This window comes from Mobula birostris, chromosome 24 (genome assembly GCF_030028105.1).
Source record: "Mobula birostris isolate sMobBir1 chromosome 24, sMobBir1.hap1, whole genome shotgun sequence".
NCBI classification, from domain to species: domain Eukaryota; kingdom Metazoa; phylum Chordata; class Chondrichthyes; order Myliobatiformes; family Myliobatidae; genus Mobula; species Mobula birostris.
Window position 1 is genome coordinate 43,794,508 of NC_092393.1, and position 58,569 is coordinate 43,853,076.

At 40.4% G+C, this 58,569-nt stretch overlaps 1 protein-coding gene across 1 annotated transcript; it reads right to left on the minus strand.

Moving 5' to 3' along the window:
• Positions 1 to 17,526: 17,526 nt before the first annotated feature.
• On the minus strand, positions 17,527 to 49,000 carry sirt7 (sirtuin 7). Its single transcript, XM_072242027.1, has 10 exons — positions 48,828 to 49,000; positions 41,100 to 41,237; positions 37,876 to 37,980; positions 35,178 to 35,248; positions 34,318 to 34,390; positions 30,215 to 30,313; positions 27,201 to 27,437; positions 26,095 to 26,175; positions 24,234 to 24,340; positions 17,527 to 20,625 (listed from the first exon to the last, which is right to left on the minus strand). Exons 1-10 carry the CDS (start codon positions 48,915 to 48,917, stop codon positions 20,457 to 20,459), a joined length of 1,170 nt encoding a protein of 389 aa, XP_072098128.1. The 5' UTR covers positions 48,918 to 49,000; the 3' UTR covers positions 17,527 to 20,456.
• Positions 49,001 to 58,569: the final 9,569 nt, after the last annotated feature.

Consider the following 58,569-nt stretch of genomic DNA (forward strand, 5'->3'; position numbering starts at 1 on the left):
TGATGCTGTGGGCATCACTGAGTCATGGCTGAAAGAAGGCACGATGTTGGGAGCTTAACATCAAAGTTTATACGTTGTATCGAAAAGACAGGCAGGAAGGCTCAGTTGGTATGAGGTGGGCTGAATAGCCTAATTCTGCTCCAATGTCTTATGGTCAAAGGCAAAAGGTGGGAATAAAGGCGGCCTTTTCTGATTGGCTGCCAGTGACAAATGCTGTTCTCCAGGGGTTGGTATTGGGGTCACTACTTTTCATGTTATATATTAATTGATGGCCTTGTAGCTGAGTTTGCAGATGATACAAAATTAGATGGAGTGGCATTTAGTGTTGAGGAAGCAGAGAATAGGCAGAAGGACTTGGATAGGTTGGGAGAATAGCCAAAGAAGTGGCAGATGGAATACAGCATAGAGAAATGATGGTTTTGCACTTTTGTAGAAGGAATAAAGGCATAGACTGTTTTCTAAATGGGGAGAGGGTTCAGAAATCAGAGGGCAAAAGGATTTGGGGGTCCTGGTGCAGGATTCATTGTGAAAGGACTAGAGTATAAAAGAAAAGCTAAGGCTTCAGTGAGGCCACATTTATAGTATTGTGAGTAGTTTTGGGCCCCGTATCTAAGGAAGGATGTGCTGGTATTAGAGATGGTCCAGGGGAGGTTTACGGGATCCCTGGGAAGAACGGGTTAATGTATGAGGAACACTGAATGGCTCTGGGTCAGAACTCCCTGGAGTTTAGAAGGATGAGAGGAGATCTCATTAAAACCTTTTAAATATTGAAAGGCCTGGATAGAGTGGATATGGAAAGGGAGGGTCTAGGAACAGAGAGCACAATCGCAGAATTGAAGGGCATCCCTTTAGAACAGAGATGAGGAGGAATTTCTTTACACAGAGGATGGTGAATCTGTGGCATTCATTGCCACAGGTAAGCTGTGGAGACAAAGACATTGGGTATATATAAAGTGCAGCTTGATAAGTTTGTGATTAGTAAGTGTACCAAAAGGTAGAGGGAGAAAGCAGGAGAATGGGGTTGACAATAAATCAACACATATCAAAGTTGCTGGTGAACGCAGCAGGCCAGGCAGCAACTCTAGGAAGAGGCACAGTTGACGTTTCGGGCCAAGACCCTTCATCAGGACTAACTGAAGGAAGAGCTAGTAAGAGATTTGAAAGTGGGGGGGGGGAAGGGGGATATCCAAAATGATAGGAGAAGACAGGAGGGGGAGGGATGGAGCCAAGAGCTGGACAGTTGATTGGCAAAAGGGATATGAGAGGATCATGGGACAGGAGGCCTAGGGAGAAAGAAAAGGGGGAGGGGGAAAAAGGCCCAGAGGATGGGCAAGGGGTATAGTGAGAGGGACAGAGGGAGAAAAAGGAGAGAGAGAAAAAGGAGAGAGAGAAAAAGAATGTGTGTGTATATAAATAAATAAATAACACATGTGGTACGAGGGGGAGGTGGGGCATTAGCGGAAGTTTGAGAAGTCAATGTTTACGAGGGGGAGGTGGGGGAAAGGTTCACCAGCTGCATCCTGCTGCGTTCACCAGCAACTTTCATGTGTGTTGCTTGAAATTCCAGCATCTGCAGTTTTCCTCGTGTTTGCGTTGACAATAAATCAGCCATAATTGAATGGTAGAGCAGACCCAGTGAGCAGAGTGGCCTGATTCGACTCTTATATCTTATGGTCATAGGCAAGGTCATAAAAGAGCAGCAATGCTTGAATAAAAAAAATCCCAAGAATTTGGACATAAACATCATAATCCTTTAATAGAACACACAGTTCTCCCCCTCATTCACTGGTATGATGTTTCAAATGCTTTCATCCAGCATGCTGTTACTCAGTCATCATTACCAGAACACGCAGTACATTCATTCACTTGTTCACTTACAGAATACTGACCTCCAATCCACTCATTTACCATCACAAATTAACCATTTTCAGCACTGAGAGGACTTTGCTTTTCTGTTCATTTAGTCCACTCATCTGGTTTTGATGCACTGATTCTTATTAACTGCCACAACAATGCTCAATTTACATTGCCACTAAAAATCCTTTTATACAGTACATGTAAGAACTGATATAAATTGCGAAAGAAACAAGCTGCAGCATTCTGTGTTATTTCATGGACTGATCCAAAACAGCACTTTCCCCCCACTGTGATTTTAAACAAAAAACAAAGTCGAGGTCAACAGCATCCTGTAAACACACAGAGCGACTTCAGAAAACTCTTGGCTTCTGGACAATCACTCCAGTGGACCCTGACATTTAGTTGCATTTTCATGGCTTTATGTATTCAGCAATTGACAGACAGCTCTGTTCCAGGGCAAATTAACTAAATGAAAAAAGCCTCCCCACTTTTAAAACCTACCATGTTCTCATGTCAAAGTCCATAACTGAGTACTAGTCCAGACAAATTGTTTGAAGAAATACTACTTTAAATGTCCTGCTGATCAGCAAGTGAAGCTCTCTATCAGATGAAATACAGATATAATTCTTGTTCGCTGCTGCATAATATACTTTGGGTTTCTCAGGGAATTGCTGAATGGAGAAGAACAGGGATTGCATTAAGGTGGAGAAAATTTCTATTAAATGATCAATCCTTCTAATGTTTATTTTAGCACATCGTAAATAAACATAACAGTGCTCTAACAATGAACAAGATGGGAAACTAGTATTGAAACCATTCGCTAGAAAATACCTTTGTTAAAATTCCGGTTTTGAAAATTCATGCAATCCGAATCTGCGGTAAAGTAGAACAAGAACCTACAAATGGCAATGTAAGTTTATATCCATGCAAGTGCAAATATACTTGAGACTTAAACACGAGGAAGTCTGCAGATGCTGGAATTACAAGCAACACACATAAAAGTTGCTGGTGAACGCAGCAGGCCAGGCAGCATCTCTAGGAAGAGGTACAGTCGACATTTCAGGCCAAAACCCTTCGTCAGGACTGACTGAAAGAAGAGCTAGTAAGAGATTTGAAAGTGGGAGGGGGAGCGGGAGAGCGGGAGATCCAAAATGATAGGAGAAGACAGGAGGGGGAGGGATGGAGCCAAGAGCTGGACAGGTGATTGGCAAAAGGGATATGAGAGGATCATGGGACAGGAGGCCCAGGGAGAAAGAAAAGGGGGAGGGGGGAGAAAAGCCCAGAGGATGGGCAAGGGGTATAGTGAGAGGGACAGAGGGAGAAAAAGCAGAGAGAGAAAAAGAATGTATGTATATAAATAAATAACGGATGGGGTACGAGGGGGAGGTGGCGCATTAGCAGAAGTTTGAGAAGTCAGTGTTCATGCCATCAGGATGGAGGCTACCCAGATGGAATATAAGGTGTTGTTCCTCCAAACTGAGTGGGGCTTCACGTTTACAGTAGAGGAGGCCGTGGATGGACATGTCAGAATGGGAATGGGATGTGGAATTAAAATGTGTGGCCACTGGGAGATCCTGCTTTCTCTGGCGGACAGAGCGTAGATGTTCAGCAAAACGATCTCCCAGTCTGCGTCGGGTCTCGTCAATATATAAAAGGCTACATCGGGAGCACCAGATGCAGTATATCACCCCAGCCGACTCACAGGTGAAGTGTTGCCTCACCTGGAAGGACTGTTTGGGGCCCTGAATGGTGGTAAGGGAGGAAGTGTAAGGGCATGTGTAGCACTTGTTCCGCTTACACGGATAAGTGCCAGGAGGGAGATCAGTGGGGAGGGATGGGGAGGATGAATGGACAAGGGAGTTGTGTAGGGAGCGATCCCTGCAGAATGCAGAGGTGGGGGAGGGAAAGATGTGCTTAGTGGTGGGATCCCGTAGGAGGTGGCGGAAGTTACGGAGAATAATATGTTGGACCCGGAGGCTGGCGAGGTGGTAGGTGAGGACCAGGGCAACATTATTCCTAGTCGGGTGGCGGGAGGATGGAGTGAGAGCAGATGTACGTGAAATGGGGAAGATGCGTTTGAAAGCAGAGTTGATAGTGGAGGAAGGGAAGCCGCTTTCTTTAAAAAAGGAGGACATCTCCCTCATCCTGAGAGCAGATGCGGCAGAGCATCCTTGAATGCACAGCATGTCATCAAGCCTTGAAGTGGATGATTTACAGCAGTGAAGACCACAAACATACTCTCAGCGGCTACAAGACGCACCCTACACTGAGTGTAGGTTGAGATTGTTGGTATGAGCAGACTCAAGAGGCTGGATATTTTAAATGATGCATTCTGAACGGGGTTCAAAATGGTGAGAAGTTGTGGTAATCATTAAAAAGGATGAAGGCATAAATTCATAATCACAAGAACGGAAGTAAAAGTTTAGAGAAGGTTTGCTTGTTAGAGGTCTTTTAGTAAATTGGCCATCAAGAGTGTAGTGGCAGAATCCAAACTTGGTTTTCAAAGGATCTAATTAGTTTGATTCCACCATTCCTTGGGCACAACTCAATACTTTTCCTTTTCGTGCATTTATCCAAATTAGCTTTTCAGAATTGGTATTGAAACTGCTTGCAGCTTTTTCAAGCAGTTCTTTGCAAATTATGCATCCTTGCATAAGCTCTTGGTCCTTCAGTTGTCTCCACAATATTTCTCTTCTGGTCAGTCAGAATCGGCTAATCACCAATGCCAATTTCAACGCACTCAATACTGAACTCCAAATTACTCTAAACTAGACATCTTTTAAATCATTTATCCTTGGTATCACATTGTAAACCTCCTTTGTACTTCATTTTAGGCCTCAACATGCTCAAGAATTGGACAGACAATCTAAATGAGGCAGGACAGGTTTAAAGATTAGCATTATGCTTTTATTGTCTTATGCTTCCATTTATATGTAACACTCATTGCATCTAATGGCGTGATCTCGGGGGTGGCGCCCCCTACCCGGCCAAACTTTAGCACTCTTGTTTGGGTGGGTGCTGCATGTTGTGTCCCCTGTGTAACATCAGTACCCCAAAATAACAATCAGTCCACAATATGCAGTTAAACGATTAAGATTTTATCTTAATCCCGTTGCCCTGACGCCCATAGTGATGAAATGTTTTGAACGGCTTGTCAAGCCTCATATCACAGCCAGCCTCCCCTCAAAGCTGGATCCTCTACAGTTTGCTTATCGTCTAAATCGCTCTACGGAGGACGCAATATCCACCACACTGCACACAGTTCTCTCTCACTTGGACAACAAAGACACTTATGCCAGATTCCTGTACATTGATTTTAGTTCAGCGTTCAATACCATCATCCCGCAGAGACTAGTGGAGAAACTGTCGCTGCTTGGCCTTAGCACTGCCATGTGTCGCTGGATTCTGGAATTCTTGACGGAGAGACCACAGTCAGTCCGTGTTGGCAGGAACATCTCTGACTCCATCACACTGAGTACTGGATCCCCACAAGGCTGTGTGCTTAGCCCATTGCTGTTTACACTGCTAACACATGACTGTGCAGCCAGATTCAAGGAGAACCTGATCATTAAATTTGCTGATGATACCACAGTGGTGGGGCTCATCAGCAAAAATGATGAAACAATGTACAGGTAGGAGGTCAAACACCTAGAGAGCTGGTGTAGTGATAACAACTTGATGCTTAATGTCACCAAAACCAAGGAGGTGATTGTCGATTTCAGACGGTCTCAGCCTGAGCACACACCCCTCAGCATCGGCGGCTCCACAGTGGAGAGAGGGGCAAACATCAATTTCCTTGGGGTGCAGATCTCGGACAATCTCACCTGGTCCAGGAACACCACTGGGATTGTGAAACGGGCCCAGCAGAGATTGCACTTTCTGAGGAAGCTTAAACAAGCATCACTCCCCACTAACATCTTAACTACATTCTACAGAGGCATGGTTGAGAGTGTGCTGACCTTTTGCATCACAACCTGGTACTCCAGCTGCAGTGCTGTCAACAAAAAAGCCTTGCAGAGGGTGGTTAGGGGAGCAGAGGGGGTTATTGGGGTCTCCCTACCTTCTGTTCAAGACCTCTTTCAGAGTCGATGCCTTCAGAAGACATGGTACATCATTAAAGACCCCTCACACCCTCTCCATGAACTGCTGTTCTTCTACCATCAGGCAAGCGTTACAGGAGCATCAAAACTAAAACCACAAGGCTACTAAACAGCTTCCTCCCACAGGCAGTCAGACTGCTAAATAGCTGCTCCACCTGACTCTACTTTTGGACACTTTTAACTTGCACTGGACACTTATAACTTGATTTTAACTGACATGTGGCTGTTGTGTTTTACTATTTATTGTTATGTTGCATTTGTTATGTTATGATTGCACTGCTCCTGGGAAACGCTGTCTCATTCTGCCCTGCAGAGCTGATGTACGGTTAGAATGACAATAAAGTTTTTTGAATCTTGAATCTTTATATTTAAGTATGAGGCTAGTAGAGAAATAAAAGAAAAGGAAAACAAATAAAAGGCGCCAATAATTTCATAAACATGTCCAGTGCACAAACGTTGGAGCTCACGGATTCCCTTTCGCTGAACCTCATTCGCTCGTCGTCGACCCCTGGGCTCCCACCTCAAGCCCAGGCCCAGCGGGTCCTCAAGCCACGTATTCTCTCTTCTCTCTCAAATCCCAAGCAAACAAAAGCTTTCAGATACACAAGAAAGAATAACGTCTATCCCAATCGGTTAGCAAATGAATACAAGTCTCATTATCACTAATTATAACCCAAACATCCTGCTACAGAGAACATTACCTCATCAGTTAACTTTACAGAGAAGCCATTTTATTATAACACTACAAAGAAGCCATTTTATTAGCCTTAGCAAGTAACATGAAAGAAGAAACCCCTTACATATAAAACCATGGATCGCATGCATTTAACAATTACCTCCACCCTTCTTTGCAAACACACAGATTTCCATAATCCCAAAGCTGTGACATTTAACTTCTCATCCCCAGTTCTAAAGAGATGACATTACAATTCTCCACTTTAAATTCCACTTGTGTATTTCACAGGGTGAACACTTCAGCAGTCCACTTGATGAATTTTTGCTAATACAGAATGCAATTTTAATTTACCTCTTTGGGACAGTGGAATTTTTATGGGTCATCAATCAGTCTAATTACTTTTCCTATTGTACTGAGACAAAGCTATGGCCGTGCAGACAGAAGTTTTGCAGAGCTCTCTGGAAATATAACAAGTCTCAAGCTGTTAAATAGGACAGCTGCAGATATAAATTCTCAGAAAATAACCAAAGGGACACATTAAGAAGAAAAATTATCCTGTTCTTTAGGAGAAGAATGAACAGGATCCAGATAACTATATCCAGTTGATGATCAAAAGGCCCAAGGGGAAGCTGGTTGACAAAGGTTCAAATTAAGCTTGGGGTGCAGTTCTGGGAATAAAATAATTCCTGTAAAAGCAGCTGATGCTTTGATCAATGTTAAAATAAAAATGGACACAAATACACTCAGTGGCCACTTTATTAGGAACCTTCTCTACCTCACAAAGTTCCCGCTCAGGTTGTGTTGGAGGCTTTCTGCTGCTGTGGACCATCCACTGCAAGGTTTGATGTGTTGTGCATTCAGAGATGTTCTCCTGCATACCATTGTTCTAACACATGGTTACCTGAGTTACTGTCAACTTCATGTCAGCTTGAACTGGTCTGGCTATTCTTCTCTGATGTCTCTCATTAATAAGCTGTTTTTGCCCACAGCACTGCTGCTCACTGGATGCTTTTTGTTTCTTGCACCATTCTCTGTAAACCCCAGACTCTAGAGATTATTGTGTATGAAAATCCTAGGAGATCAGCAGTTTCTCAGGTACTCAACCCCCCTAAGTCTGCCACCAACAATCATTCCTCAGTCAAGGTTACTTAGATCACATTTCTTCCCCATTCTAATATTTGGTCTGAGCAACAACTGAACCCCTTGACCATGTCTGCATGCTTTTATGCATTGAGTTGCCGCCACATGATTGGCTGATTAGATATTTGCATTAACAAGGAGGTGCAAAGGTGTACCTAATAAAGTGGTCACTGTGGGTATATATTACTAATATAGCAGTTTGGAATTCAATATGGGGGGACTTCTGGGTCATCAAGGGAATGGCAGCGTAAGGAAAAGGTCTCTCGACAAAAAAGGTAAACTGCCCCAAAATCGAATTTAGACAAATACTTAATATTGCATAACTATATTAATAAAAGGGGCAAGGATGATGTCTAAGAACAAGATTAAAAAGTCCGCTCCGAAGGCTGATAAACATAAAGAGACGCAGCAAGGCGACGGGCCTAGCTCCCCCACAGCAAGCCAGGACGGAGATAATGAGGGGGAATCGGTGACTCTGTCTTTGATTCTCGGAGAGATTCGCGAGTTCCGACAAGATAACAGCAAACAGCTGGAAGATATTAAAGGAGAAATAGTAAAAACTAACTCGCGGATAGATGAAGCCGAAGCGAGGATTGTTGGAATTGAAGAGAAGCTACAAAACGCCGAGGAAGTGATAGCAGAAATGCTGAAGCTGCAAGACCAGCTCCAATGGAAACTAATAGATCAAGAAGGCCGCTCAAGAAGAGAAAATGTGAGGATTTACGGAGTTCCCGAAGGAACCGAAGGTAAACCCGGATTGATGATTCCCTTCGTGGAGAAGCTGCTTAGCGAGAACCTTGATATACCGGCCGCAAAAGACCTACAGATAGAAAGAGCTCACCGCGCATTGGCACCACAGCCTCCGGCAGGCGCCCAGCCCAGATCAATTCTGGTCGGATTTCTCAGTTACAGAACGAAGGAAGAGGTGCTTAAAAGGGCATGGCAAAAGAAAGGTTTCATGTGGAACAACTGTAAAATCAGTTTAGACCACAACTACGCACCGGGGATTCTTGCCAGACGGAAGGAATATACGGAAGCACGGAGAGTCCTGAAGGAAAACAACATCAGATTTCAGACCCTGTATCCAGCTCGGCTGAGAGTCTTTTACGACGAAGGGACAAAAACTTACGCTACAGTGGAGGAGGCAACATTGGACCTGGCGGACCGGGGACTACCTATTAAAGTTATCACCCAACCGGAGCCGCTACTGGAGAGGATTCGGCAGAAGTCGTGGCAGTCAGTGGGGCGAGGACGCTCCACACGAACCAGAGTGTCAAACTACAAGGAATAGCTGCAAATATTCAGACGCGAATGTACAGAGAATACAGATTAATTAAGAGAAATGCCTGAAAAGAGTAAATCGGACTTAAAGGTAAAATGAAAACTGGTCACTGAAAATAAACTAGGCGGAATAACTTGAACGATAGCAATTTGGTCGAGACATAAGTAGGAGAAAATTCTCTATGCTTATTCAAACTGCTGAGGGCCCTCTAACACAGGGTGAAGATAGAGGTTATCCCTCTGAACTGAGGCGGGTCGGTGCTCAGGCCTCACTGTGGGAAGTCGGGAAAAATTTTCAAATGTTACACGTTCAAAAATGTCTAGGGTGTGGTTATATGTCTTGGTTTACTGTTGAGAAGGGATTGCTTACTGTTTGGTTAGAAAAGGAGTTTTTTTTCTACTAGAGAAAAATGCAAACTGAATTGGTAAAAATAATTTCCTATAATGTTAATGGGGTTTTGAATCCAATTAAAAGAAATAAGATTATGTCTAAATTGAAAAAAGAGAGGGCACAAATAGCTTTCCTCCAGGAAACACATATGAGCCAATCTGAACATAAAAATTAAAAAGAATGGGCTTTAAGCATGTATTGTATTCATCATATAAATTGAGTCACAAAAGAGGGGTAGCTACTTTAACATCAAGTACTCTTAATTATGAACATATTTCAGAGACTAAAGACAAAGAAGGATGGTTTGTAAAAATCACAGGAAGAATAGAAGGTACAGAAATAACATTGCTGAATGTTTATGCTCCTCCAGGTTGTGAATGGTCATTTTATAGACACATTTTTGACCTAATGGTCAGTTCTCAAGGGGTAGTAATTTGTGGAGGGGATTTTAATATTAGATTAAATCCTGTATTAGATTCTTCAAGAATAGTTACTCAGAATAAACCTCTGACTCGGAAAATGAATTCATTGATGGAGGAGTTGGGAATTATAGATGTCTGGAGGGAATTACACCCTCCTGGTAAAGATTATACACATTACTCTTTCCCTCATTCAGCCTTTTCAAGGATAGACTATTTCTTTATCTTTAATATAGATAGACCCGGGATAAAAAAACTGTAATATTGCAACAATTGATCTGTCGGATCATAGCCCAGTCTCTATGTCTCTAATCCTGGAAAGGAAAATGAGGAAAACACTATGGAGGCTAAACTCACATATACTCAATAACCCGAAAGTAATGGAGAGATTAGGGGGAGAAATCAAAGAATATCTAGACCTTAATGACATGGGAGAAACATCACCAGTGATCTTATGGGATACATTGAAAGCTGTACTGAGAGGGAAAATTATTTCCATTACCACTCACATGAAAAAAAATCAATGCACAAAAATTAGCAGACCTTCAAGGAAAATTAAAACAACTTCAAGTTGTAGATAGCAACAAAAGTAATTCAAATCGAAAACAGGAAATTAGGAAATTGCAAAGTGAAATTGACGATATTTATACGTTGGAAACTCAAAGAAATTTTCTTTACCTGAGACAGAAGAATTATGAAGTAGGAGGTAAATCAGCTAGATTATTAGCATGTAAATTATGAAAACAACAAGCAGACAATACAACTCATAAAATAAAGAATCCAAAGACAAAGCTTGCGGAGAGTACAATAGGGAAAATTCAAGAGCGTTTTGAAACATATTATTGAGAGCTGTACTCCCAACCCCGGGCCCCCAATGAGCCCTATATAGACAGTGTATTGAATTTTTTAGATCTACCTAAACTTACAGATTTACAAAATGAAAGTTTATTAGAACCAGTAACTGTCAAAGAACTGAACGTGGCCATCTCTAGGTTAAAGGCTGGAAAGTCCCCAGGTTCTGATGGGTTTACCTCAAAGTGGTACAAGTCCCTGAAGACACAGTTAGCCCCATTACTACTTAACACCTTTAATTGGATCTTGCAGAGAGGAGAAACTCCACCTTCCTGGAGAGAAGCAATTATTTCAGTTATTCCTAAAGAGGGTAAAGATAAACTAGAATGTGGCAATTATCAGCCAATTAGTGCTCTTAATTTAGATTACAAACTATTTACATCTATATTAGCACACAGATTGGAAAAGTTTTTACCTGGCCTAATCCATTTAGACCAGACTGGATTTATTCAACAAAGACAAACACAGGACAACATAAGGAGAACTCTGCACATATTAGAACAGGTTAATAAGAACGAGACAGAGACAATGGTAGTAGGATTGGACGCTGAGAAAGCTTTTGATTCGGTTAGTTGGGCATTCCTATACAGAGTGTTAGGAAGATTCGGCTTTCAAGAAAAGTTTATTAAAGTAATTCAGACTCTATATGACAGCTCTACAGCCCGAGTTAAGATAAATGGGGACCTCTCTGACTCCTTCATCTTAGAGAGAGGCACTAGACAGGGATGCCCAATTTCTCCTCTCCTTTTTGCGCTATATATTGAACCGCTTGCCCAACTAATAAGACAGAGCGAAATCGTAAAAGGTATCAAGGTGGCAGGGATTGAACAGAAAGTGGCGTTATTCGCAGATGATGTTTTGGTCTATCTGACTGAACCAGAAAAATCATTTATAGGATTGTTTACACTGTTGGATGACTTTGGGAAAATATCAGGTTATAAAATAAATGTAAAGAAAACGCAAGTTATGTCCCTAAATTATACACCATCCAAAAAATTGCAGGATACATACGATCTTAAGTGGGAAGCTAAATCATTAAAATATTTAGGAATAACCCTGCCGAAGGATCTTTCAACACTGTCACAGGTAAATTATGGGCCATTAATCTCAGAGATAAAAGCAGATATGCATAGATGGAATCTTATCCCCTTTTTAAGTTTAAATTCAAGGATAAATACTATAAAAATGAATATTCTTCCTCGGTTATTGTATCTTTTCCGTACTTTACCGGTGGAGGTGGATGATAATCAATTCAGGGAATGGGACAAATGGATTTCCCGCTTCATTTGGCAAGGAAAGAAACCTAGAATTCGATATAACAGCTTACAGTTAGGGAAGGAAGGAGGAGGTATGGTTCTTCCTTGCCTGAGAAATTATTTTTATGCCTCACAGATAACCCCTCTGTTATATTGGTGTAATAGGGAATATACGGCTAGATGGAAGGAAATAGAATTTGGATTAGTTGACAGTTTTCCTCTACAGGCCTCAATAGCTGACAAAGGATTGATGGCCCAGTTGGAAAAATTTAAAAACAGTTGAATAAATCTTACATTAAAAGTATGGCAGAAGGTGGTTAATTCATGTGGAATTAATAACATGTTAAAACTCTTTAGATGGTGTGCATATCGAATTCCTTCCCAACAGAGGAGATAAAAGATTTGAGCTATGGATAAAGAAAGGTCTTACAACCTACCTCTCATTTATAGATAAAAGAGTATTACAAAGTTTCCAAATCCTGCAGGACAAACATGGCCTAGAACATAATGACTTTTTTAGGTACCTTCAAGTACGAAACTATGTTAACCAGAGTTGTAGATATACAGACCTATCAACAGTAGAATTAGAATTTTTCAAGATTCTGAATTCGGCTTGCAGTTCAATACCTAGTAAATCAGTTTCTTGAGTATATAATGCACTCTCCCATGCTAAAAATATAAATACACTGTATATTAAAGAGAAGTGGTAGAAAGAAGCGGGGTTGGTACTTTCAGAGGAGGCTTGGGGGAAAATCTGCAGCTTTCAATGGTCCTCAACTAATTCTTTGACTTGGAGAGAACATTGTTGGAAAAACATTATAAGATACTTCAAGACTCCATATCAGGAAAAATATAAAGATACAAACGTGACGTGTTGGAGAAGGTGCGGCTCCAAGGAGGCAAATCATTTTCATATTTTCTGGGATTGCCCTAAATTAAGTCTATATTGGGAAGGTATTCATAGAACATTAGTTAAGGTACTTAGGTCCCAGATACCTCTGAACTTTGAGACGCTCTATTTGGGGCATGTATTGTTTCTTGAACAGAACGAAGATATAAAGTTGCTGCAGGCCCTCTTAGCAGCAAGTAAGAAATCAATCACTAGAAAGTGGCTAAATCCAATACCACCTACATTAGAAGATTGGCATGAAATTATCTTGGAAATATTTAAAATGGAAAAGTTGACTTACTCCCTGAGAATTCAAAAAGAAAAATTTTATCAAATCTGGAATAAATGGATTGAATATATAACCCCAATGCGAGCAGACTTTAGATGACTCTCCTAATGATTTATACTACTCTTCTCATCAACACAGTAATATTGCTAACGTAAGCACCCCTAGTCTAAATGTCTTTTTTTTTTGTTTTCTTTTGGAAAATAGAGAATTAACACAAGTAAAGGGAAAGATTTGGGAAAGGGATAAAAAATGAAAAAATTAAGTAAATAAGTACATAGGGATTGGATAATTATGTCTGCGGGCAAGAGCAAGCATGAACAAATTAGGATATAAACACCTACAATGGTTGTTACATAGGCTTATATACAACATTTTGGACCAGTGGAAATGGTCCAGAAGAGTGATATGGAAACTATTATTACCATTTTTCTTAACAACTAATACCATTACTTAGCCTAATAGATTAGAATTACCACAGTACATAATTATCTATTTAAGTGTCTAATTTCCTTTTATATCATCTCAATGTGTACTTAAGAATGTATAAATAATTATAGTTTTATACATATAAAAAAATGGAAAAGGTTTTATGTGTGAAAAAAGTACATGATATTTGTGAATCCCTTATCCAAATAAAAATAAAATGAAAAAAAAAAGGAATTCAATATGAATGTTATAAATGCTATGGAAGGAAAATGCCACATGTGAGAACTGATATTGACTAATGGGTTCACAGCAGAACTGATCTCTGATAAACACCACATGTATGTGGGAATGTGTTAATATCAAATGACTAGATCTAGGTGGATATGAATCAGGATTGAGTGGCCAAGGGGTTTGCTCAGTCACTTGAAAGATCAATGAGGATTTGATGATAACCTTCAGTTTATGTTCCCAACCATCTCATGGCATTCTTTCACATCCTTAGTTTAGGGATGTGAAAATCTGCAAATGCTGGAAATCCAAGTGACACACACAAAATGCTGGAGGAACAAAGCAGGCAGGCAACATCTATGGAAAAAAAAATACAGACGATGTTTCAGGCCGAGACTCTTCACCAGTCCTGCTGAAGGGTTTTGGCCCGAAATGTCGACTGTACCTCTTTCCATAGATGCTGCCTGGTCTGCTGAGTTCCTCCAACATTTTGCGTGTGTTATTTGGTTTAGAGATTGTTTTTCTACTCTCACAATAATATTGTAAGGTTGCCTCAAAGGAGAGCAGAAGATGACTTAATAATATGGAAAATTAAACTTGGATGGGAAGAAAAAGGGAAACAAAATGGCAGAGAGAGACACTTGGAGCTCATCAATTTCATCAGATTGATGACATAGGTGCTGCTTCAATCGCCTGTATTGAGTGCACCAATTTCATTAACTTTACTGCCAACTTCAACCCTGCTCTCAAATTCACTTGTTCCATATATAACACCTCTTGATTCCTGTCTCCTTCTTGGAAAACAGATCATCCCACTCTCACCTGCAAGGATGCAATTTTTCTCAATTCTTCCAACTAGTCATGACATCAGATATGTCCTCCTTTTACATTCCCTTTATCATTAGATACCTTAGTTGCATGCCTCTTATTTCTTATATGTCTACCCCAGTTCTTCACCCACCATCACAAGAGACTGCACATCCAACATTTCATTCTCTGCACCTTCCACCACCTCCAATGGGATCCCATGACAAGGTACATCTTCCCCTCCTCTCTGTAACTCCCTTTTCTGTGTGTTACCAATTCCCCTCCCACCCCCACAAGTACTAATCCCTTCAACCACACTAAGTGTTACACCTGCCTCAGTATTACGATTCGAGGCCATGAACAGTCCTTCACATGTGAACCCATCATATATTGTAAATGATTCTCCTGCTACTGCTGCATCTACAGCATTGAGATTGGGGAAAAACGCTTCGTTGATCACCTTTGTTCCAGCTGCCATAGCAGATGGGCTCTCCTAGTGGACAGCCATTTTAATTCCACTTCTAATGCCCACAGCAACATGTCTGTCCACAGCCTCCTCTGTTGCCAAGTTGACAGCATAGGCAGATTAGAGGTACAGAGCTTTATGTTCCACTGTGGTGTTCTCCAAGGTGACAGCAGGAACAGTGATTTGTCTAACTTCCAGTAACCACTCCCCCGACCTCCTTTTTCCCCCTTAACCCACCAGCCCCATCACCTAATCTTCTCTCCCCTCCTTGCCCATCATCTCCACAATCCTTCCACCAATTCCCCTCATCTCCTTCCCTTTATGCCATAACCCATCGTCCTTTCGTATCAGATTATGTCTTCAGCCTTTTGTCAATTCCACCTATCACCATTCAGCTTCTTGCATCTTTCTCTCTCTAGTTCCTCCCCCCACTTATCACCTCATGCTCCACTACACCCCCCTCCCCATGCCCTACCTTCTTATACAGGAAAACTCCTGTCTTTACCCCCACCAATCTTGATGGTCTTAACCCAAAATGTCAGCGTCCATTTCCATCCGTAGACACTGCCTAACCCACCGAGTTCCTCCAACTTTTTGCATATTGCTGCAAAAGAAAATAGCAGGTGGCAGAACAAATAGGTCCAAGTATGGGGACATAAGTATTTGCTCATATATTTTGTGCTGGTGAAGATTGAACTTTTTCTATTAAATAGAGAGAACATCATGTGTATTACAGCAGAAAGAATATGCTGTAAAGCAATACGTTTAATGGAATGAATGGACTTTCTCCATCTGCTTTTCTCCTCTACTCTTACCGTATAAAACTGCTGAAAAACATTAGGGGCCAATTCCTCAAAAGGCCTTGTCTTAGCGTAGCAGTTAGTGAGACGCTACTGCAGCTCAGGGCATTCTGGAGTTTGTCAATTTCAGTGTCATCTGTGAGGTCTTTATACATCCTCCCTGTGGAATGTGTCCATTTCCTCCCACACTCCAAAGACGTACCAGGTAGGTTAATTGGTAATTGCAATTTGTCCCGTGAGTAGGTTAGGGTAAAGTCGGAGTTGCGGGTTTGCTGGCTCCAAGGGCCAGATGGTCCTACTCCGCACTGTATTGCTACAACATGGTACAAGTCTTTCAGCACACCATGTCTACCCAACATCTGGCATCCATCTACATGAATCCCATTCCTTTCCATCTAACACACATCAAAGTTGCTGGTGAACACAGCAGGCCAGGCAGAATCTCTAGGAAGAGGTACAGTCGACATTTCGGGCCCAGACCCTTCGTCAGGACTAAATGAAGGAAGAGATAGTAAGAGATTTGAAAGTGGGAGGGGGAGGGGGAGATCCAAAATGATAGGAGAAGACAGGAGGGGGAGGGATGGAGCCAAGAGCTGGACAGGTGATTGGCAAAAGGGATACTAGAGGATCAAGGGACAGGAGGCCTGGGGAGAAAGAAAAGGGGGAGGGGGGAGAAACCAGAGGATGGGCAAGGGGTGTAGTGAGGGAGACAGAGGGAGAATAAGGAGAGAGACAAAAAGAATGTGTGTGTATATAATTAACGGATGGGGTACGAGGGGGAGGTGGGGCATTAGCGGAAGTTTGAGAAGTCAATGTTCATGCCATCAGGTTGGAGGCTACCCAGACGGAATATAAGGTGTTGTTCCTCCAACCTGAGTGTGGCTTCATCTTTACAGTAGAGGAGGCCGTGGATAGACATATCAGAATGGGAATGGGACGTGGAATTAAAACTGCAAAGCCTCTTCCGGTGATGCCTTAGATTTCCTCATGTTTGCCTTCCCATCTACTTCATCTTGTAGCACTCCTTTTTCCTTCTATTTATCAAGGCCAATTAACCCTCCCCCCCCCCCGCCCCCACTCAGCATGTCTTTGCCAGGTAAGAATGATGGGAAAACCCAATGGGAAAGTTCCAGTGCAGCCGGTAGCCAAGGTCAGATTTAAATCAACCTCAGAGCCATGAAGTAGCAGCACTAACCACTGCAGCATGGTGGTCGTTGTTCCTTTTCGGGCAGCTTTTATTTGCCACTTCCATAGCATTTGACTTTTTTTTTTACGAAGCCAAGTTGCTCAACCCAGCATGGATGGAAAGTGTGCAAGGAGCCGGGCAGATTCGAACTTGGGATCATTCTGCACCACGGTCATCCCAGCTAATTTTGAACAAAACAATAAGAGAAAGCGAATCATCCAAGTGGACATCCGGTCTCATCTAGGGATCTGTGGCTGCAATCATGTTTGTAATTACAGGGTCATCTGAGGCTAATTAATTAGGAGAGGAATCAAACACTCCCAGTAGGAATCCTGCCAGCCTTCAATGGCGAACTAGGCAACAACTCGTTACATGGAACGTGCTATCAGCTTAAGTAGTTAAACAAAAACTTATGCAGATTACACTAGCTGAAAACGGAAATAATTTACACTGGACAAAAAAATGCAAGCTCTCTATTTATTTTATTTAAAAATGATACTTACAGTTGCAATATGATTAACAACTTGTATTAAATAAAGTGCAACCACAATTGGGCTACCAGCAAGTCACTAATTGTATGTTCATTTCCCAGCACTCTCAGTTTTCGTGCTTCTGGAGAATGAAATCCCATCATACACATTATGTTAGGGATTCTGTAGGCACACATTTGAAAATATTTACCCTTTTCACTTGACAAATATGAAAGACAAACTCATTACCAATGATACAGCAGTAGAGCAATTCAGTTGTCAAATGTATAACTTAACTTGAACCTTACTTTTGTTTTTGCATATTTTAAAGCATATATTGATAATGCTGGGAAGCCGAACATTTTTAAATCAAACCCAGAAACACATTTAAGACAGAGGCCAGGATTCTATCAAACTCTTTATCAGCCTATAACTCATCCTGGCAACCTTGCCAAAAGCCCTTTCGCATCATTTTTTAACCTATAACGTTAATTCACCTATAAAGTTATCAGATGCATGAAGACACTGAGGTTTTGCCGGAATCGGTTAACCCACCAGGAAGTGTTTAAAAATGACCCAGAGAATCAGATAAAAACAGCAGCAACTTTTAATACTATACACATTTTCCCAGTTGATTACTGGCAGGATAGTTCCAGTCAATGCAGTGCCTACAGTCAACATATTATACTTATCTGTTCATTTATTTCCAGGACATTGATATCTAATCCACTCGCTGTTGAGATTTAAGCATTTAATGTTTCTATTTCAGAAGATGAGCATTTTCAGCATTTTGCTTTTTATTTACCATTTAATCTATTAAATCACTTTAGATATATTGACTCTCAATTTGTTCCTAAACTGCCAGGACAGCAACACTCAATCCATTTAACAGCTCAAAAAAAATACCCGTTTTACACATACAGTTTAGGTGTAAAATATGATTTAAATTGTATTAAAAAATAAGCCACAACATTCCATGTTGTCTCATGGCTAAGAAATTGATCCCAAAACAGCAATTTTTCCATTGCAATTTGGAACAAGAAAAAGGACAATTGAGAGCTGAGCAACAAAGATTCTTTGATAAAAAAGCATACTGTAAAGAGAAAGTATGATTAAGGAGAATTATTATACTCCAGACAATCATACTGTTGGACCCGAGAATTTGGCTAATCATACAGAAGCATTCAACACAACTGAAGAATTAGGGATCTCAGACAAAAACTTTATCCAAAAGTTCCCATGTTCCAGTATTCATACTTATTAACAGAACATTTTTACAAGGATACCCTTGTCTCCCATTGCAAATTATCTTTATTATTGTATTACTTTAAAGTTTGCGTTCATTAGCAAGTGCCTTGCTTAACCTGATGAAATACATACAACAATCCCTATTACATAGCTACAGATAATAATGATTTAGTATCAAGTTACCTGCTGAAAAAAATCAAGGATTGCATTAGGCGAGGCTGGTAGGTCGCTGTTAATCGATCAATCCATCAATAGCTTAGCTTGAAACGTCACAGTAAACCATAAAGAAGCATACCAGAGATCTCTAACAATGAGAAATATTAGTAAGACTAGAAAAGCGAGCAATCATTAGAAAAATCCCTGTGTAAAAGTGGTGACCGAAAATTCACAAAGTAGTCCAAATGTGTAATAAAAGTAAACAAAGACATACAAATGGCATTGTAAATTGAAATATATTTTAGTGCAAATATACTCAAGATTTATCTTATTTATTTTCTAAACTTTAAAACTAATCTTTCAGAGCACCGTAATAGCTATAAACAGGTTTTCTGCTTCACCTGCTCTGATGCCATGACCGATGGAAAGTGGTTGAAAGTTTGTGTTCTGCAGATAAAACTGTAATTGTACAAGTAATGTCTTCTGACACAAGTTACTATACTTAAAAAAGCTACTTTGGCACTCAGCTATAATTTCAGTGCTTTTATTTTAAGTTGGTTGGACCAAGTTGTTAGTTTCCAATAAAAGAACAGGCTGATATATCAGGAAGTCAATAATTGAGTTTGGTGAGAGTCATTATTACACTACTTTGTATGTTTTAAAAAAACAATTTACCATTATAGATCTAGATTTTCTGCTCATTCTGGTCCTTGAGCACAATAAATAAACTGACTGCATTGAAAATTTTTAGAACATCACTGGGTTCTTTCTCAGTTCTTATACATTTTGTAACAAATAATGATGGACAATAATTGGAGATATTTTTATTTTTAAAGTGGGTGCAGAACTGATAGAAAGTGCACCTTCTTCATCTAGACCTTGTGTTGTTACTGCAGGAAAAAAAGAGTCGATGTATGCTACATACCTAGAGTACATGGCTTGAAAATAATTGTGCAAAGTTCTCTCTGATAGTCAGTGGAAGATTAATTGTTCCAAGCCATTGTGTTATGCATTTAAAAAAATATTGCTTTTAGATCAGGGTGCACAGGAAGAAGCATTCTCATCGATAGTAAGGGGACAATAATCAAAAATGGTGTATCTTCAATACTTTGTCTAAAGTTAAAAGTGATGCACAATCCTGTAATACTTCCCTATGCAAGTTACGGAAGATATTTCTTGGGAACGTTTTATTCCACATCACACTGAAAGGTCAGTAACTAAATATCACGATGTTAAAATTGTATCCCACTGGTTTGAAATTTAATGGTCCAACTGCATTGGTAACAGCCTGATCATCTGTTAACAGACTGGTACCCATGTCAAGAGGTAGGGGTGGTATTCTGAACCAATGGGACATGTGAAAATGATGTTCTGGTCAGCAGAGCCTCCTGACTCTGCAGTACTGGCATCAGGATTTGCAGAAATCTGCTGTTGATTCTGCTCCTTCCCAAAGATGTTCATATGGGGAAGGAGGGGAAAAAGATTCAAGATGTAAACATTGAGCATCATGATTCCCTGATTAGACTCTCTTCCTTCTTCTGCCTTTTGCACAACCTTTGCCATACCAACCACCTGAGACAGTGGAGCCCACACTTCCTGGGCTGTCCTTGGTTAGTAGTTTACGACTATGACTGTTTTCTTCTCCTGGCCTCAGCTGAGTAGCTAGACTGAAAATAGGATCTTTCGACCTTGAGGAGAAACACAGATCAAGAGTGAAAGTCATTTACAGATATTAATAGGCAACCATCTCAGTTTTAATCATTCTAAGTATCATGCACAAAAAATCAAAGCAATCCATCAGTTCCACAGCTAGTAAGTGAATTAGAATGGTCCAAGTGAGCCCCCCCTTTGCACCGTAAGCCAGTCTCAATGATGCCACTACATTTGCTCCCAATCTCAGGGTATAGAAGGAAGAGCAGGCCCAGATTTCTGCTGCTGAGTGTGTTCTAAAGTTGCCTACTGAAGGCGTGCATGTCTAGTGACAATAATAGTTGTAAAATGTCCTCTCCATCCCAGGGTTAACAGTCACTCTCAAAAGAGTGGCCATTAGAACAAGAAACCAGAGGTGGATCTCCTGCCTTTGGATTCAGATGCCTCACTTCCCCAACTTGTGAGGGGTGGGGGAGTAATGAAAGGAAGGCTTCAATAGCAATAAAGGCAAAGAAGCTGATAAAAGATTTATAATGCCACTATTAAAAATAGCAAATCCTTTAATCATTTAGTTGCCCTACAATGGCCCTCAAATTCTTATTTTAAATCAATATGATACACTTCAGTTTGAGCAAATAATGATCACAAATCCAAAGGTGATATGATCAATAGCTCAAAGGGGGGGGGGGGGTGAAGAGAAAGGCACTTCCATAGTTAGAACCTTGATAGCAGAAGCAGCCACTGCTGTTACTGGGATAAACGAGGATGGTACACAAGAAATCAGGTTTGGTGGAAGACTGAAAGAGGTAACAAGTCAGGAGAGGCAATGCAATAAATGGATTTAAACACAGAGATATTGTTTTAAATTGAGTCATACCACCCTTGGAAGCCAGTGTGATTAAGAAACTGTGGCGATGAGTTAACAGGATTTGGAGTTTAACAGGATATAGACAGAGTTTCACATGTTGAAGTAATTTGTGGCTGCAGTGTGACAGGATGTCAAGTGACCGCAGAAATATTTGTACTGTGTCAACTGCATATTCAAACACAGACTTTCGTCACTGGTGAGCTGTGGGAAGATGCATGATGGGCAATAATGGTAGAAGTGAGCTATCCTCGTGATGGAGAGAATCAAAAGTTCAAAGCTTAACTAAGGGTTATACATTTTGATTGCGGCCAAAGTCCACAAGTAGAACGTGCTGATTAAGGCAACACATCCCAGAAGCATCATATAAATGCAGAACAGAAGCATCCTCGTGCATCTGAGGAGGTAATTGGCATTGATAATGTTGTTTGTAACTGGATATTTGACAGTGCAACAAATTGAGGACAGTCTCATTGAGCTGCATAACAAAGGAAAGGATTGTGGTTGGTTACATCAAAGTCTGTATATTCTCGTGACTGTTTAGTTCAAGTATTACAAACAAGGTAGTTCAGGATTTTAGAGGTAAAACATCAAAGAAAAGAAGATTTGGTGAAGAGGAACTAATATTTAAAGACAAAATTCTTGAGGGTAGTTTGAATACAAAAGAGACAGGAAACAATCCTTCCAGTTGAGGCACACCTGATCTACTGCATTCTGAGCTCGCAATAGGGCCTCCTGTACAATGGCAAAATCATGTAGGGGCTTCTTGTGAAGAATCTGCATTTTGACTGCATTTGGAGAGTCCGGTAGCATGTCATTTTCACTCTACTTCCCACTCCCATACCAACCGGCCCATCCTCAGCCTTTCCACTGTTACAAAGAAGCCAAACACAGATTGGAAGAATAACATCTCACATCTACCCACACTTGCAACCCAACACTACCAGTATTCAATTTTTCAGTTTCAGATAACGCACATCTCCATGCTCTTCTCTCTCACACCCTCATCTGTCCACCTACTCTTCTTCCATTCATCCTTCTCTTTCCCTCCACCGTTTTTATTCCATCTACCGATCAAGCACCGTCCCCCATCATCCAGGACCACCCCTCCCTCCTTTCCTGCCTCCCCCTGCAGCTCCATTTGCCTGCCAACCCCTCCACACAATGCTCCATCCCTCTGCCTCAATCAAACCCCCCCTCATACTAGTATGTACTGGCAGTCTATCCCATTCCTTCACAGCTCTGATGCAGAGTCTCAACCCAAAATGCCAACTTACACAATTTGCCCTCACAGATGCTGCTTGATCTACTAAATTCTTCCAGTATTCAGTTTTTTGTACCTGAGGGTGGCGTTTGATTTCAGGAATCCATTTAAATCATTTTTTAAAGACAGCACAACAGTAATGAGAGAGGAAACTCCATACTCTATCTAAACTTGTTGTTGCATGAATGAAGTCACTGGAGAAAAGTGCTGGTAGATACAAAGCAGCTTCTTTATTCCACGGAACAAGGTACAGCAGCCATCATACGGAGACGTTTTTGGTCAAAAGGTCTGGCATCTCCAACATGCGGCTCGATATTTTATGTGATGAACACCAAAGGACAACTCCATATTTACAATGTATGGACAATACTTTTTTTTAAACTGCACACAACCTTCACACCTCCACATCTGCATCCACACCACAGACATCCAAATGAACTTTAATCAACATTGTCTGGTGTAAGATTCATGGCTTTTAGGAACCCATTGCTCTGAGCTGCACTCCAAATTAAATCCACAAAACATTTTCAGATATGAAGACTGGTAGTCAAAGTCAATTGCTAAATGTATATGTCCTAAACCCAAAAATCGCTCTAACATGGCTATAGCTAGCATAGAAGCCAGGAATTTGGTGGGAATATTGAAGGTTGGCAAGTTCATTATGAACAAGACCGCAAGGTACAAGGTCAGAAAGAAAAGAAGCGAGGGAATGTAGAATGCTGACTAACATGACGTTTCACTTGATGAACAAAGGGGAAAACTTGGTAGAGGTAACTGACAAGAAATCTACAGTACTGTGCAAAAATCTTAGGCACATACATATAGCTAGAGTGCCTAAGACTTTTGCATAGTATTGTAGTCATTTTATGTATTGCACTGTACAAATGTCATGACAGTGAGGGGTGAGTGATGATAAACCTGATTCTGATATGGGTCTTTATTGTGGACTGAGAGTGGGAAGGGGGCAGGGGGAGGGGAATCATAGTTGGGAAAAGGGGAAGGGAGAGAGGAGGGAGCAGCGAGCACCAGAGAAACATTCTGTAATGATGAATAAACCAATTGTTTGGAATCAAATTACCTTGCCTGGTGTCTCAGGGCTGGGTGTGTCTGCCCCTATACCACCACTCACTCTGGACATTTCTTCTCTGCTACCTGTCCCACATCCCTCCTGCGGCACTCCACCCTTGCCATTCCCCACATCTTCTGCTCCTGCCAGATTTACAAATTTGTCTCCATTCCACATTGACAAACACAGTACTGTGCAAAAGTGTCAGGGACCATAGCTATATATATATATATATATATATATATAGGACTTTTCAACAGTACTGTATGAAATGGTGGAATGTAAGGAATAAAAGGAAGTGGTCTGAGATCTTTTGATCTAAGAATGAGTCAATGGGCATACAGGATATGAAAGGGTGTATTCAAGTTAAACGTCATAAAAATAGTCTGGAAAAAATGAAGGTGCAAGAGACGGTTCAAGTGCAGGAAGAAATAGTGAAAGTGAAAAATACCTATCATAGGGTGGAATTTCAAGACAGAGTTCTTCCAACAGCAGCTGCATAACATCATCACATTTTGCATGAATCTTGAGTGTAGCTACATCATCTTTTGGTGTCCACTGTAAAAAAAAATGAGAGAGAAGCACCAAATTACAGCTTGCAAAGTGTTTTTAAAATATAAAGCAACAAGGTACTTCACAGTTGTGTCTCAGACCTAAATAAGGAGTCGTCTGTCAGGGGTAAATTAAGTTACCATTAAACTGGGGATAAATGAACCAAGACAACAATCCACTCTACTATTTTTTGTGTGTGTTAAACTGCATTAAAACAAATGTGAAGCTTTTGAAATTAAGTCCGTTGTTGGTAATAGAATTCTGAAGATAAAGTCATTCAGAGAATATTGAACATCAAGGAAGTCAGAGAATTTAGGGATGCAGGGGTGTAAACTAGAGGATCAGCCATGGCCCAGCAGTTAGACTTGAACAGCTGTATTGCCTACTTTTTCTCAGGCTATTTTCTAAAGTGATGTATTGAGGTAATGAGAATAAGCACATTGTTAAGAGGAGATATAAGGTTTTGAGGTCTAAATAACGGATGTTGATGCAAGATCAGGCTCAGGGTGGGGAATGGTTTGATGTTCTTGTTGTCATTTGCATGATTTGTTTTTTTTGTATGTGGTGGAGGGGTTGATGTTCTTGTTGCTGTTTATGTGATTTGTTTTTTTTTTTGTGCACAGGGCACAATGTTTTTCTTTGAAGGGTTTCCATACATTAGTGTTTTCTTTGTTTTGTGGCTGTCTGGAGAAGACGAATCTCAGAGTCATATACTGCATACATACTTTGATAATAAATGTACCTGGAACCTTGAACATTGAGAGAGCTGATGACAGGGTCACATATAATAATGGTACTGCATTGGTAAGAGGGAAAGTGGCATTAAACTCATTTCAGAGTCCAGCACATCACCACTTCATACATCATTTGATTCAACCTGATTGAGCTCTCAGAGCGTTAGAGATGGAATTAGGACATAACTCTACGTTTATGGTTGGGCTTGCCCAACATTGCTTCAAGTCCTGCTAATGTTGAATCGTGATTCTTTGACAATGAAATGCACGGCATGCATGTCCAAAGGCAAAGCAGCAGGTGAAGCACAGCAAAGATAAAACACTGAAGCATGTTTTTAACTGTAGTGAAATTAACACTGCAGTGTTCACCAATATGAAAGTGGCAATCAGTATTCAAATACAGTTGCCAAAATTAAGTGATGATTTTTAAAAATTGCCTTGGAATTAAATGTAAATGTATACCGTGTTCAATAATAAGAGGGTGGTCACTATCAAAGGTTGCTTCTTTCCCACCAGCAAATAAATGTTCACTTCCAGTTACCTGGTGACCAAAAAAAAAACAGAATCCATTTCAAGGATTCCCCCAGATTGGCTTCAATATTTATCACACGTATACCATTCCCAAGGCATATTACAATTTTAGCCATTTTGGACACACAATCAATCCCACACAAAAAAAAACATAGTCCACAACAATACTGTTGGAAAACTGATGTTATGTGATGGTCAACTTTAATCAACAGCAATTTAAAGAGATAAGGTAAATGACAGTATGGCACTATAATTGTTATATTTAGCTAGGCAGTGTAGGATTCTGGATTATGACAGTAAGACTATGTGCTCAAACTATAAAACTAAAATTTAAACTTACACCTGTTAATGGAATACAAACACTAGTTATCAGTAAAATGTTACAAACCACATCTTTTAAAGAAGAAATCAGATATCTTTAGCCAGTTTAGCTTGTGCAGCTTTATGACTCAAAGTAACCTGACATCTACTTTACACAAGAAGTTTAGTTCTTACCTGCAGGTTTACTATATAAAGTTTCGGTCTTTTGTGAGGGACTCGGCTCATACACCAAAGACATGAATACTTTTTAAGAACCTGAAACAAAGAAATGTTAGTATGAACTAAAGTAGCTTGATGTACTTGGCTCATTTTAAATTTTAATTGTTTGCAGAATGAAAGTTCAATCTGTAACTGAAGGAAAAACATTACGATCATTTGGGCCAAAACATTCAATACACATCCAAAATATCATTCTCCACAAACTTGAATTGTGAGACAAAAAACAAACCCAACAAGTATTTGTGACCAATACCTAAAAGTTTTCTTAATTAAAGGCAATTCTCAATAGCTCAAGAGGGTAGCGCAGATCACATGATCAAATGCATTGGGGGAAAAATGAAAGGCTGAATGTGGTACTGCCATTCATATCAAAAGAAAAAAAATTCAGTCTGCAGCTACCATAAACTGGCAATCGTTGTTGCCAAAACTAGTACAAGTGGCAACATTTGTATGCTTTCGTAACAATATCTCTTACTAAGAATGCAGAATGATCACAACCGAATAGAAGTGACCCACTATCAAGATGGTTAAGTAACAGTTCTGTCCAAATCAAAATGGCAATATGATTGTCATTTAAACAGGCTTACACTCTGCGTTGCAAACCACAACATTATAGAATACTGATTCTGAGCCTTTAGCTAAAAGAACCAGAATAAGAGGTTAATAAGAATTGTAATGACACAAGTAGTGACCATTTACCACATAGAATTTATTCTGACTTCCTATAGTCTATTTCAATAATCCCATTGTCTATTTTTGTGTTGCTCTGAAAATTCTGTTAATTAATTCACTATTGAAGGCCCTGATTGATTCAGTTTCCTCTGACTCAGTTCAAGATTGTGCAGATATGTGTATGTACTCTTGTTAAACAATTTTACAATCCTTAAAGTCTAATTTTTGATTGTTTAGACTTGATGGGATAGCTCCTTATTCATAACCAGCTATATAGCAATTATTTGTACAAAATATACAATGGGGTGTGGCATGAAAAGTTCAAAAGCAATTAAAGTTCATTCAGCATCTGAAGTGACAAAGGAAATTTCTGGAAAACAATGCTTAACCTTTAAACTGGATCCAAGGCAAATGATGACATCAGCTTTCTTGGCTGCCTCGGCTGCTCCCTTCCAGTTCAGTGGCTGCTCCAGCGTTCCCTTTTCACCAAAGTGCACAATTGTGTCTCGCAGCTCACTGTCACATTTGTGACATTTTCTTCCAGTATTGTGCCTGTGTAGTGATGTGCGTTCAGTAACATCAAACAGACGAACGTATTCTCGGTTAGGGGAGCAGTATGTGCAAACCTGCAAAAACCACACCATGAGGAAGTAACATATTGAGACATTTGCCAATATCTCTGCTAAGAGAAAGTCCATAAACATTGAAGTTTCAGACTCTCTTTAACACAGGAAGAACATAAAATTTAAAAGGCCAATATTTTACAAGACAACTTTTTAAATTTCGTGAAAATTGCCCAGGGAAGATTTCATGTTCCCAGTATTATTTATTGATTTGTTTGTTTAGCGCAGTTTGCCTTCTTTTGCACATTGATTGTTTGTCAGTCTTCGTGTGTAGTGTTTTATTGATTCTATTTCTTTGTTCTACTGTGAATGCCTGCAAGAAAATGAATTTCAGGGTAGTATACGGTGACATATATATTCCTTGATACAAATTTACTTTGAACTTTGAAATACTCTGTGGCTGATGGAACTGACGGGCACATGAGAAACAGAGAGGTGCTGGCAAAGCACCCCTCAATTGACAGGTACTGTGCGTGGATAGGGAAGTTTTAGAAGGATATGGACCAAATGCAGACAAAAGAGACAAGCTTAGGGAGGCCACTTGGTAAACATGGATGAGCTGGGCTGAGGGACCTGTTTCAGTGCTGGATAATCTGAAATTATCCTTTAAATCTCAAAAGGAAGGAAAACAATTTTTTCAGCTCCTCCCCTGTTGATCTGTGGAAGTTACAGTAAGGCAAGGGTTAAAGACAACTCCCAGGCAAGCACAGCCTCTGGCAGTTGTGGTCAAATGAGCCCTTTGAAGTGACACCACCGGAGACAATCTTGGCTATTGCAGACAGATAAGGTGAGAATGACAATGGCAGTATGCAATCAACCCAGAACATAGCTTGCCTTTACTTAATAGAGGGTGCTGGAGATAGGTGAGATATGAATAATGAAAGGATGTGAAACACATGTAACAACTAAGGGATTATTGCTTTACTAACTTCAAAATTTCATCTGTTGTCAGCTTGAAGTTTCGATTGACTTTTAACACCTCTATTATGCATGGCGATTGATCTTGCAAGTAAGGAAGTTAAACGTATACAATTTACCAAATGGTCAATATCCATAATTGATAAGCCAATTCTGTATAAAAATAGCAATTTTCTGTTTTGACTTCAGAACAGTGTGGGTGACACGGATAATGCTGCTCTCCTCGTGTACAGGTAAAATGGAACATGTGAGTATGTTGCTCCATCTGTTTCAGTTTAGATCAGGGCAGAACTAGTCCACGTGTGCACTGTGGGTGGGCATGGTAACATAGTGGCTAGCAAACATTTTACAGTACCAGCTACTTGGGTTCAATTCCTGCCACTGTCTGTAAGGAGTTTGTATGTTCTCCCTGTGACCGGGTGGGCTTCCTCTGGGTACTCCAATCTCCTCCCACAGTCCAAATATGTACCGGTTGGTAGGTTAATTGGTCGTTGTAAATTTTTCCATGATTAGGCTAGGATTAAATTGGGGGATTGCATGACTGAAGGCCCGGGAGGGTCTATTCCATGGTGTAACACAATAAATAAATTTTAAAAAGACGACTCCAGTCGTAAGAGTAAGTGTGTTCTGGGCCCAGTTATTTATTGTTGGCAACTTCTGAACGTTGCACATCTAATAGACCCCACCATGCACAGATCCATCATTTTGAGAAAATATGAGATGCACCACCCCCCACCCCACTTTACCCTGACCAATTCTTCCACCAGCCATACATGTTAGAGGTAAATTATATCAGCCAACTACCCAAACAAGCATGGCGCATGGGAGGAAATGTTAACACCTGGGATAATACATGCTCACAGGAAGAATACACAAGCTCCATGTAGGCAACATAGGAGCTTAGAATCAATCTCGGGTCACTGGAATTGTGAGAGAACTACCAAGATTGCGAATGTTTTAATAGTAATTCCTAGACTGTTCAAAAGTAAAAGGTTCGGCCCATTCTATCACCAAGACTTAAATTGTTATTATTTCTGCTTCAGTTGCACTTTTGACATTTTTACTCAATTTTATCCTTTCCGGAAAAATAAACTATTTTATATTCTTGCTTTGTAAAATTTAGAAAGATTCATACAAAATTATGAGGGACATAGTTAGGGTAAATGCAAGCAGACTTTTTTCATTGAGGTTGTGAGAGACTAGAACTAGAGGTAATAGGTTAAAGGTGAAAGGTGAAATATTTAAGGGAACCTGAAGGGGAACCTGTGGAACCTGCTTCCAGCAGAAGAAGTGGATATAAATTCGACTTCAGCATTTAAGAGAAATTTGGACAGGTACATGGATGGGAGGGGTATGGAAGGCTATGGCCGAGGTGTAGGTTGATGGGATGATAATGAATAATAGTTCAGAATAGACAAGAAGGGCTGAAGGGCCTGTTTCTGTACTGTAGTGCCCTACGACTCTAACAAGCATTCCCCTCAATGCCAATCGTCTTCTCCCTCCACGTAACCAAAGTTAATTAATCTCAACTGAAGCAATAACAGGATAAAAACTGGCTCCAGTTTCAGGATTTACAATGAATACACAAGCCAGATGACCATCTGGAGATTATAAAAATGTAAGTAGGTGAACACTGAAGACAGCTGATTTTCAAAAAAAAAATCAATTATATTTCCTACTGCAGTAACAGACTTCTTGCTGTGGTAAAGGCCATGCAAAAGCTCAAAACAATTACAAACTGATCATTGTAACTAATCTTAAGAGAATAAACAAAAGACCATTTATATCTAATATAAATTATAAATTGTAAAGATTGAGAGAATGACATTAGAATATGCTCTCAGTATCCTCTATTACCTTACCTCTACGTACATATTTCCATGCAGTTCTGAAAGTGCTTTTCTAGGTAAACTGCTTCGTAAATGTAGCCCATCACAATTCTGTGACACCACATGTTGCACCTGAAGGGAAATCAGCAACAGAAATACATAAACTGTTAACAATCACGAATTCTGGTTTGGTTCGGAAAAGCACACAAAAGGTATTCAAATGTCAACCTGATATTGTTCTGAAAGATTGATTTATGAACTGTGCAACTTTCAATAAAGGCAGACACCAAAACATCAATTTATAGTGAATGAAACCAGCTCAAGCCACAATCACTCTCAACTCTCTCAGGATGTCTTCAGTATGGGTGGGGGCAGGGGTGGGATGCTGGTTGGGTATTCTCAACCAAGAGGTCATTATTTTACAATGCATTTCCCTTACTTCAATTACAAGTTAAGTAATGTAATTTAACATTCTATAGCATCTTCAACTGTTTTCCAAAAATGCTAATCCAAGAAAGATTAACCAGCAACAAATGACTAAAATATAAAATAGCTAAAAACTGTCAAAAATTTACAATACAGATTACTTTGTGAACTCGCCAATTGTAAGATCTTATCTAGGAGGAAGAGAGAACCATGTTCACAGGACATGGCTACACTGGATCTTGAAAATGAATTAATTTACAATCAGCTGGTTTTCAGTGAATTAAAGGAAATTATGTCAAAAGGAATAAGTCAGCAAGGGCACTAGATATTTGCATTAATTCTATACCAAAAATGGGCTAGAATTCATAAATTCTGATGGATAGTTTCAGTTGCATTTATCAAGAGTTCATTCATTGAACAACTGCATCTGTCAACAATAACCAGGGAGTTACAATCATTCAACAGCAATTAAAAAGATTTATGCCCTATGTTTTAGGGTCCAGTTTATATTTTATTATTTGTTCTTAACCTCAGCTAGTGCACACTGTTATTTTTGTATTTTAAAAATAATTTAAAGAGTAATTTTAGCACAGTTGCATTTCCATTCAGTTAATTTAGGTCATTTCAGCACCAACTCTGAAGCCATTTGAATTGCACATGACACTACTTGCCTTAGCTAACATTTCAAAACTGAAACAGTTCTAAAGCGAGTTGCTTAATAAGCACTGACCAGCGCTGAAAATGTTATTTTTTAAAAATCCTTTGACATGATAGATTGTTAAGAGTTTCATTAAGAACATTTGACATCTTAAAGTATTTTCAAAGTTAGTAAAATGTCACATTTTATAACAGGCACATTAATTTTGTGTACCACAGCTTTCCATGAAATAGGAAGCAAAACCAAAATCACTCATTTTTAAGTACAAATTATTTTGGGATGTGGATATTGCTGGTAAGACCAGCACTAATTGCTCAGCCATAACTACACTTAAGATAGAGTGCAGCCACATTCCTCTGAAGGGAATGAATGCTTAGGTATGTGATCCCAATTTCCTAGGCTGTATTGAATGGAGTGAGGTAAAACTTCAGGAATGTTGGGCTGTTTCAATTTCTGAGGAGCTGAGAACAGAATTAACATTGAGTAATCATGACCAAACATTCCCACTTCTAATGGAACGAAGGTCATTACTATAACAACTAGACCTTAATGTAGAGCATTTGGGCCCTGCTATCAATTTACATGGACTTCTGCATTTAATCGGCATATATTCTCAATTTGCCAGTACTCATTTTTTTTTTTCTAATTTGGGACAAAAAAGTTAAACACATTTCCAAAGCTCTAGGTCTACAAAATTCTAAACAGAATGAAGTAATAAAAGAAAACGTGAACTTCACTGACAGGGCTTCCAGGAAACCTGGACTGTCAGAGCTTTGGGGTTCATATGAACCATGGGTGGAGTTGGGAGCCTTATCTGAGAAAAAATAAGGCTGAATAAAATCAGGATCTGCTTAACTTGATTGAGTTATTCTTCACAAAACAAAAATAACAATTAAAGCATTTTGGTTGATACTGTGCCCACAGACTAGAATAATATCTAACATGAATAAACAACAAGGGTATAGAATTCACTAGGAAACCAAACTAAATAGGCATTTTCCAGCCTTCCAGAATGAACACAAAAACAGATTTTAAATACATATTAACATCAGAACTAGGATGCACAGGGAACAATTTCAAATTGTTCGATGCCACATCTAGAGCAAAGGATGATAGTAATAAATTTCATAATTGAACAGATTGTTGAAGTGGGATGATATGTGGTCGGTGATGTTTAACACTGAAAAGCTGAATCTTTGATTTCACTCAAATAATAAGTAACAAAATAAATACAATTATTAAAATGTGGGTGTTTAAACAAAAATCTGTAAAGATAATTCGTAGCTGACAAGTAAAATAACAAAAAATGTTAAAAGGCATAGAAAGCCATTGGTTCTGGTAGAGTGCAAAATGGAAGATTGAAAGATATTGAAATATTTATGAAGCAGGTAGGCAGTAGCTGAAGTTGTGTGGCTAATTCTGGTTATCATAATACAAGAATGACCAACGAAGACACAGTGGAAATTAGTTAAAAGCCACCAGGAATGAAAATTTCAGTTAAATGGAGAGGTGGGGAAAAGGCTAAATTCATTTCTAGGATACATTTCCCAAAACCAGTGAAGAGAATAATCAGATAGTATTGTTGGTTTGGAAGACACAATGGCAAAGAAAAATACCAAGTTAATCTTCTTGGTTATGGCCTGAAATTTCAAAGAGAAACACTGTTATTCAGTCACTCCATTGGAAATCCTGAACTTACACTAGCCCACTACAGAGAAGACCCATTAGGTGACAGATACCAGTTTTTGTTACTGCATTTAGTGGATTCCACAAGTAGTGTAGAAATAGCATCCAGTCTGGGTAGGATTGCCCAGCATTATAAAAAAGGAAAAGGGGGCGGAGGGGGGGAAATCACCTCTTCAGTCCAATAGGGAGACCTGGGGAATGATTGGAAACCCCATTCTTATCAAAGGCAATTGGTGGTTTGCAGATCAAGAGGTAAAGGACGAATTATATTTAAGGATTTAACTATTGCCATATCATTTAATGTGTTTATAATTACAATTTTTTCCCTATTTTAAATTTATGTTTGGAGTTGTAAAAAACCCAGGCACATTTTCAAGTCTGTGTCAGTCAAGGACATTTACAGACTTTAACAATAGATTATGTGCTCCACCTCTTTGCTTTGGTTTCTATTGAAATCTTTGAGGTCATTGCAAGGGTCCAGCCACCATCAAGGTCAATGACATGAATGGTTAGTGAGATTGATCCTCTCCCTCCAGTTCCAGCATATGGATGAGTGGGTGCTGTAGGTAATGTTCAAACTGATGCACCAAACATAACATAATTGGACCCAAAAATTTCTTAAGTGCAGATGTTGTGCAACCTCGAGGAAAACTTGCAGATGAATATACTGCTGTTGCCCCTCTGGATGGCAAAGGTCACAGGATGGGAAACTGCTAAAGTACTCATGAAAAATTAATGAATTTTGTAGATGCTGCACATCATAGTAACTGTGGCATTGTGGTCAGGTAAATGCTTAGGGTGGCATATAGATTACCAATCAAGCAAGCTGCTTAGCCCTGGATTGTGTCAAACATGGAATGTCTTTGGACCTGTCCTCAGATTCATGAAGGTTATTTTCAGAAGCAAAATTTATTGCAAATTGCAATGGTGTTGTCCAACATCCAGAAGGGTGCCAATACTACAGATTTGGAGTAATTGCAGTATGGTTTCAATGATTCAATAGTGACTATCTCTTAGCTAAAATGTATTAATGCTTTATTTCTTTGGCTGTTCTTTCACTAGTTTAGTGAATTTGGTGCTTATGCTAATCTAGCACGAAAGCAGTGCAGGGATTCTGAAATTTACCATACATGATATGAAAATTAAAATTTTATTCCTCTTTCACTTAAAATAATCACTTTTAGAATTCAGTTATGAACCTTGTTATGCCAATGAGGTTTAAAAATTACCTGTGTGACCATAATACTGACATTTCTATCTTAATTGTCTTCTGTAAGGTGGAAAATTCTCCTTCAAAATTATCGAGGTGAACTAAAGTGTCCCAAAGAGCAGATGCCGAAATGCAAGGAAAAATTATAGCTCTTACCAGCTTTTCTTTGTAAAGTTTTGCAATACCCATGTGCGTCAGTGTGGGCTCTGCCTCACTGAGGTCTCCTGTGCTTTATAACAAAGACAAAAAATATTCAGAACAACAAAATAATAAGCAATTATATTTTGTTGCCTTTTGTTTAGACCAAGAAAATCTTTTGATTATGCTGCTGGGTAGACACTAAATATTATAGTAATCCTCAGACTAAGTGTAAATTGGCAAACAGCATCTGACCTAATTAATAGCAGCTACACAAACACTTATTGGCACAAACCCATTATCGGGATGCATTCAGTCGCTTTGAACTGTTAACAATCATGAAGATTTTATCAGATTATCACTAACAGATAGGATGGAATGTGGCTTCAAATATTCAACTTCTCAAAACAAGGAAAAAAACTACTCTTTGGAAACTCTCAATTCTCATACTTCAAGCAATGTTGGAGCCAACCCACATATTATGTTTATGGTGATTTAAAGAGGCAATAAAAGAAAGGTCACATCTGAAAAAGTTCAAATAGATCTTGTTAAGAGAACTGGAATTAGCTTTGGTAATTTACTACGAATTAAACCATAACACCTGCTGGTATCAAATGTGCTGGAAGAAATACCCCAAAGGCTTGAATAAACCATAAGGTTGAGAATATTTTTACTTTGGTCTAAATTATTGTCCAATTCTTCTTTTGGCTAATACTACCAAAATATGACATGTTTTACATTAAATAGAATAAATTACAACATTAATTACACTAGATAATACATGCTTTCATCCTAATATTCTACGCATTATATACTTCATTACTTGATTTGTTCTATTTGGCATTAAATATACACTTGCATAAAGAAATTTTTCTTACCTCACTGTCCTACCACTCTGCAATAAAGTCCATACTCCATTGGGGCCCCTATAATCTGGGATCGAAGCAGCCTGTGCAAAAACAAGGCAACGTTATTATTACAATAAAGAAATATTTTCCAAGTACTTTAGCATTAAATAAAACAATTATTTTCACAAGAAATTGTGCAGACAATCAAAAATTTGCTTAAAGAGAAAACTTTGGAGGAACTTGAGCATAGATAACAGAGGAGGAGATGGAATTCCAGAGGTTGGAGCGTGGAAACTCCCTCACAGTAGAACCTGAATGAACTGATGGTTGATTTATTACTGTCACCTGCACTGAGATACAGTGAGAACGTTTTGCTTGCATGCCATCCAGAAAGATTACTCCATACATCGAGGTAGTATAAAAAGAAAAAAAGAGAATAAGTACCAAATATAGTGTTACAGTTAGAGAGAAAGTGCAGGGAGATGAAAGATCTATGGCGAGGTAGATGGAGAGATCAAGAGTTTAGTCTGAATCATTAACACTCGGTTGAATGACATTCACTAACACATTAAGGTAGAAATTAGACAGTGAAATTTATTGCTCAAACTAAAGACCAGATTGGAAAATCAAATGCAAATCATACTCCTAAGCATAACCTAGATTATATGCACCATGTTTTAGGCTTGGATTTTTTAAAAACAAAAATTAACAGAAATTTCACTTAGAAACAAAACTATTTTTTGAAAGTAGAACTCATCACTCCAGTTCTCAGATCACTACACTGGCTTTCTGTCCAGCAGAGGATTGACTTTAAAATATTTCTACTGGTTTATAATGCACTGAATGGTCTTGGGCCAAAGCACATCTCTGATCTCTTGCTGCATTATGGACCTTCCTGAGCTTTCAGGTCATCTGGGGTGGGTCTGCTTACCGTCCCCAGGGTCAAACTTAAACATGGTGAAGCAGCTTTTAGTTACCATGCTCCATGTATCTGTAACAACCTTCCAGAAGATCTGAAGTCTGCCCCAACTTTAAGCTCTTTTAAATCAACATTTAAAACTTTTTCAGTGTAGCTTTTAATTAGAATCTCTTGCCCTGTAACTTTTATTTATTTTTGTGTGTGATTTTATTCTTTATATTGCCTGTAATTTAATATTTGATTTTTATATCTTGTTTTATGTAAAGCACTTTGAACTGCCTTGTGCTTGAAGTGGTACAAGTAAATTTGCCTTTCCTTTTAGTGTTCAATGAAACATCAAAGTGTGTGATTGAGAATAAGACCATAGGAGATAGGAGCAGAAGTAGGCCATTCGGCCCATCCAGTCTGCTCTGTCATTCAATCATGGGCTGATCCAATTCTTCCAGTCATCCCCACTCCTCTGCTTTCAACCCATACACTTTGATGCCCTGGATTAAATTGATTAAATAAGCAATTTAATTTCCCTTTACTCATCTCAGAATACCTATGCCCTCTTTAATACCTTTTCTACTGAACAGAAAAATAGAGGGAAATGTAAGAGGAAATGGTTAGATTGATTTTAGAGCAAGTTGAAAGGTCAACACTACATCATGGGCGGGGGAGCCTGTACTGTGCTATAATGTTCTATGTTCTAAACTGAGGGTTACAGATGAAATAAACAGTTACACAAAGTCTTGAAAAGCAGTTACCTGCCGCTTAGGAAAGACCTATTCACCTTCCCCTCCAATCCCCAAGCAGGAAAATATAGACAAAGATTGGTAGATCCATTTCCTAGTTCACAGGCTAGTGTACAGACATACCATTGTCGCCTGAGCTCCAGGGTTGTTTATGTAGTGTTTGCATATTTTCCCTGTGCCTCCAGTTTCCTCCCACATCCCAAAGACAAACAAGTTGGCCGGCTAACTGGCCACAGTAAATTGTCTCCAGTGTGAAAGCAAGTGATAGAAGTGGATTGAGTTGATGAGAAAGTGGACAGAATGAAAATAAAAGGATTGATACCAGATTAATGTATCTGATGGATGGTGAACGACATTGATAGTTGGCACACACTATTTTTGTGCAGCATCACTCCACGACTGAAAAGTACAACCGTAAGAAAATTTGAAAAGTTGCAGCTTCTGGCACCCTTCAATCCAGTAACCCATCATTAAACTTATGAAAGGCTTTGGTGGAGTTGATATATCAAAGTCCGTATCTGTGGGGAAAACCTAAAATAGGAGCCACGAAAGTTAGTCATTAATAATTCCTGATTAAATAAAACCCACCTCCACAAACTGTTGATGTGAATACCATGGTGCATTTAAGGGCAATTGGAAAAGAATTTGTGGAAGAAATAAGAACAATGTCAAGGGATTTGAAGTTTGTTCAGAGCAAAGCACTACGAAACAAAATAAACTGTTTTCTTGTACAAAAGGTCACGCTCTCATTTCCTGCATTTCATTATTTCATGTCTATGCAAATCATAAAGAAAAATACACCACTCTGAGTATTGTTATTCCATAGATACTCAATACTATTTAAATTGATGGAAGTCTTTTCAAATCAGTCACAGCCATCTGAGGGGAAAGGTGTACTTTACTGCCCTCTGGTGGTTTCTTCAGATAGCAAATGAACCACACAAGGAATGGATATTTTCTTTTCCATGCAAATATTACAATAACTACAAACTATTACTTTGAGGGTCAATACACATGAGCTCCAAATAAAAGTTCTTTTTTTTCCCCAGGCTTGGTCATGTTGCTGCCTTACCGTGCTGATTCCAGCGCCAGAATAGATCACTAAATATTGCGCTGCCTGAATAGCTGCTGCCAGCAGGTTAATTTTTCTCTTCAATTCTTCAGGTTCATCAATGACCTAAGTAGAAAAATAATGCAACATATAATGAATTAACATGTCTTCTCTGGACCAGTATCTTACAGAATAGCACTTCACATATTGCTTAGAGTCACTTAAAGTAACTTGTTCTGAAGACTTGAAAGTCCAATATTAACACCTCCAATGGCTTTAAATGTCACCAAGACACTGCAGAAATCTAGTTAATTCTATAATTTAGGCAAACCCACAAGACTATTTCAAATCAGAAAACACATCAGATGAGAAAAATGATTAATTAGACCATAAGACATAGGAGCAGAATTAAGGCCATCTGGCCCATCAAGTCTGCTCCGCCATTCAATCATGGCTGATCCTTCTGTTTTTCTCCTCCTCAACCCCAGTTCCTGGCCTTCTCCCCATAACCTTTGAAGCCGTGTCCAACCAAGAAACTATCAATCTCTGCCTTAAATACGCCCAACAACCTGGTCTCCACAGCTGCAGGTGGTGACAAATTCACCACCCTTTGGCTAAAGGAATTTCTCCGCATCTGTTTTGAAAGTGCGACCCTCTATCCTGAGGCTGTGCCCTCTTGTTCTAGTTTTATTAGTGTTGATTAGTTTAATTAGTATAATTAGTTTTATTAGTGTTGATGGAGGATGTATTTTTACAAGCAAGAGAACTCTTACTTGTGCTTAACAATTCATGCATTTGGCACACAGAGGGCTTGGCTTAATATTTCATTTGGAAATAGAATTCAAATTGGTTATTATTGTCACAAGTACTGAGATACAGTGAAAAGATTGTCTTGTATACTGTTCACACAGATCAGATCATTACACAGTGCAGTGAAGTAGAACAAGGTACTACAGTAACAATGCAGAGTAAAATGTAACAGCTACAGAGAAAGAGCAGTGGAGGTAAACAGAAGATGCAAGATCACAATGAGGTAGATTATGAGATCAAGAGTCCAATTTACCAGGGAACTATTTAAGTCTTATATCAGCAGAGTAGAAACATATCAACTTCTGCCTGAGAAGCGACTTGGATCTGCTCCAGTTTGCCTACCAGAGCAACAGGCCCACAGCAGATGCCATCTCATTAGCTCTATACTCAACACTAGAACATCGCAACAGCAAAGATGCACACATCAGGATGTTGCTATTGACTACAGCACAGCCGTTATCCCCTCAGAACTAATCAATAAGCTTCAAGACCTTGGCCTCAATACCTTCTTGTGCAATTGGATCCTCAAGTGCAGACCCCACTCAGTTTGGATTTGCCATAACATCTCCTCCATGATCTCCATCAGCACAGATGCAACACAAGGCTGTGTGCTTAGCCCCCTGCTCAAATCGCTTTGCACTTATGACTATGTGGCTAAGCATGGCTCCAATGCCATTTTTAAGTTTGCTAACAACACCACTATCGTAGGCAAATTAAAGGAAGTAATGAATCGGCATATAGGAGAGAGATTGAAAATCTGGCTGAGGGGTGCCATAACAACAACCTCTCATTTAATGTCAGCAAGACCAAAAGCTGATTATCGACTTTAAGGAGGAGGAAACCAGAGGTCCATGAGCCAGATCCTCTGAACCATGAGGATCAGAGATGGAGAGGGTCAGCAACTATAAATTCCTCAGTGTTAACATTTCAGAGGACCTGTCCTGGACCCAACATGTAAGCATGGCAGTGCCTCTATTCCTTCGGAGTTCGCGAAGATTTGACGAACACCTAAAACTTTGACAAGCTTCTATAGATGACTGGTTGCATCACAGCCTAGTACGGAAACATCAATGCCCTTGAGTGGAAATGTGATTTAAGTATCCTTGATTGTGAAATGACTGTTGGTGCCAGATGGGGTGGTTTGCATATCTCAGAAATTGCTGATCTCCTGGGATTTTGGGATTTTAATGTCTCTAAAGTTTACACAGAATGGTGTAAAAAAAATACAGAGAGCAGCGGTTCTGTGGAAGAAAATGCCTTGTTAATGAGAGAGGTCAGAGGAGAATTTCCAGAAAAGTGACAGTAACTCAAAAAAACCATGCTTTACAACAGTAGCGTGCAGAAGAGCATCTCTAAACACACAATACAACAACCCTTAAAGCTGATGGGCTACAGCAGCAGAAGACCACACCATGGTCCAATCCTGCACCTAATAAAGTGGTCACTGATTGTGTATTGTAACTTTTACAGATCCTGTTGTCAGCACAGGAGTTCGGTGACTGAAATACATCATCTCAATGAGCCAATTGTAATCCCTTCTAGAATTCTTTAGTTTGAACTTCTAGCAAAGAAAGGTTGTGCATCTACAAATGGTTATGGTATATTTCACGGGCTCAGCCAATCAAGGCTGAGGTATACAATAACTGCACATCATAGTCACAAAGTACCAAGAGATAAAGAATCAGCTGATGTTTTTGATAATGTGGCTTGAAAAATAAATACTAGATGAGACTCCTGGAGAATCCTCTCTCTCCAAATAATGTGGGAAGATCTTGACATCTATTTTAAAAAGGCCTACAAAATCTTGTTTAACCTCAAAATTTCATCCAAGATGATTCTTCATTTGAATGAGGACAAATTTGTAACATGAATCACAGATGAGAGCACTACCACAGGGTACAAACACCATTAATTGACCACTGGGCATTGTTATGATGTTAAAAATGAATTAACGCTCATTTCTTTTCATATACTACAGTTCTAATAACAATCAACATATCAAGGTTCATGAGAGCAGATCCATTTGGTCTTCCCAGGCAAAAGCTGTGTAACTATACTTCTAATATAAATTGGCTCTGGGTAAAGATCATGCCTGTCAGGCAAAGAAGTGAATTCAGGCAATAGCAGGTTCGGGGAAATGAATGAATAAAGACACAAAGGGGTGAATGAAAGGCAACACAAGAGAATGCTGGAATCTGGAGCAACACACAAGAACTCAGTGGGTCGAACATTTATGTACGGAAATGGACTGATGACATTTTAGGTGGACATCCTTCATGTATTACTCCAAAGATTGAAGGATCTCTAAAGATAAAAGCTGGCAGAGTTGGAAATATCTCACTAGTCATGCAGCAGTGGTACAGTGAATATTTCAAGTCAATGGCCACTCATGTGTTTCTAGTTCTTCTTTTCCCAATATTGTACAAATTACCCACTTCTTCCAATTTCCTCTTCCGTGCCTCAGTCTTCTGCTTTCGCTTTTCCAACTCCTGCACGGTGTCAACACATGCCGAAAGCAGGGCAAGATCATCCTTTGTTCGTAGCTCTTCGGGCTTTTGAAGAATTGCCGACACCTGCAAGGGAATAAATTAGGGATGTTTTTTAAAAAGGGAGCATTAGAACGAGTAACACATGATCACCAATTACCATTGATACTGATTCAATCATACTAGTTAAATACTCAATGATGAAAAATGTGTAAGAGCTGTATAAATAACTCCAGAGAAAAAAGGTGCATCATGGTCTATAATCGCACTACTCCTTACTGAGTGATTGACTGAGGATATCCTTCATAAATATAAAATTAATAATGCAGCAAGCAATAGTCCTTTATGGCCATGGTTAAAATGTATACCATTTGAAGTGCAAAGAAAACAGTTTGAAAATCCCTAATGCGAAGAATACTTTATTCTATTAAATACATATCTGGAAAACTCAACCCTTGTAATACAGAACTATTAAAGGGTATGCTGGATGAGTCAGTTCCTTTTATCAATGGGTCGCTGTAATTCTGGTTCATCATTCATCATCGCTCACGTCAAGTTTCTCCCACAAGTATTAAATCTACGTAAATTATACAATTTAATGTGCCCTCAAGGAACATTCCAAGATCACAAGTCACAATTTCTTCCCTTGAGCAATTTTTGCAATGAATCATGAAAGTTTACAAAGTTTCATATCCATCAAAGCTAATGCATGTCAAGAACAAACATTTAGGCTGCTGAGTTCTTTTCATCTTTCAAATATCACAATCCACAATTAAAATCTTATTTATGACAGTGCAGTTTAGAATCCTTTCTATCTTCACTGATATTCTGTACCTATGCAGAAATAAGTAATACTTAATACATAGGCTCTTTATATTGAAGCCAAAAAGTTCCACATTTCCAAGTGATAATACAATTTGAAAATATAATTATGCAATATATACAGTACTATGCCTTAGACACATATATAGCTAGAGTGCTATTTGCACAGTATTATATATTACGTCTTTCCAGTTATCAAATAACGCTTAATACTACTGAGCTAATACAAAGCTAAGTACTCTTGTTTCTGTTTCCCAACCACATTTTTACTTTAACTAATATACAGTACTGTGCAAAAGTCTCAGGCACCCTATCTGTATCTACATGCCCAAGACATTTGCACTGTACTGTACAGAACATAGAACGTTTCAGCACTTCAGCCCATGATGTTGTACAACCTTCTAGCCCACACCAAGATCAATCTAATGCTACCCTCCTGCAAAGCCCTCCATTTTTCTTTCATCCATGTGTCCATCTAAGAGTCTCTGAAATGTCTCTAATGTACCCACTACCACCACCCCTTGGAGAATATCCTACACGCCCATTACGGTCTCCAAGCTGCCCACCCACCAGGATTTCTGTCAGCTAACAAGATTCATTGCCTGGTACTAGATCCAGTATGGCCTCTCCTCTAGTTAGCCTGTCTACAGATTGTGTCAGGAATCCTTCCATACATAATCATAAATACGCAGATGAAAGTGCAATGTGTTGGCCAGTTTTTGACAACTACACCAGGGCAGGAGTTGAAGTTAATTACAGAGGCTGAGAGAATGTTGTTAAAAAAAAAGAGCAGGAGATAGAAGTACATAGTTTCCTGAAAGTAGAGAGACAGCCAGACAGGGTGGTGAAAAAGGCCACCTCAGAAAATTTGCTTTCATTGATCAGTGGATTGAGAACAAGAGCTGGGATGAAATGATACAACTGTAGAAGACATTGGCATACTGTGTGCAGGTCTAGTCAGCCAGCTCTAGGAAGGATGTCATTAAGATGGAAAGGGTATTGAACAGGTTATTACTGGGCCTGGATGGCTTTACAGACTGGATAGGCCTAGGCTCCCCCCCCCCCCCCAGAGCATAGTAAGATAAAGGGTGACCATAGAGAAGTGTATAAATAATAAGGAGTATTGATAAGGTGCATGGTCTCAGTCTTTTCCCCAGAGTAACGAAGCCATAGATTTACTGTGTGAGGGGAAAAGCTTTAAGGAAACCTGAGGGGTAAAACAGAGGGTGTTTCAGTGTGTGGAACAAGTTGCCAAAGGAAGTGACAGACATGGATACAACCACAATGTTTAAAAGACATTTAGATTGGTGGATGGACAGGAAAGGCTTGGACTAATATGGACCAAATGCAACTAAATGAGACTAGCTCAGGTAGACATGTTAGTCAGTATGAGCGAGCTGGGCTCAAAGACCCGTTTGTTTTATAACTCACCATTACAAAAAGTCAGTAGTAGAGAATAGCAAGTAATTTATTGTGCGACAGCACTGCCACCATGTGGTATTGACAGTTCTCCAGGCATTTGATGTTTCAATATTCAGATAAAGCTGGGAGAAATGTCTCATTAAAGGATAACATGACAGTTATTTTTAAGTGTTAATCATGCACCGAAGGATTAAAAAAATTTCCAGTATAAACAATGATATGATTGAATCACCGATGCATAATATTTTCCCCCTCAGGCATTTACCACAATTGTCTCCATCCTAATTATAAATGTGTTCCATTGAATTTAACTCTTAAGAGATACAGGCCCATTGGGCTGGGTAAGCTACAATAACTCTACATTATAATCAAGCTTCAGATGGGAAGAATTAATAAAACACATGCCAATATCAAAAAAATGCAATTTACTAACTTAGAAAATGGCATTTTGTTTCGAAAATAAATACTTTTAGCAAAATTGGGAGGCCTAGCAGTGACTATTTACAATCCTTGTAGGGCTTCATAGCATTCATTTCATGCTCCACAGCCTTTTGACCAGAACTATTTCGACCTTGGAAATTTTAACTGTGACACTAATAAACTAGCTAACATTTACACTCTTTCTCATTATCCCTTGAAAGCATTGTGCTGGAGCACAAATCAGACTGGTTTCTATGAATCTTTCGAAACCTTGCCAAAGATCCCATCATTAATACAAGAGAATATCACGTGCACAACCAATTCTTATCCTTTTTTTTGGCGTGTGCCTGCGTGCGTGCGCGTCTGCGTATCCATGATGTTGTCCTTTTGTTCATGGCTTATACAAGGCGCAGAGTGAGAGAGACTGTGTGGCGTGCCACTCCTCACACAGACATTTTCGCAGTATTTTCCCTTTATTTTACGAGGTCGAGTTGCAATCTCAACACTCAACCCAGCACGAATGGAAAGCGTATTCGGGCGCGGACCCGACTAGTTTCAAACCCAGGAACCTCCGCTCCCAAGTCCGGTGCCGATGTTGTTGTGGCACCAGCCGGCCCTACCAATTCTTATCCTTAAGTCCTCCTAAACTAACCAAAGATGATTCCTAAAATTCCTTCTCACTGGCCCTCATGCAGTTCAAAGTTACTTGCATTACTTACACCCACAGAGATGGTTCAAACTTGCCTACTCAGAAAGTCACTCATGCAGTAATTAATATCACTGCCACAGATGTGCTTTACACAAAATTCAACATTATTAATTGACCTGGATTGAGTGTTATGTGTGTGTTCCACAAATAAAAGACCAAATGCAATTTTTCTGTGTACAAGAACAGTATATTCTACTCATACAATTTTGGTGCTTTTTTAATAAATGTTTAATGATGAAGATTTATTGCCTTTACATGTACATAAAAATTCATAAATAAATTCAGAAATAAATATATAGTAAAATGCAACTTGATGAATGGACTCCTGTAAATGGATTTCTTCAGGACAGTAACTCCCTTGCACGCAGGGACATTTTGGGCAGCGCAGATCATACAAAATGCTGTCTTATAGCACTAGAGACCCAGATTCAATCCTGACCTCTGTAGTTTTTGTAGATTCTGCATGTCATCTGAAACTTTGATGAACTTTTATAAATGCACAGTGGTGAGCATCCTAACAGTTGCACAGTTGGATGATCAGCCATGATCATAATAAATGGCGGTGCAGGCCCAAAGGGCCGAATGGCCTACTCCTGCACCTATTTTCTATGTTTCTATGTTCCTAACTGGTTACATCACTGCCTGGTATGGAAACAATGCTCGGGAATTGAAAAGATAACAAAGTTGTGGATAGAGTTCAGTCCCCTCCCCACCATTATGTACATTTACAAGAGGTGCTGCCACAAGAAAGCAGTGTTCATCATTACAAACCCCCACCAGACTATATTGTTCTCACTACTCTCATCAGGCAGGAGCTACAGAAGCCTTGGGTCCCACACCAAATGGTTCGGGTACAGTTATTACCTTACAACCAGCAACCTCCTGAACTTTACTCTCCACAACCTATAGACTCTACAACTCATATCCTCAAGTTTTTAAAAAATTATGCAATTTGTCTTCTTTTGCATGTTTGTAAGTTTTTCACTTATTTCTTGTGTATTTCTATTGTAATAATAGTTTCTATTATATACATTTTCCTGTAAATGCCTGCTTAAGGCAGTATATGGTGACATGTACAAATTCTGATAATAAATTTACAGTACTTTGACCTTGGGCACTGCCTGTGCAGTTTGCACGTTGCCCTCGGACCTTCCGGGCTCCCTCCCTCATCCTGACATACAGATTGGAAGGTTAATTGTCCATTGCAAATTGGCCCTAGGGCAGAGGGGAGTGTAGAATGTGGGGACAGTTGATGATGTCAGTATATATAATGGAGCTCATATAGAATTACTGTAAAAGAGTAGCTGATTATCAGTAGGGACTTAGTGTGAAAATGGGCCCCTTAGTCTACCACCATTCCATGATTCTACATCCATTAATGATTGCATTACCCTTTGGGAGACCCATTTAGCATCATACTGTGACTGGCTGACAAATAACATTCACAACAAAGTTCAAAATAAATTTATTATCACAGGACAAATATGTCACCATATACAACCCTGAGATTGGTTTTCATGCAAGCATACTCAATAATTAATAACAGAATCAATGAAAGACTGCACAAGCTTGGACATTCAATGTGTCAAAAGACAGCAAACTGTGCAAATACAAAAAAAAGCAATAATAATTAAATAATCACAAGAACATGAAATGAAGACTCCTTGCAAGTGAGTCCATAGATTGTGCAAACATTTCAATGACAGTGAAGTTGAGTGAAGTTATCCCCACTGGTTCAAGAGCTTGATGGTTGAGTTGGTAATAACCGATGCTGAACGTGGTGCTGAGAGTCCTGAGGCTCCTGTGCTACCTTCCTGACAGAAGCAGTGAGATGAGAGCACGACCCGAATGGTAGGGGAGTCCCTGATGATGGATGCTGCTTTCCTGCGACAGTGTTTCGTGTCAATATGATCAATGATGGGGAGGGCTTTACTCATGGTGAACTGGGCCATATCCACTGCTTTATGCAGAGTTTTCCATTCAAGATCATTGGTGCTGCCATACCAGGCTGCAATGCAGCCAGTCAATATATTTGCCACCACACCTATCCAAGTTTATCAAAGTTTTAGATGTCATGTCAAATCTTCGCAAACTCCTCAGGAAGCAGGGGCACTGCTGTGCTTTCGTTATACTTGCACTTACATGCTGGGCCCAAGACAGGTCCTCCAAAATTGTAACACCGAAGCATTTAAAGTTCCTTCTCCACCTCTGGTCCTCTAATGAAGACTGGCTCATGGACCTTTGGTTTCCTCCTCCAGAAACCAATGATCAGCTCCTTGGTCTAGCTGACATTGAGTGAGAGGTTGCTGTGGCACCTCTCAGCCAAATTTTCCATCTCCCCCATATGCTGACTCACCACCTTTGATTCAACCAACAACCATGGTGTCATCACATCAGCAAACGTAAATATGGCATTTGAGCTGTACTTAGCCTCACAGTTATAAATATAAAGCAAGTCAAGCAGGGGGTTAAGTACACAGCCTTGTGCTGATGGAGATCGTGCAGATATTGCCAATCCAAACTGACAAATAGCCTATTACCATATCCAATCCAATCCATCCATACATCTTTGCTTAACAATACCACCACCAAGAGGGCACACCTAGCAGAACAGCAAGATGCCATCAGGCAGCATCTTTTCTGGGTGAGCTATCTCCCTCTGGGTATACAACTACTTCCACCCCAGAAGTACTTAATGCGATACTAACGAGACACAAAATTTACACTTTCTCTCATCTTCTGAAAGCACTGTGCTGGAGTACAAATCAAAGTGGGTCGCAACACCTTCTGAAACCTTGCCAAAGGCCGCAGCTCCATCAGGGGTGCCACCTAGATGGTTCAGGTAGTAGAGCTGTTCCACAGAGCCAGCTGCAACCCTGCTTGTGGAGTTTGCATGTTCTACCAGTGACTGTGGTATTTTGGCTACACTCTCCTCTCTTTCCCCCTCTCCCCTCCCCAAACCAGGGCCCTAGTTTCCTCTCAAATCTCAACAATTTGCTGGTAGGTAGATCCATTAGCCTACATACGTAAATGATAGTAAGATTTGAGAACTGACATAATGAGAATAGTGCAAACTGGTGTTTGGTCATCAGGGTCTAGGTGGCCAAAAGGACTGTTTCTGTGCTATGTGGCTTTGCAAGTCCACAGTACCTCGGCCATTAATGGCCAGAAACTAAACTGCGACAGTGACATAAATATCGTGGCTAAGGTGAAGTCAGAGCTGGATATCCTGCAGAGGTAGACTCATGCTTGAACATAAAGTTTCTGTATTACCTGCAAACAGGAATACTCAGTCCTGCCTGGATGAATGCAGATTCAACAACTACACCAACTCAATGCTATCAAGAGGAAAAGAATCCCATCCCCACACGGCATTTTTGATTAGCAACCATCAGCAAACCTAGACAATGATACCCTTCAAATACACATCATTTGGAGGGTAATCGACGAAGTGCACTGCAGTTACCACTTAAGGCACACCAACACCACTACCACAGGTCTCTCTACCATCGACTGGGGCAAGGAGTAACATGGAAACACCCAGGATCACTTGCAGGCTTCCTCCAAATCAATTAGTATTGAGAGATAGAGATATATAATAATCCCTTTCTCCATTGGTGTCCGCTGTCCATCTCGGAAATTACCCGCCTAAAATAACAGCATCAGGAGAACATCCTTATACTGTAACTCCAGCACTTCAATATGACTTAATGTTACTCGGAGCAATAAACAATAGTATTGTGAGCACTGCCCACATTCGCTGCTTCTCCTCCCTTCAAAAATATAAATTCCCTTTTATATTTTGTTCATAAATGACCAGGAGGTAATTTCAATGGGCTCATCTTTCAGGATAACACACCAGCACAAGCGTTAACCAGCAGTTGAGGCGACAGCAAAGTTGCTCCACCCCAGAGAGGAAATGAATATTCATGCAGGGAGCCGGGCCAACAACATTTATCAGTTCCCCACTTTTCTACAGAACTGATGCACCCTCTCAGTACCCCATCCCCGGTCCCCGACCACCCGGGGATGTGACCAGGGTTACCGATGGAAGTTGGGAGGCTGGGGAACCGGTCTGAATAACAGGAGGCCTTGGCCACCCGGCTCCGCCCCACCCGTTACTGACACTGAACACTGAGCCCGACACTGAGGGAGGGGGAGGGAGGCACTGAGGACAGAGGGTCTGTCCGGGGCGGGTCGGGGCTAGTCAACCGGTGCGGCCCGGCAATCCGCGGCCCTCCTTCCCCAGCTTCCAAAGACAACCCGCAGCCGACACCGACCAAAGGGAAACGCCGGAACCTAACCAGTTTGATCCGGGCCCTCTGCTCCTCCGCTGCTCGCTTCTGTCTCCGGTCTGCCGCTTTCCGAACCTCCCTCTGAGACACACCGGCCATCGCCGGCCAAGGGGCGGCCGCACCGTCAGGGCCCTTTAAACAGCGAGAGTGCGCGGCGGACAGAGAAGCCCCGAGAGCCGGGCCGTGTCAGAGTGCGCTCCCGCCGCACAGCGGCCCCTGACGGCCGGAGTATTCTCCTTCCCACTACTGTACCTCCCAGGGCTCCAGAGCTCCCTTGGATTGTTGACTACACAAAATATTTGGGGTTTTCATTGCAAACTGTCGATAACTGTTCATGGCAAATGTTTCACATTTCTTCCATGACGGTGGCCTTGACATTTCCAAGTCCCCGACCTCTTTTATTCCAGTGGGTTTACAGTCACTTGATGTTGGACTTCGGGAGGAATCCTGCATCTACTGTTAATAGTTTCTGGGTCTAAATGTCAGCAACTTCTAGTTCATTCCTTGGCCAGCACACTATTGATGACTGCTAGGGCAAATGTGTTGATGGCTCTGATCTTGTTCTTCCCATTCAGCTGGCTTTTTAGGACCTGTCTCACTCTTTGGAGGTACTTGGATCTTGCAGCCTTCCTTGTGTCCTCATTGTGGCTTCCATGCACCTGCAGGATCCCCAGGTATTTGTAGCTGTCCTATACATCTGGTATGTGGCCTTCAGGTAACTCGTCTTCTTCAGTCTTGATGAGTTTGGTTCTTTTCTCTACCATCTGGCTGCACTTTTCCAGTCCAACTGACATATCGATACTTCTGCTGTACACCCTTGTCAGGTGGATTAGAGAGTCAATGTCTCTTTCATTTCTGGCATACAGCTTGATGTCATCCATGTACAGGAGGTGGCTGATGGTCACTCCACTCTTGAACCTGTACCCATATCCACTCTTTGAAATGCTCTGGCTGAGGGGATTCAAGCCTGTAGAGAACAGCAGTTGCGATAGTACATCATCCTGATAAGTTCCACATCAGAGTTAACTTCTAACATTGTCCTCCAATGGCCCACTGAGTTGTTGACGAAGGTCCTTTGTGTCTCGTTGACCTTGTACGGAGACAGGCATTCCGGGATCCTTGTGTGGGATACGGAGTCAAATGCTTTCTGGTAGTCAATCCAGGCTGTGCTTAGGTTGATCTGTCTGGTCTTGGAGTCTCGCATGACTGCTTCGGCTACCAATAGTTGGTATTTGGAACCTCTGGTTCCATTACCAATCGCCTTCTGAGCAGCTCTCAGGAATTTACACATATGTTCTTCAGCTTGGAGGCAATGACATCTGACAGGAGATTCCATGTTGTTGACAGGCAGGTTATACGCTGGTAGTTTGATGGTGCTGCTCCTTCTTTATGAGTACTGTCCTTCCTTGAGTTAGCTAGTCAGGGTGGGAGTCTGGTTCATTTGAGCTTACAGCTGTGTACGTAATGCTGTTAGTTTCTTCAACCAAGAGGTGGGGATCATGTCAGGCCCTGGTGATGTCCAGTTCTTCATACTTGCTACCCATTGCTGGACATCTACTGCTGTGATGGTGACTGGCTCTTCCTCAGGGAGATTGCAGAGGCTTGGTTGTTGCTCTTTCAGCCACTGGGCACTGGTGTTTTGTGATGCTCTTTTCTCCCATATACTCTTCCAGTACTCCTCAGTTGCTGCCTTGGTTGGTTCAGGAGCTGGCATGTTGTTGCTCTGGAACTGTGCAAATACTTTTCCTGGTTCTTTGGAGAAGAGTGCATTTATTCGCATGGCCTCTGCATCCTTAGGGTACCTTTGTAGTCTGGTAGCCAGAGCTGTTAACCATTGCTTAGCAGTTTCCAGGACTTCGGCTATGGACTTATTTTTGTACTTCCTTACTAGCCGAGATGCGTCTTTGATCTTCACAACTTTCTGCAGCTCAGTTAGTCTGCTGACCTCCACTATATATATATAACATTATAGAAAATTGCTATATTATTCATACATGGTTACATAATGTATATATGGTGGATACAGCCCTGTCCATCAGAGGCAAAGCTCTTCCCCACCATTGAGCACTGCCACAAAGAAGTAGCACCCATTTTCAAGGGCCCCCACCATTGAGATCATGCACTCTTCTTCCTACTACCATTGGGCAGGAGATACAGGAGCCTTAGATCCAAGGTCACCAGGTTCAGACAGAGTTACTACCCTACAATCATCAGAGTGGAAAATTTCACTCACCTCAACTCTGAACAGATTCCACAAACTAGACTCACTCTACAACACACGCTCTCAGTATTATTTATTTATTGAAGAATTTGTCTTCTTTTGCACATTGATCAGTTGCCAGCCTTTATTTATAGTTTCAATAATTTCTACAGTGTTTATTTATTTTCCTGTAAATACCTGCAAGAAAATTGAATCTCAGGGTAGTATATGATGACATATGCATACCTTAATAATAAATTTACTTTGACTTTGATGAAATTACTTGACATATTTTGATTTTTTTTCCAATCTAATATACAGAAAGCATGAGTTGCAGTGATATATGGATTGTATACTAAACAAGCAACTTCCTTAAAAATTCCCAATTTACATAGTTTTAAAACATATTATAACTAGACAGTCGCAGGTACAGACCATTAAAATTGACAAATTACAGGGGGTGATTGATAAATTCGTGGCCTAAGGTAGAAGGAGTCAATTTTAGAAAACCTAGCACTTTTATTTTTCAACATAGTCCCCTCCTACATTTACTCACTTAGTCCAGCAGTCGTGGAACATACGGATCCCTTCTTTGTAGAAGTCGGCGTCTTGGACCTCCAGGAAGTGGTGCACAGCCGGGGTGATTGATAAGTTTGTGGCCTAAGTTGGAAGGAGGTGAGTTATACAGCTCTCATTATATGCACGTGCAGTTCAACTCTTTGAGTGATTATGCAGAAAGTTTAAAGTTTATAACTGAAATGCCCGCTTCGCTAACGCTACTACCGTGGTCCGGAATCTCCGGAGCAGAAGGCCCCGAATCCTCGGCTTTGCTTGTTTCAGCGGCCGGGGCGAGGTCAAAGGCGCTCGGCAGAGGATGGCGCTCGGGAGGCTGTATCAGAGGGGCTGGTCAGAGGCTTGAAGTTTTCGGACGGATGGGCTCAGGGTCGGCTGTGGTCAGGTGCTTCCAAGGCATCTGCAGTTGTCGGTGCCTGGAGGTTTATGGCAGGGAGTTTCTCCCTTTTGCCGCCTGCTATCGGGGATTCGGGAGTCAATCGGGACTTGAGACTTTTTTTTACCTTGCCCATGGTCTGTTCTTTATCAAATTATGGTATTGCTTTGCACTGCTGTAACTATATGTTATTATTATGTGGTTCTGTCAGTGTTAGTCTTTGGTTTGTCCTGTTTTTCTGTGATATCACTCTGGAGGAACATTGTATCATTTCTTAATGCATGTATACATTTCTAAATGACAATAAACGAGGACTGAGTGTTCTCATAATCTAAAAAAATACTTATCCTCAATCAACAGATTATTTGAATGTTAGCACATTACAGGGCCTTGTTAGGTGCACACTTTCACTGGATTTCCACGTCACAACTGTGAATGTCCCTTGAAGGTGCTTAGTTTATTGAAAATCAATTAAAACGTGTTGAGGTTGTGAATGGCACAATATGAATTAAAGCTGTTTTCTCTTGCTTCAAAATGAATTGCCTATAAATTTTGAATAGAAGGCCTCTAATCAGGCTACATTCTGGACTACCATTCGGTTAGCATGTAATAACTTTCACAACAATTACCAAGCCACTATGTGTACTAACAATCAGAAAAATAATTTGAGACCATAAGACACTGGAGAAGAATTAGGCCATTCGGCCCATTGAGTCTGCTTCGCCATTTGATCATGGCTGATCCATTTCCTTCTCAACCCCATTCCCCTGCCTTCTCCCTGTAATCTTTCACACCCTGGCATATCAAGAATCTATCAACCTCTGTCTTAAATACACTCAATGAGCCTGTGGAGATTCACCAACTTCTGGCAAAAGAAATTCCTCCTCATATCCATTCTAAATGGGTGTTCTTCTATTCTGAGGTTGTGCTGTCTAGTTCTAAACTCCCCCACTATAGGAGACATTCTCTCCACATCCGCTCTGCCTAGGCTTTTCCACATTCGATGAGTTTCAATGTAATCCCCCCTCATTCTTCTAAATTCCAGTGACTACAGGCCCAAAGTTTTGGAGTGTCTATTGCAGCTGAGCGAACAATAACGTGAAATAAGACTCACTAACTTTTCGAACCCTTGCAAGCATAATTAAAATTCATCACTTGTTAAAAGTGTTTCACAACTCCTTGGTTTTTTGGAACAACGGAACAGGAGATGACAATCCTGATGTCCTATTTTGCATGTAATTTATTACATCCTGTGGTTTAACGTTTCTTAAAGCTAATCATCACAAAAGGTTTACTTTTTGGCTGGTTGAATCCAAAAATACAATTTCCAACAGAAAATGTTGGAAGGGTCTTTTCAAAGCCTCCCTGAGATAATGTAACCCTCAGGCGCAAGACCATTCGAAGTGCAGAAAGGGCTGAGTCAGGACCATGACAGGAAAACATAAAGGTCAAGTGCAAGCAGTGAGGGGAGCTACAATTTTTCAAACAGGCTGCACAGAAATATGCCTTTAAAGACCACCTGCCTCATCTGCAGATCCTGCTTGACTATCAGAATGGAAGAAAGTCATCCGGTTATCCAAGGAACGACTGAAAGAGGGAAAAGAAGAAAATGTTAACCACACCCCTTGTAGTAAAAAGGTTGCTAAAATGTCGCAATTTAGGCTTTGGTGAAAATTTCCAGCTACTGGCGGGCTGTATCAGCCAAATATGATACTATATCATGGTGCAGCCTTCTGTTTAGAGGCAGCAGACATCCCACCTCTCCCAGAAGTTCCGGGAGTCTCCCGCATATTGATAGTTGTTCCCTGACGCCCGGAAATTATATACAATATCCCGGAAATTGATTTTTTTTGAGAGGGAGAGGGGGAGCGAGCATCCTGATTGGTCTGTCTTCGTGCTAACAGTGGTCCCCATCCACTGGGCTGCAAGGAAACAGTATGATTTGGCGATATGAAATGATATGAGTTAGCTGCACCTTTCCTCATTCCCTGTCACGCACTGTTGAACTTGAAAACACCCGAGGTCATTATGCACGCAAGGTCATTACCCACGCATCATCCATGTCAGCGCGGGAAGAAGTTCAACTCCTCGGGCTTGTAGATGACGGCGGGCTGAAAAGTATGTTTGACATACCATCTTTGCCGGCTTTCTGGATCAAAGTCAAGGCTGAATATCCTGAGATAGCCACGAAAGCACTGAAAACGTTGCTTCTATTTCCAACATCATATCACTGCAAGTGGGGTTTTCACTAAATTGCAGAATAGACTGGACATAAGGAACCCCCTTCGAGTATCGCTATCTCCCATCACCCCTCAATGGGACCGTCTTGTTGCAGGGAAACAAGCCCAGAGCTCCCACTGATTCAGCGATATTGGTGTGTTGCAATGATTTTATATGTTCATACGAGGAAAATATGTGCTGTATGTTTAATATTAAATTCGTTAGATAAACCCTTTTAGAAATGAAATTGAGTGTATTAGCCACTTATAAGTGACTTATAGTTGACTTATCACCTATATTCCGGTAGTGATTAACATCCCCCGTGCCCTCCCCCCCCCCCGTCGGCTGGTCCGCAAGAATATTGTGAATATTAAGCCGGTCTGCAGTGCCAAAAGGGTTGGGGACCCCTGCTAAGTAGACCTATCAGTTTTCTCTGTGGGCGGGCCTTACAGTCGACCTCAAAAATAACGACAGTGTTGATCACTGCACTGTTTGCAACAGTGACTTTTCTATTGCCCATGGTGGGTTAAAATGTAAAAGACATGTGGAGATGAGTTTAACAGGTGTCATTCATTCATTAGCATAGCTAATGTCATTTAAACTAGCTGGCTAGCTGCTAAGGAGCTACTCTATTGAAAGTGCACACTCAATGTTTTAGGAATATCTTCTTCCACTCTACCATCGGATTTGTGAAAGGTCCATGTCGCTTTTCCTCTTTTGAACTATTTGTTTATTTTGTCTCATAGTAATTTTTTTCTATCTTGCACTGTATGGCTGTCACAAAACAGCAAATATCCCGACATATGTCGGTGACAATAAACCTGCTTCTGATTCTGATACTGAAATATTATCTATCTATTTGGCCATACTACTGAACACATTAGGATTCATTATTCTGTTTCTCCGCATCAAAAATGTTATATCATGTATTAAAATGGAATTGGAAATCAATATTTTATGTTTATATATCATTTATGTGGTCTTGAAAACCCTGCCTTAACTATTTGTACCTTGTTATCTGAGAAAATAAAACTATCATATTTTTACAAAAGCTTTGAGAAAGTTGGTGCATGAATTCAATTTTAAGCAGTCAGATGAATAGAATACATCAGTACAGAGAAGCAACATAATAATTCAATCTACAGAACTTTTTTTCTTGAGGACAATTTCACACTAGGGATAATTACACAATCTTGACCATAGGACTTGTACAATATGTTGGACCAGGTACTGTCGTCAACACACCAGTAAAAAGCGTTTGAGGTATGGAACTTAACATACATAACACATCACAAAATCTTGAATGCACTCATTCAGGTTCACCTCAAAGAAGTGATTCCCCAATAAGATGACGAAGGAATGAGACTTTTCTGGTTGGGCAATACCCTGGGTCCACATTATTTTCCATTCTCATAAACTAACAGATGGCAAGTGACAGATCTTATTTTCTGTCTAGTGCCCTCTTTGAACCCTCCTGCTTGCAATGAGTTCTCCACTGAGTGATAAGCCTTCAAAATTGTAATATTAATGTCCCAATGATCTATTTTGGTGACATTTGCTATCTTTTTTTATGTGAAGTGCAAGGTAATTGAGGTGAGAGATGGTGTTGAAACGTATTTTTACTTTAAGTGTCCGATATCAGCAGGGAAGAATGTAGGTCAGAGGATAATGATGGAGCAATTTCAGAAGAGTTCCAGCCACTATACTAGCACAATATACGTTCATTTTCCTGCAACTGGCATACAACCAGCCTTTCAAATGTGTGATTTCTGGTTTGGTTACCTATTGTCTCTTTAAATTGCTGGCACTTTGGGCTGGATTTACTGCTCATTCATGATTAATGGACAGAAAACCAAGTTTACTCTGTGTATGTCTAATATTTCATCAGAGACCACAGATTTGGCATGTGAAGGAAAATGACCAAGGGAACAATGAACAGTGGAAGGGAGGCTGAACATTGCAGAGGAGCAGGAAGGACTTTTAATAAGTTATAAATGTACCAAAGTTTTTTTCTTGTTTTGCCTGTTGGGCATTTGCTTTGTAGATTGTGCTATGTGCACTTGATTTAATTTGTTATGGTCTGTAGAACTCCGTTGTAGTATGAATGCAATCCTGTGAACATCGTGTAGTTGTTATCACATTGCTTCAGAAACTACATGTGCTTATAAAAAGAAAAAGAAAATTCTAAATACAGATTTAATGACTAGCTTACTATTCACAAACGTTTTACTGTGATATTTTGTGAAGTGCAGCTAGCAGATCAGTGGGTGTTTGCAGCTGGGTGGCAAATTTGGCAGTGATAATTTCTTACAGCTGGAAGACAGAGCATAATGATTGAAAATTAGGTGGACTCTCTTGCTAAGAGGGATCACAGACTGGTTCCCAGTCAGGAAATAATACAAAATAGCAAGGGGTTGTTCCAAACTAATTTCTTCATGCAACCAGTGGTATGTGTGTCATGTTATTAAATAAATTTATATGACTGAACAAACTCAACTGATAATAATGTTTGCAATTGGTGGTCATTAGACAGCTCTTAAAATGAGCAGTTTTCACTGAAATGTTGGTACTTTAATGCCAGGAGTTTTCAAATTGTCCTTGGCTTGTAAACTTCCTGAACCTGAATGACAAAGATTTCATCTCTGATGAAATGAGAGGGTGGTCAAGAAACAGATAAGGAATGCCAATTGTTCCATGCCCAGACTGCATTCCAGGAAATCTGATCACTTCACCATCCTTCTTCTACCTGCATTCAGGCAGAAGCCGAAGAGCAAAACTCTAGAGATAGGGACAACAAAGAGGAGGTTGCAGAAGGCAGAGGACTGGCTACAAGATTGCTTCAAGTTGCTGAATGGGGCTGTGTTCAAGGACTCATCTGTGGATCTGAATGAATACACCATGGTTGTCGTGAACTTTATTAAAACAGTTGTAGACAAGTGCGTCCCCACAAAATCATTCAGCATTCCCCAACCAGAAGCCCGGGATGAACCATGAGATCCGCAATCTGCTGAGGGCCAGATTGGAAACATTCAAGTCTAGTGACCAAGAAAAGTACAAGAGGTCCCAGTACAATCTCTGCAAAGCCATCTCACGGTCGAAGTGGCAATTCCAAACTAAACTTGAATCAATGAAGGATGTTCAACAGTTTTGGCAGGGTTTGAATGCCATCACCTCTTATAAAGTTAAATAAAGCAATAGGCAACAACAGGGTTTCGCTTCCAGATAAGCTCAAAGCCTTCTATGCTCAGTTTGACTGTTAAAACATGGAAGATCCATCACGACTTCCCACATCCCCCAGTGATCCTGTGATTTCAGTCTCCGAGGGTGATGTGCAAACAGTCTTCAGGAGGGTGAACCCACATAAAGCATAAGGCCCTGACAGGATACCTGGCCAAGTACTGAAGACCATGCTAAGGAACTGGCTGGAGTGTTCACTGAGATGATTAACCTCTCACTCTGGCAGTCCGAGGTACCCACCTGCTTCAAGCACACCTCACTTATCCCAGTGCCTAAGAAGAACGTAGTAACCTATCTCAATGTCTATCATCCAGTTGCAATTGCATTCACCGTGATGAAGTATTTTGAGAGGTTGGTGATGAAACGTATCAGCTCCTGCCTGAGAAGCAACTTTGATCTGCTCCAATTTGCCTACCAGATCAATAGGTCCACAGCAGATGCCATCTCATTGGCTCTTCATTCCACAGCAGATGCCATCTCATTGGCTCTTCATTCTACAGCAGATGCCATCTCATTGGGTTTGGGTCTTCATTCCACAACAGGTGCCATCTCATTGGCTCTTCATTCCACAGCAGATGCCATCTCATTGGGTTTGGGTCTTCATTCCACAACAGGTGCCATCTCATTGGCTCTTCATTCCACAGCAGATGCCATCTCATTGGGTCTTCTTTCCACAACAGATGCCATCTCATTGGGTCTTCATTCCACAGCAGATGCCATCTCATTGGCTCTTCATTCCACAGCAGATGCCATCCCATTGGTTCTTCACTTAATCCTGGAACATCTGGACAGCAAAGCTGCAGACATCGGGAAGCTCTTTATTGATTACAGCTTGACATTCAATACCTCATCCCCTCAAAATTAATCAATAAGCTTCAAGACCTTGGACTCAATACATCCTTGTCCAATTGGATCCTTGACTTCCTCACTTGCAGACCCCAATCAGTTTCATTTTGGCTACAACATCTCTTCCATCAGCACAGGTACACCACAAGGATGCATGCTTAGTCCTTTGCTGCACTCATTTTATACTCATGACTGTGAGCACAGCCCCAAAGCCATACTCAAGTTTGCTGAAAACACTACTTCGCAGGCTGAATCAAAGGTGGTGATGAGCCAGCATATAGGAGGGAGATTGAAAATCT

Bases quoted from the DNA above. Each gene is read 5' to 3' on its own strand.
- sirt7 (XM_072242027.1), bottom strand. From the start codon at position 48,917: ATGGCCGGTGTGTCTCAGAGGGAGGTTCGGAAAGCGGCAGACCGGAGA. The intron at 35,249-37,875 runs GTAAGGCAGCAA...GTTTTTGCACAG, and splicing joins CTGGCGCTGGAATCAGCACG to GCTGCTTCGATCCCAGATTA. The intron at 34,391-35,177 runs GTAAGAAAAATT...TTTGTTATAAAG, and splicing joins CAGAGTGGTAGGACAGTGAG to CACAGGAGACCTCAGTGAGG.